This window comes from Ylistrum balloti, unplaced genomic scaffold (assembly GCF_031769215.1).
Source record: "Ylistrum balloti isolate Yb309-2 unplaced genomic scaffold, AGI_CSIRO_Ybal_v1 Utg371300, whole genome shotgun sequence".
NCBI classification, from domain to species: domain Eukaryota; kingdom Metazoa; phylum Mollusca; class Bivalvia; order Pectinida; family Pectinidae; genus Ylistrum; species Ylistrum balloti.
Genome location: NW_026782697.1, coordinates 1 through 54,648, shown reverse-complemented (window position 1 = coordinate 54,648; position 54,648 = coordinate 1). Strand labels below are relative to the sequence as shown.

At 35.0% G+C, this 54,648-nt stretch overlaps 2 protein-coding genes across 2 annotated transcripts; both read left to right on the top strand.

Moving 5' to 3' along the window:
* The first annotated feature begins 11,545 nt into the window (after window positions 1-11,545).
* LOC132561899 (histamine H3 receptor-like) lies at window positions 11,546-12,595 on the top strand. The gene has a single exon (XM_060226609.1). The coding sequence runs from the start codon at window positions 11,546-11,548 to the stop codon at window positions 12,593-12,595; it is 1,050 nt and encodes a 349-aa protein (XP_060082592.1).
* A 13,612-nt stretch (window positions 12,596-26,207) lies between these two features.
* LOC132561898 (ubiquitin carboxyl-terminal hydrolase 24-like) lies at window positions 26,208-54,399 on the top strand (the record flags this gene model as incomplete). The annotated part of the gene is given in 38 exon segments (XM_060226608.1): window positions 26,208-26,462; window positions 28,610-28,799; window positions 29,146-29,213; window positions 29,721-29,864; window positions 31,292-31,414; window positions 31,650-31,685; window positions 31,961-32,026; window positions 32,262-32,402; window positions 32,943-33,101; window positions 33,648-33,762; window positions 34,078-34,181; window positions 34,331-34,438; window positions 34,693-34,788; window positions 35,105-35,266; window positions 35,521-35,604; window positions 36,694-36,738; window positions 36,805-36,912; window positions 37,582-37,713; window positions 38,070-38,181; window positions 38,469-38,545; window positions 40,287-40,427; window positions 40,807-40,860; window positions 41,300-41,412; window positions 42,044-42,221; window positions 43,114-43,212; window positions 43,541-43,654; window positions 44,693-44,719; window positions 48,566-48,610; window positions 48,869-48,954; window positions 49,216-49,300; window positions 49,674-49,850; window positions 50,006-50,383; window positions 51,066-51,225; window positions 51,486-51,641; window positions 52,358-52,610; window positions 53,858-53,906; window positions 53,908-53,920; window positions 54,216-54,399. Coding segments are annotated over 38 exon segments (4,637 nt in total), but the record flags the coding sequence as incomplete, so codon positions are not given.
* Window positions 54,400-54,648: the final 249 nt, after the last annotated feature.

Genomic DNA, 54,648 nt, shown 5'->3' with positions numbered 1-54,648 from the left:
CCACCATCATCCATCACCAAGTGACCCCCTGCCAGAATGTGCGGGACAACCATCAAGCCATGAATGGTGTCTCACTGGACCATTCCACATGAGCCGTCAACAAGGCAAAGTATAGTAGCCCATCAGCAAGACAGGGTGTAACTACAATAATAGATATTCCCTATATAACACCTGCCATACTGTACTAGTTTAACTAATAATTGAATTAACACAACCTTATTAATTCTGATAATAATCGCATTAATACTCAATGCTATAACATATATTTACCACATTTGACTCCACTTAATGATCAATGATACAAGAAATAGATAATTGTCATTTCAATTATGAACATATTTACAGGTAAAGGTACGGTGCACGACGCCTTAATAGACCGTCGCACAATGGTTATTACGATACATAAGTAAACAACTGTATTTCACGTGCATGTATCAAATCACGAGTAATTGGTAATTAAACGATATTTATGCATGTATTCTATACATTTAACCGGTAAAAATCACACCATACACACCCTAATTAAACACATGGTATAGTAACACTATCGCGCACCTGTGCGTGTGTACACAAACCGTGCTCATAACAAACATACCGGCACAGGTAAATATATTGCTGTTTATCTACACAGCACTGAATAAACCATATTTACAACAATTACAGAATGCATAAAACATAAAAATCATAATTCATGGGTTTTGGGTACTCACCGCAAGCTGTGGTTTGCGTGAACGGTGAATATTATATCATGGTTCAAACAATGGCAATGTTGACACGGTAGCTGTCTCTGTCATGCATAAAAGCATGCGTACACGTCACATCCTCTCAGGTAAAAGTTTCGTAGAGATGAGCGCGCGAAATATGAACAACTGACAAAGTTCTGTATAGATATGTGACATATGCCCCCACGGAGAAAATAAAATTTGGAGAATTTTATTTCAAACCATCACATATCGCTGTCAATAGCGAAGAATCGAGCGTTGAACAAACAAAAGTCAAAATTACCTAAAGTCTACTTAGACAATCTGCACCAACATTGTCTTTCCCGCGAATCGCACGGATCGTAAAACGATACGGTTGAAGTAACAAGGCCCACCTCATCAACCTCGCATTGGTTCCTTTGAGCTTGTTCAAATAAACCAAGGGCTGATGGTCAGTCTCCAGGATAAACGGACGACCATACAAGTACCGTTCAAATTTCGTGATTCCCCAAATCACTGCCAAGCACTCTTTTTCTATGACCGCGTAAGCCCTTTCTGATGCCTTGAGCTTCCTACTAGCAAACGCAACAGGGAGAGGATTTCCGTCCTCCTCTTGCAACAGGATTGCTCCGAGACCTTGATCAGAAGCATCTGTTCGCAGGATAAACTGTGATTCAAGGTCCACAAGTTTTAAGATAGGCTTGCTGGCCAACCTTTTCTTCAGTGTCTCGAATGCTGCCTCTTGTGGAGAATCCCATATAACTTTGTTGGGTTGCCCCTTCCTTGTGAGATCAGTCAGTGGAACAGAGATAGCCGCGAAGTTCGCAATAAATCTCCTATAAAATCCAGCTAATCCAAGGAATGCCCGGACTTGCGTTTTCGTCTCAGGACGAGGTGCCTCTAAAATTGCCTTCACTTTATCTGGATTTGGTAGTAATCTTTCGTTTCCCACCGTATGTCCAAGACATTCCAAGCTCTTGTATCCGATGGCACACTTAGAGGGTCTGGCGGTGATCGAAGCATTCCTTAGTCTATTGAAGAGTTCACGAAGTACTATAAGGTGTTGTTCCCATGTACGCGTATAAATGAGAATGTCATCTATGAAGCTTTCAATGTTGGACATTCCATGCAAGAGCTTCCTCATTAGCCGACAGAACGTCGCAGGGGCATTGACTAGCCCAAACGGCATCACCGTGAACTGAAACAGACCCACTGGGGTCGTAAATGCAGTCATAGGCTTGGAACGATCAGTCATTGGCACTTGCCAGTAACCTTTACTTAAGTCGAGCCGGGAAAAGTATTGATGACCTGCTAGCCTCGAGAATATGTCGTCAGTGTTTGGCATCGGTTCTGCATCAAACACAGTAACTCTGTTGATCTGCCGGAAGTCGATACAGACCCGATTTGTGCCGTCTTTCTTTCGGACGATGACAACTGGGGAAGCAAAAGGTGACTCAGACGGCTCGATAACGCCCATTCTCAACATCTTATCAACCTCTTCTCTGATGGTAGCTTTCATCTGGAAAGGCAGTGTATGACCTTTGACTCTAAAGGGATCATTTGTTGTTAGATTGATGTCATGTTCAACCAACATAGTCCTTCCCGGTACGTCAGTGAGAACATCTGAGAATTCTCTGAGTAAAATTCGGATGTGGCTTCGCTGCTCAGTCTCCAACTCATCTGATACGTCGACATCCTCAATGGATTCAGATCCAGCAGAAGCAGGTAAACTTTCAATCTTGCTTGACTGAAAATCATCTTCCTCGTCTTCGTCGCTGACGATTGATGCACACACGACTGATAAAGCTCCCGGATAATGTTCCTCCAGAACGTTCGCATGAGTGGGACGTTCAACATACAAGCGCAACATGTTGGCATGAAGTGTCTTAACCTTTCCGTCGACTCTGACTGCATAGTCCATAGAACCTTTCCTTTCCTCTATAACAAAAGGTCCTCTCCACTGCATCAAGAGTTTATTACGTTTTGTTGGAAGTAGGACAAGGACTTTCTGACCTGGCTCCATTGTCCGCACCTTGGCTTTTCTGTTGAAGTACTTTGCTTGCCTTGTTTTCGCTGATGACAGTTGCTCGAGAGCCAGCTTACAAGTCTCTTCTAATCGTTCTCTAAGGTCAACAACGTACTGGTATGTTGTTTTGACGTCGTCATCTGCCACATCTTTGGTCCAGAGCTCTCGTAGGATCATCATTGGTCCCCTCACCGTTCTCCCATATAACAGTTCGAAAGGGGAGAATCCTAAACTCTCCTGTGGCACCTCACGATACGCAAACAATAGAGAGTTAAGATACTTGTCCCAATCTTTGGGTCTCTCTGAACACATCCGCTTCAGCATTTGCTTGAGAGTGCCGTTAAAGCGTTCCACCAACCCATTACACATTGGGTGGTAGGGTGTAGTTGTAAGTCGTCTGATGGATAACAACCTGCTAACTTCCTTCATTAGATCAGAAGTGAACTGACTTCCTTGGTCGGTGAGTACTTCGCGAGGTATACCAACTCTACTGTAGATATCTACAAGCGCTTCTGCAACGCGTTCAGTCTCTACCCCTGGCAAAGCAACAGCCTCTGGGTAGCGAGTAGCATAGTCAACCACGGTCAAAATAAACCGATTTCCTTTCGCCGTTGCTGGTTGCAATGGACCGACTAAATCAATCGCTACTCGTTGGAATGGAGTGTCTATCAGGGGCATTCTTCCTAGGGGTACTTTTGTAACACGACCCTTTGGATATGTCCTTTGACAGACGTCGCACGACCGGCAGAATCTAGTAGCATCCGCATTAACTCCCGGCCAATAAAATTCCATCAGAATTCTGTCTAAAGTTCGCTTGGCACCGAGATGTCCTGACATTAATGAATCATGTGCCAGTCTGAGAACGGCTTCCCGATATTTCCTTGGTACTATTAGTTGGTTGAACGTTCTTCCATTTCCTACTGCTGGACTTTGGAACTTCCTGTAGATGATACCACGACGCAAAAGAAATTGTGATGTCCCACCATCTTGTCTTTCCTTAACATCTCCCTTCGCAACCAACCCCCTTATATGAGATAAGGAGTCGTCCTCCTGCTGAGCGTTCTTGATATCTTCAGGTTGCACTTCCTCCAACGCTTTAGGTACCCTCAGCGGTCTGTAGGGTTTTCCCTCTTGCTGCTTCTGAGCTCTTGTCTGTACTACATTTATAGACTTGCTCTCGAAGTCCCATGTAGAATTCGGCCTATCTGGGGGTCGAGCGCCTTCGATGTTCCCTACAATGAGGTCGTAGACGGGCGTCTCCATACACCAAGCTATCACTGATCCCTCATAATATGGCGTATCTATATCAACTCTAGCAGTGGGTACCTGAAGGGTGCTTCCATCGGCCAACGTGCACGTCCGTGTTTCTCCAGTCATCTGCTCAAGCCTCGCAAGCTTCCGTCTCAGCACTACTCCACTGCATCCTGTATCGCGCAATACTGAGACACGTTGGTTACCTACCAATCCCTCTACTACTGGCATCGCAGATACTTCGCGTATCACATCACAAGAAACAGACATGTCTTTACTGTGGTGACTTGATTTTTCCGATATGCTAGACCGATGTCTTCTTGCCGCAACATTTTTCTCATTAACGAGCGCAACTCGATTTCCGGAACCTTTCTTTGGACACTTATTTGCCAGGTGATCAGGTGACTTACAAACGTAGCAATGTCTTACAGACGACTTATCACCAGATTTCTCCTTAGAGTTTGGCAAGGATGAAGAAGAACTAGCGTCGTCACGCCTTTTACCATGACCATGAGAGTCTTTATGACCATTGCTCTTAGGCCGGACCAGATTAGACGGATTTCCCCTAGCTTCAGCATACTGATCAGCTAATCTCGACATTTCTGGCAATGAAGACGGAGTACGCTCCTTCAAAAACAACACAAGATCGTGCCCGCAAGCCTGAAGAAATTGGTCGCGCACCATCAAGTCCTTGAGGTCATCAAAAGTCTTACTCGTTCTTGCCATCTCAAGCCAACGTACGAAATAGCTCTCAAGCCTGACAGCAAATTGTGAGAAAGTTTCGCCTTTCTCAGGCCTACCTGATCTAAATCGGTTTCGAAATCCTTCCTCGGTCATTTCGAACCTCTTGAGGAGTGCAGTTTTCAATACATCGTAGTCTAGAGCCTGGTCAATCGGTAACCGAGAAAACACATCAAGAGCCCGTCCTTTAAGGAGCACACTAAGATTCGACGCCCAACTAGTCGTTTTATCCCAATGTTGGGTCATAGCGAACCTCTCAAAACGTTGCAAATATGAATCCATGTTATCTTTCTCCTCATCAAACGAAGGAAGTTTCGGTCCACGCGTGGTCAATGACAACTGACTAGATGAATCTACCTTACCTAACTGCTTTTCCTGTAGACTCAATAACTCGCATTTCCTTAAATGTTCCTGTACCGCTCTCGCCTCGCGTTCCATTTCCAGTTGCCTGTTTTCCTTGAGAATCATAAGTTCGTGGGCTCGATCTGCTTCAGCCCGCGCTTCCTCGCGTTCTCGCTGTCTCTGATCACGTTCCCGCGCCTGCTCTTCACGAACAAACTCCGCGAGTGACGTACCCGTAAGACCCATATCAGTACCTATCTCTATTAACTCCTTTAATGTAGCCATGATCACAAAGTATTATAGTTCTGGCAATAATAAAGTAAATCAAAATGTAGCTCGAACTCTTCAGGAACCCAGCAATGCATCCCACCGCTGCCACCAAAATTTTGTAACGTGAAGAGCAATTGCTGATTCTCAGAAGAATAAGAGACACAAGCTGTTTTACACTAAACACAAATTTATATACAAAACACAAAGGACATACAAAGCCATGGTTAACAAAATGTCGACAAGCTCACTCTCTTACTCTCTTTACAATTAACACAGGATCCAACCTAGACAATATTAACAATGACAACGGAGGGCTGTGTTCCTCCACTATACAGGTACACTAATCAAATACTAGATACACTTATAGAGTAGGCAGCTATCTACGACGGAAGTGTCAGAATGTCACCAAGTAGGCTGATATCTACTTGTAGTGACAACAATGTCACATGGTCACATCAATGATCCAAGGAAAGTCCATACAGCTCCAAAACTACAAGGGGGTAACCATCCGCCATCCTCTGGAACCTCGGTCGGGCACAACAGGCAATACCTTTGTCCACCATCATCCATCACCAAGTGACCCCCTGCCAGAATGTGCGGGACAACCATCAAGCCATGAATGGTGTCTCACTGGACCATTCCACATGAGCCGTCAACAAGGCAAAGTATAGTAGCCCATCAGCAAGACAGGGTGTAACTACAATAATAGATATTCCCTATATAACACCTGCCATACTGTACTAGTTTAACTAATAATTGAATTAACACAACCTTATTAATTCTGATAATAATCGCATTAATACTCAATGCTATAACATATATTTACCACATTTGACTCCACTTAATGATCAATGATACAAGAAATAGATAATTGTCATTTCAATTATGAACATATTTACAGGTAAAGGTACGGTGCACGACGCCTTAATAGACCGTCGCACAATGGTTATTACGATACATAAGTAAACAACTGTATTTCACGTGCATGTATCAAATCACGAGTAATTGGTAATTAAACGATATTTATGCATGTATTCTATACATTTAACCGGTAAAAATCACACCATACACACCCTAATTAAACACATGGTATAGTAACACTATCGCGCACCTGTGCGTGTGTACACAAACCGTGCTCATAACAAACATACCGGCACAGGTAAATATATTGCTGTTTATCTACACAGCACTGAATAAACCATATTTACAACAATTACAGAATGCATAAAACATAAAAATCATAATTCATGGGTTTTGGGTACTCACCGCAAGCTGTGGTTTGCGTGAACGGTGAATATTATATCATGGTTCAAACAATGGCAATGTTGACACGGTAGCTGTCTCTGTCATGCATAAAAGCATGCGTACACGTCACATCCTCTCAGGTAAAAGTTTCGTAGAGATGAGCGCGCGAAATATGAACAACTGACAAAGTTCTGTATAGATATGTGACGGGTGATCAAGATCGGTTAATTTGCAAAATTACCATTTATAATATACTCAAAAAGGGGATACTTTGTAGGATTAATGTGCTCGTCGTCAATTTACATTTTGATGTTTATATCTTTTAAAATATTAGCACTTTAGGATCAACTTTAGTTGTCATTTATATTACCGAGTCAAAACACAGTGTACTCCAAATGAACAGTTCATGCAAAGAAGGTTAAATCATAAATGACTGAGATTTTAAATGAGTTTTTGTATATCATTTTTCTTTGTGTTTTAACCTTTTGTTCGGTGTTACAATGTCAGACGACCCCAGCAATGTGTTCCAATTGAACTTATTCAGGTTTTGCAATGTTACATATTGAACACCTTCAAAATAAGCAGTTATTAAGGATTTCAAAAGTAAGATTTGGTTGAATATTTTTCAATCTCAGGTGTCCGAACAACCATTTGTGGGAGAAACTATAGCCAAACGATAACAAAACGGAGTTGTTTTTCCGCTGGACTGACTTTTGTAGACTACCATGCTTTATATCAAATCGTACGCTGGTACATGTAATGATATCTGATTAGAACTATTTTTGTTCTCCCCATTTTTCGATTTTTGCTACAGCGAGCGAAAACAAACATTTACTTTCTTTTAGTGGTTATAAAAAGCGATAAAGCTTAAATGGCTATAATCAGCACACAGCAACAGGTACTCCAATATCATAACAAATATCAAAAGTTTGTCTATTTAACCGTCGCATGTCCGTAATGAAAGTCGTGAGTCTCGTTAACCATACAACCACGGAAGCTATCACTGGCCTGCAATTCAATAACACGTACAATTAACCGGGTATATTAGCAACATGCGGTCAGTGATGGACATTATGACACGTTCAATGCCCTGAACCTACCTGGTTATCAACATGTGAATTGATTGGGTATAGTAATTTAGCGTGTTGTGTTGAGGCTGAAGATTTGATGTACTATTTAGGACAATCAGGTTCTCTACCATGGTCTGATGGACCGTTCGCTCAGTTAACCAGTAAGTTATTAAGGTGCTAGATAGTGTAACGGAAAGAGTTTTAATTATGGCGGTAAGTTATAAGGTATAAATGATGTTTTCCCAAAGGTTGACGTTCAGTATCGACTGTGATTAAAACCCACCGATTGCTGTTGATGACAGGTGTAGACGAGTCTCAAGTTGTTCTCCTCGAGAAAATTTCTTTGTAAGGTTTATATAAGAGTATTTCTTTATTAGATTATTCACAAAATTGTGTAGAAGTCTTAATATTTGTTAGTTACAACGTTTCTGAGTGGTCAGCTTTCGGAGATTTTATCTATAACTTACCTTGGGGAATCTTTATCACTGCCTTCGCATTTACTTTTAATCCACATATGAATCAGCTGTTAAAAAATTGATATGATTTTTAGAATAAGAAGATTATTGGATGAAAATACTTGATTCAGATATTTAAAAACACATTCTTCAAAAATCCTGATTAAATATTCCTATATTTAATGCACTTCTGACGTCGAGCTGGCCTATACAAACAACAAAAATGATAATTTCTTTAACAGTTTCTGTCACATAACTGCTAGTTTGAAACATTTACGTCATTACTGTCTGCTGTGACACTCCTTAATTACAACAGTTTTTGTTATTGCATCCGGTAGTGCTGTACCCGACAAGTTTAAGGTGGTTTGCCTGAATTATCTACAAGTAATCAAACGAAATCCCTTCCAATCGCTGAACAGTAGTGTCTTAGGTCTAGAACTAGATACAAGGACTGTCACCAGACAATCTATCTAACAAGTGCACATCAAACAACATATATATATTTTCGTTATTTTCAACTGACATAAAAAAATATCCGTTCACAAGCAACGAACCCATTTGTAACTTGTAAGAGAGACATGATGAAGTCAGGACGGCCGTGTTCACGTTTAATTCAATGCCCAGAGTTTGGAAATGCATTAATGATATATAACTATTTTTCGGATACATTTATTGTTTATTTGTTTGGAGAGATGAAGCGCGTTACAAATAATTAAAGGAATTCTGGATTTCTGGATTAATAATGTATGTCTCACGAATGAGATGGGTGATTTTTAAGTGAAAACATAAAAATTGGTCAAAAAAACAGCAAATATAACTATTATTTAATACATTATCTTTTTTTAACATATTGAAAGTTAGATTTTAAATGGCAAGAATGAGTTGTTTTTACTTCAATAAATTATAATGATTTGAGATGAGGCTGTCAGAATTCCGTCTTGTGATATGTTGACAAAAAGTGCATGCCATTATTTCACCATCGATGACCGGATTGCTGAGGTCTATATCCCCTACCTATGCCATTTACATGTAGCAGCTGATTCGATGTTCCATGACCTGTTCCCATTATCACGATTTCCGTGCAAGAAGTCGTCAACTGACTGACAAACTCGTTACACGGGGTTTTTAATAGATGCAGGTTGATAAAAATCATAGAGAATTTTTACGGTCGCCATATTGATCTCATTGAGAAACATTCTGTTGCTTTGTGCGATATGATGCTGGACGTGTTTGATGCTCGTTAGTTTGCCTGTTGGTTCCGTTGTTGTATCCTTTTTTCTCATTTGAGAAGTTGACGTTACTTACTTGGATTGACCAAGGTTTTCATGGCGGGTGTCGTCGACTCTTAATTCTTGTGCTTTTTCAAGAGTCACCGTGTAAATCTTTCTTTGGTTCATATTTTGCCAAAGTCGTATCGAACTGTTTGTTGTTGGTTTTTTTTTCATATCAATTCCATGGGCCTTTATTATATCGATATTTTTGTTAGTTATGATCATAAAGATAACTGTAAATATCTATATTCTAACTGCGATGTGATTATAATCTAAAACAACAATACAAACGTGAAAACATTGTTATTTTAACTCGAAATCTATAAAACAAGATTAAAAATATTAACAAAAATATATTTAAACGGAAAATACAGAAAGAATAAGACTAATTGCTACGAAACGATAAATATCTGAAGCTTCAATCTTTCACCAGATTGTAGTATGGTATATTTCGTATTTTGAACCACATTGTTCACATATAATGCACAAATCCATAATATTTACTGCTGTTCCGTCTTAAGGATTTTAACAAAGTTTTTTTTTTTTTTTTTTTTTAAAGTGTGCTAAAATGCACTTTTCTTATATAAACTAGAGTAAACTTTATCCCCTTCCAGTTTTTGGTTTTACCATATCTGGGTGAATGGTATTTGAGACGAAATTTTTTAAATCTTATTCAATTGAACTCAATTTGTCCCCGCCCATCAGTCCTTTGAGGTCCGTCATGCAGGGTCAATATGTACATACAATCATATTGCCTTTCTATATTTATGATTTCAACCAAGCTTAAGTTACTTCTAATTAAAATTAAAGAAATTCTGCTGAAAAATCCCTTATATAAATAAAATTCACAATGTTGGTATCCTTTTAAGGCTTTCTATTTACGAATAGTATTTGGCTCTGGTTTTGAAATTTCAGTCAATTTACCCCCGTTTGGCTTCGCTCTGGTCCCTAGAGGTTGGAATATTTAATTTGAGATATTTTGTTTCACCTTTGGTCATAAAGGGTTTATGCAAAATGTCATTATAATTGGTTCAGAGGTCGAAAATTTCAATTGCTTGAGGAGGAACAATACACGACGATTGACAAAAGGCGATGGTAATAACAAATCATATGCTTAAAAGATTGAAAAGTTGAATGGTGAGATTTTGTAGAGCTTCCTAGCGTTATCATAATGAGAAAGTTACTTAATGTTTCATGTTGTGTTTCTTTTAGTTTTGGAATATGTTTTATTTTTGGTATGGGTTCAAGTTGCTACGTGCTATTGTTAAATTGGTTTTTTTTATATAAATGGAAATGTATATATCACTTGACTCATATTTGTATATAAAAAGTTGATATATAAACACATATGGATTTTGGGAATAATCTATATATATACTAAAGTGACGGTTTTCACTTGCCAGTGCTGTGAAATATTGATTAACACCGAGATATATGTATAAAACCAGTGCGTTTCTCTGTATGGTGTATCGGTATGATGAAGCCACTCCCATTTTGTAACAACAAGTGATTGACAGCTGGACTTCAACATTTTCGGCATATCAAAAAGCATCTGTTTTCAATTGCTCAATCTGTCATCCACCAAGCTACAGTTGTCAGAGGTAAACCATCATTTTGACGACAAGACCATGACAATCAAAAGGGACTTGCATTATATAGGCTTGTTGGATAATTACGGTTACATGATTTCTCTTGCGGTTCACAAGAGAGCAAACAGAAAAGGAATTTAATCCGGATTATGTTACTCCTCAGGCAAAGAAACAATTGTATTAATAGGTAGTTCGAACAACAACTAAGAAAGGAGTCACTGCAGATTGATATTGATAGAGTAAAGACAACGATTCTCATCCAGACTACCATACTGAGCTTGATGACAATATAACAGGAAAATAATCGATAAAATTTGATGAGGTCTGGGAAAATGAGATATGAATTTGTATAAAAAAAAGTAATACAAATATATTGAATTTACCACGACATATTCAGAGAGAGTTTTCCATGGTTACTATGACAAACTTGATCTCGAATGTAGGGCCTGTGCATATTGCTTGTCTGACGTTGTTTATATCAACATACCTGAATTGCCGCCACGCCGATTCTATAATTAAACCTGGAATTTAAACACTAAATTTCCATCAAATTTATACTCATTCAGTTCGTACAATACAAGGAGATGACCTCCAATCTCACCGACGACGCTGCAGACGATTCCTCTTCAGGTATGTCACTTCCGGTTTTGATAGTGATTGCTGTCTTAATTGCCATCATGATTATACTGACTATGGGAGGAAACCTTTGTGTTCTTATCACTTTTGCCAAAGATAAAACTGTACGGAAGTTTAGTGACTGCCTTATTTTGAACCTTGCTATTTCCGACTTGATCATCGGATCCATATGTATTCCGTTATATGCTCCTCTGCTGTTGACCGGAGATTGGCCGTTTGGACACGGTGTTTGCCTTCTGTGGCTCGTTTTCGACTACGTTACACCTGCAGCGTCAACCCTCAACATTTGTTGTATCAGTTTTGATCGTTACCTACAAGTGGGTCACCCTTTGTGGGCAAGGACCCACCGAACTAATAAACTATTAGTCGCGTTACTGATTACACCATGGGTTCTTCCCGCTCTTTTCTTTCTACCAGCCATTACGTTATGGGAAGTTGGCCAAGGTCCCATCATTCCAGATAAAGCGTGTTTCCTTCCATACAACGTAAGCGTTATGATGCTGCTTGGCGGTACTTTGATTGAATTCATTTTTCCATTTATCACAGTAGCCACATTCAACGTTCTTGTGTACACAACAATCCGACAGAGGAGCAAGAGATTCATGACGGCCGTCACGGCCCCGGCTACTGTAGGAACTCAACAAGAGAATGAAGAAGCGCCTGAACCAAAGAAAGGAGGATTTACCACAAACAACTCTAAAAGCCTTCAGCAAGATCGGAAAGCTGCTCGTTCACTTTTTATCCTTGTGTTGACGTTCGGAATTTGCTGGATGCCTTTTGAAGTCACAGCATTAGTGTCTACAATATGTGGTGGTTGTGTGGATCCAGTAGTTTTTGAGGTGACGTTTTGGTTATTATGGATCAACTCGACAATCAACCCCGTGCTGTATCCTTTACTTCATCCACGGTACAGACGAGCGTTTCTCAACCTTCTCACGAGGAAGAATAGGGTCGTGCCTTTACCTGCTGGCACTAGTGCCGTCAACACAACGGCTTAAGTGTAATATGATAATAATTACATGGATGAATGTTCATATAAGGTATTGTTGTTTACTTTTTGGTGTAAAACTTTACTATAAGTTATGTTCTAATCGTAGCTAAAATATTGGCACCGTGTTGTAGACATATTTGATGGATGTGATCAGAAAGTGGGGTGCAAGTGATCAGATGGTGAGTGCAAACATTTGCTTTGTTTTTCTATTAAAAACAATTGAAGTTGTAAGTAAACATACAATTTGATATCTTATACTATTTAAATGAATCCATATAATTACCTGTTTGTTTTTAGGAGTTATTACATTATGAGATAACACAATAAAAGAAGTACAAACAAATACAAAATCGATTAATATATAAGTTTATTATATATTGAAAGAAAGGTTACGCTGGTCGTAACTCTGTTTATGTCCGATAATACTTACATTGTATATTTATAAACTTCAACCTCATTCCACCCCACCAATCGTTTAACAGATCATGGAAGTCAACATTATTATCATAGATTATCTAAATGCAGCTATAAAATTCAGAGTATAAATTTAAAGTTATATGATTATTTTTTAGGTTTTAATCACAAACACAAAATAAATGAACATGCAAGTATATAATTTAGAAAAAAAAATAGAAAATAGAAAATTACATCGGTCATCTCTGAGTTTATTTCCGTAGTATATATAATCTTTAATGTCTACAATCCTACTAAAGTGCGCTATAAATATATCTCAGATAACGTCGTAAATTGAGTTTAATTGTACAATGGTTTAATGCGTAGATAAAGCTGAAAAGGGAAACATTTACACAGAGAGTTTTAATAGATATCGGGTGCAACGATTCATCTTCTATCTAAATACCTAAATCAGTTAGCGAATCAGCATTTTGTATCACCTTCCCATTCTAGGTTCCATACAACTAACATAGGCACTGTTGCAGAAAAGATCAAATATTCGAGAAATTATTATTTCTTGTTCGCTTATGGAAATGGAAAATTCTCTTTATAACATTGTGATGAATGTTACTCTGACTCTAAAGGTGACGAATATTCATGCGAATTTTTCATTATTTTAATAAGTTTATATATAAATGTATCATTATAGGGGTCATGTGACATGTTACAGTAGTCGGGGTGAAACATTTTATAAAAATAAAAATCTATAAGTTCTGTGTTAGGTAACGATTTTGGCACGTGATTTCAGAATTCAGTTTTATACGGAAAAATATACTGAGAGAGAGTATCACATCTGAGCTTCGATTTTTTGAGTCGTAACAAGTCCCCTCGTCCAGGATATTTCACATTTCGCCAGTTATCATTCATGCCTTCATTTTGCGATTACTTAACCTTGTCATTGATGCACGTCCGATGGAAATCATTCGTAACGGTTGTATAACACGTTTATGAGTTCTATGTACCGAACATATCTCTGATCAAAAAACAGTCGCTGCCTATTCTCTATTCAACATTGATGCTGCCATCTTGAAATCGCAAGCCAGGAAACAGGCGACGTTTAATGTGATTTCGAAACCAAAATGTAATTTTCCGAAAAAATTGTGTTTTGTATTATAAAGAAATTCATTTGAGCGTAAAAAATCAAATTGTTTTTTAATCACTTAAACAGTTTGATATAATAAAAAAAGTAGTGATAAATTTAGTTTTGAATTAAGTTTTCGAAGTTGAATTTTTCCGTGCCTCGGAATAAACATTTTCGCACTATTTCCAATAAATGATGTAATTTCATTGTTACTATAATTACATCTCAATCGCTATAAGACTTGAAGAGCCAATGAAGAACATTCCATAGTGTATTATAAATGTGCCATATACTAGTGCACTAAAATATAACATGAGTGAATTAACTGGATAACAAGCGAGTTATATGATAGCTAAACATACTATGAAATTATAGTACATATACACCATATTTTGCACACTCGTTCAATGCACAATATATAATTATCGAGAGCCATTGAAGAATGATCTTGTTTATTTATTTGATTCAGCGGGCTATCTGGTCCAGTGGTCTACGTCAATTATATTACATGTATGTTTTTAGAAGACTAAATCACGTGATATAGATGTGATACTTTATGTGTATATTTATGTACTGTATCTATAACGTTCCCTGCGTATTATGTACGCATGACTTTCCGGACGTATTTTGTAAATTTGTGATCGTTCAGTTTCGTACAGATACTTTCAAGTGCATGGTGCATTATATCATTTTGTATGATAATACAGTAACAATTATATGTAAGCATCCCATCATTATTTACAAAAAGGGTTTCTTCCTACATTTATTCACTTGTGTCTTTTCAACAATATGTAACTTTACATTAAATGAAATTGAATTTTCACTTGTTAATTGAAGGAGAGCTATTAAAAGACAAATTAAATGTTTATTTAAATTATGAAAATAATTCAGTTCGTAATTTCAAAAATCATTCGTCGTTAGTGTCATTTTATAAGGAATTCAAAATTAGAATCAATTTAGATTGATATTATGGATAACTGGGGTAAACAGTGTCTATGTGCTGGCCGCAATTCACATATTTGAATTATTTTCAGACCAATTGTTCTCTTTTCTTTTTTTTTTTTTTTTTTAGAAACTTGTTATACGTGTTGTTTGTTTGCAGTATTTGCTGTTTACTGTGTCAGATAGGACCTAATGTTGATTACCACCATTGTCGTATTACAACGTGCCTGTGTAAACTCTGCAGATTAATTGTCTCCCTGAGGGTAGCCTTCTCTAACTCATTAGTCCTTGATACGGGGCTAGGGTTGACAGCACTAGATGTGCGAGACAAACAAACCATATCGAAACATTTCATCGACAACGAGCAGTCCCAGTTACATTGATTTTGTAATCAGTGAAGCAATATACTTGTTTTTAAAGTAAGTAAGTAATTACAACCGGACGTGCCTACTACCGTCAGGAACTCCTGATTAACCTTGTTTTACTCTCTTGATCACAAACCGAAACTCATCTGGCCTTAATGTCAGAACATCAGCTGGCACGCAGACAGATCGAATATTTATTTCTTAATTTAATGTACTGTAATATAATAAATTTTCGCGGGGCTCAATTTTCATGGATTTTTTTTCAAAAGGAATATCATTTCGTGAAAATTTGCTTTCTTACATATACTTATTTCAAAAGTTTGTGGACTTATGAATTCGTGGATCAATGTTACCAAAGAAATCAAAGAAAAACCAATTCCCCAAGAAAAATTAATTTCATAGTATCTTTGTGACTTAAATGCTTTCATTATCGACGATAAATAACAAATTCATATCAATTAAAAATGCGCTGTAGTAAAGTATAATGTTTATCCTTTATAGTGCTTAATAATTACACCAAGGCATAAGGAATGGGTAAGCCGTGCTTAAATAAATGTTTCAAATGACAGATTAAAAACAGATTACGTAACAACGTTCGTCATTGTGTATTGAACGGTTTTAATTACTCATGGCTATCATATTTTTTACAAACTTTCAGAAGATACTGTTAAGTGGATGCGTGTCAAACATGGTATTGACATAAACTACAGTATACCTCAGATAAAAGCTTGTCACAGTTCTAATTATAGGTTTATGTTCTGTTAAGCAGTACGTTACTGACTTTTTAATTAGTACGGACAAGCGTTTGCTTTTGTTTTAAAGCTGTACAAAACAATTGTTTATCTTTTAAAATCAGTCTTAATTTAATTTCAATTATAGTTAGGCAAGAAGCATTTTTAATTCTTATTCAAATAGTTTTTCGCTGATATTAATTCCCATCAACACAACGATATACTTGTGACTTGAGACATCGACCATGTATATGTTTGAACAAACATGTAAGTAATGTATCTTTATTGTATTCACAAGCAGTGTATTTTTGTTTGTTTGTAACGTTGCACGTAAATAAAAGTGTACGAAACTCTCACTTGTGATGTTGTGTGTAAAGTTTTTTGTCTTCCTCAAACAAATTAAATCTACAAATCGCTTTATCTTCCAAACAATTATATTCTAATTTTGAAGTTTGAGCATAATATCTTTATATATATAACTTTATAAACACCTTGACAATGAACGCAAATGTGAGAGTCATCTGTTTTATTGACGATATCTGTCATGCAGTGAGAGTCGGGAAAAAATTATTGCCAGGTTGTACAAAAAAAAAAAAAAATGAAAACTTCGCACACGGATCATAATGGCTACCATGAACATACACATTCTGCGCGTTTTATACAGTCATGGAGTGATGTTTAAAACAAGTGTCTCTTTTATTGAAAAATTATTGATTTTCAGCTTTCAGAAAAGAACGTCGTTGAATAGTTTATGGACTATAAAGGTAACGGGGATGGTGTTTCAATTGCAAGGAATCCGTTCCATGCTTGCTTCATTTGTAAGTTTTGACAGCAAACATGTGATTTTTTTCGTCGTTGTACCAAACCATTGTCATATAGAAAGCCAAACAAATCAATAGTTAATTTGAAAACTCATTCAGCCCAAAAAGGTATAAAGATATGAGCGATTTCAAGAGAATGATGGAAAAATTTAACGGCCTTTATAATATCTCAATTCCTTATGCGATATAAGTTGAACGTGTTTAATGTAAATTAGCATACATTATACCTGTTTGTTCCATTGTTGCATACATTGCTCTCATTTCGGAACGTGACATTATTTACCTGGATTGACCAAGATTGACATGGAGACTGGTTGGTGAAGCAGAAGACGATTACTCTTTTTGAACACTCGGTCTTCTTCTTTTTCATGAGTCTTCGTGTAAATTTTTATTTTGCCTTATTTTTATAGAATTTCACTTTGGATTATGATTATGTTGACATATCGGTACTTTCTTTGTTGTTTATTGATAATGAAGGCAAGAATTTTTAGTTATCTGGTGGTTACTTACGCAGAAATTTGAAGAGGTCCGACTGTCAAAAGTGACAGAAATTCAGGATTTGCTTTCATCCGTAATTGAACTGACGCTTTATTGCATGGAGTTTACCACACTATTAATGTTAAAAGAAGTGTGAGGAATGAAACATATCTAAAAGCTTAATCTCCAGGACACGTAGCTTTTTCATCTTGATATAATATTTTTTTCTCTTATATAGAAATAATGATTTGTTTCTTGGTACGTCTATAATATTCAAACTGTTACTGTTTACGTTGAAATCCCTAACTTCGTGTATTTTAGAATCATTTTGTGTGAAGTATCAACTGGAAATTGCTGCTGTTTTCTTGAATGCCAGAATTCCATGATGGCTGCCAACTTTACGTTTCTTTTTCATTGTGTCTGGTAACCTAGTATTACTGAACAGATATTTTTATTCATATATTCATGCTTTGGTGTTTTCTTTTCCGAAACTAAATAAAAAAAACTGAACAAATAGGGGAACAGTATTCTTGGCCCTGTCGTCAGTCCTTCATTCAATATTAATATGGCTCCCAGTCCAAGGTTAATGATAATTTATCACTCTGGATGGTAACGATTTTATATAATGGATAAAATATTTGAAATTTGTGATCCACTTGTTTAACACTTGGACTGTGATTTATCAATATGTCCTTACCTTCATTTTAGTAGTGAAAATATTCTCAATATGCATCAATAAGAAATGGAAAGAAACAAATATCACTAGTGCTGCATCCTACTAATAGTCAGGTGTGTACACAGTCCCATGGTCGATTTCCAGTGCGATTCACAAATCAATATTAATATTCCTGTTTAGATATTTACTAACTAGTACATTTGTGTTTAAATTATTCTCCTCATTTTTACATTACAAGCGTATAGAACACAACCGATCAGTTTTAAATACGTACATCGTTTGAGTATCGATCGGTTTTCAGTTTAATAACTGATTCAAATAAATATACTTTGAACGAATTTATGTTGGCACAATCAAATTTCAGAGGTCAATAATTTAGCGCAATTCAGTGCCAATAACGCAAAAATAAGGTCACCTCTGATATTTAAGGTAAATATATAAATTAACGTTTATTATTATTAAACGATTTGTAAATTTAAATAAGTAACTTTAGTATTCTTTTCGAGTATGTATCTATTTTATTTCTATTCATTCAATCACAAAATTGAATTGATTCTTAAATTCGAGTTTTCTATTTTATTTTTATCTTATTCATTCAATCACAAAATTGAGCTAACTACTGCTTGTATGTATCGATATACTGAGTATTAATATACTCGCAGTGAATCAAACTAATACACATTCCCTAATTCCAAACATATGTCGGTATTACGCAGTAATGTGCATTTAGTACAAGCAGTGTTCAAGTTTCAAACAAATCATCATCATAAATTGTCTCTATAGCATTTGCTTTTTTATAGTCAACTAACCACTTTTATCCTGATGAGAATTCTCCAGTATCTGATAATGAGAGAATTATCAATTAAAGCACAAATGAGTGAATGCGCCACAATTGATCGTGTATTAAACTTCAAGATGGCGTCGTCTGGTCCGGAAGGAACTTCGGTACAAGTAATTCCGAATATAGAATCGACTCATATTCAAGAAATGGTTATTAATTGGAGGAAAAATGAAGTTTCTAACCAACCCTGTTGTCTCGGCTGCAGAACAAACATATGATCAGTATTCGAGTAGCACAATATTGGATCATTATCCGGTCATGGTGTAATTCTGAACGAGTAAGTACTACACCATGACATCTCAATGAGTTAGTAAACAACGTTGATTAGGCTAAATTTACCCACGCAGTAAAATATAGCACATGGGCATATAAATTAAACTACAATTTTAGCTCAATAATATGAAATCCGAATGTGATCACAGTAAATATTATCGAAAATCTTACCGCGGCTTGCTGAGCAGCGACAAGTACAACAATTTCCACAATATTCTATCAGAACTGTGAATCTCCCAATGTTGTCTGCAATATTTGAGATACTCTGTCACATAATATATGCAAATAAGACGAAATGACAATGGACGGTCGGCGGAACGAATCAATATTTTTGATTAATTTACAACCATGCCAAGAATTCTACATACAGCACACAGTATTGTAGGCAGCATGATTAACATTATGTTCGGCTATGAATGACGAAGTACACATACCCTTAAAAATGTAAGGATGATTCGGAAGGACAGGTATCCTGAGCTTCATTTACAATACCCGTCAAGTGAATCTAAGCCCATCCAAAAAGGCAAAGTGAGGCGTTCTCTAATGAGAAACAGTTTTAACCAGAACAATCCAGTTATTAGTGTAATATTAGTGTAATAACACTCGTTAGATATGAAGCAATAGATTCCTACTCTTCTGGAAGACCCGATACAACAGCGAAACAACCAGGCCTACCAACAAGCATCGAACACATCTAAATGCGTATCGCACGAGAAAAAAATATCCCCCAATGATACATGATGACCTTGGAACCTCAACATAATTTTCATTAATCTGCATCATTCAAGGCATTCTGCTGCAAGTGTATCGGTTAGCTGTCACGAAAATCGTATTTTTCACAAAACTGAAATCCAGTTTCTGATTGGCAACATCTGTGTTGAGTTGGGTGTTAAGGTCTTTTAATCGACTCTCGGCATACATATGGAAGGTAACTAACTGTGCCCCGCCGTTACCTGACTTGTTTTTGTTTTTATACGAGGCTGCATTTATCGAAAAGCCTATTAAAACAGGTTACAAAGACCTTGCAAAGTCGTTTAATTTCACTTTCAGATATATTGATGGCGTCTTGTCTTTAAATAACAAGAAATGTATTGATTACGTCCACCGTATATATCTACCTAATTTGGACTTTTTCACATCAGCCGCTCATCTCGATCTTTTCCTACAACGAAATCAACATGACAACATGAACAGATTTGCACCAAGCTGTATGATAAGCGTGATAATTTCGGTTTCCTGGTTGTGAATTTTTCAATTTCTGAATAGTTCTGAACATTCTTGCAACCCAACCAACGGTACTTATATGTCGCAATTGATTCGATATTCAAGGGACTGCTCCAATTATCGCGGTTTTTGTGTGAGATGTCTTCAACTGACGGACACAGGGTTTCAAAAGATGCAGGCTGGTGAAAATTATGGGAGAGTTTTACGGTTGTCATAGTGATCTTATTGAGAAATATTGTTTTTGTTTGATATGAAGCTGGACATGGTTGATGGTCGTTAGTTTGCCTGTTTATTCCGTTGTTGCATACATTGTTTCATTTGAGACCATAACATTACCTGCTAGGATTGACTATAGCTTACATGGTGCGTGTCAAAGATCAAGCAAAAGACGCTGACTCTTCCGGAACATTGTCTCCTTTACTTTTTTCGGGAGTCTCCGTGTGAATCTTTCTTTTGCTTACATTTTGTTTTATTGAATTGCATATCCATTCCATAGAAATTCATGATTTTATTGAATTTGCGTTTGGATTATGATTATGTTCACATGTTGGTATTTTCATGGGATTTTTTTTAAAGATGTTTCCTATGGACAATATCCAATGACAACACGTATACTTTTGCTAAAAAGTGAGCTTGAAGAACCTGGTTAAGTCTTTTACCTGTTTAGATAAAGTGAATTCAGTCCGGTATGAAAACAAAAAAAACAAGAAAAGGGTACAGTTCCATTGTGTATACCAAATATCTGTTTGAAGATATTAACACCACACTCCGTGAAGCTATCGTGAACGAGAACTTCAATCATGTTTCCATATCATCCTCAGCACATTTCATATTGGTACTACATGTGCTTTTCACTAAATACACTTCAGTGTAATACACTATCATACACTTTTATTGTCGTTCACATTTCTTTTAAAATACCTCAAAACTAGAAAATGCTGGCTTTGACTTGGTTTGTAATGTGATACGACAATGAACAAATGCAATATCAAATATTCTTATAAAGGAGATGTTTTCTTTAAGGAGAAGATGGTCACAATTGATCAAAATCTGCTTGGATATTCCAAATCCACACTCCGATTATCCCACTTCTCCAGTATATAGTATCAAAATTACACAGTAATCCTTATTTGATAGTACCAAGAATGATTACTGGATTTATAAAGCTCCATACTTTTACTTGCACTTATTTTAATAGTTCGTGGATAGAGAGTGTCCAAGAAATCATCGAAAATACAACCCTCACGAATATAAACTAATTTACAGCAATCGAGCTTAGTAGCAATGAATGTTATGTATATGGTTGTTTTAGAATGTAGGAATCCAACAGAAAAGAGATAGGTCTGTAACCTTGGCATTAAAACCTACACTCTTTCACAAAAATACGTAACAGATTAGTTTATAATTTTAATCAGATTGAATTGCGATACTGCAACACGAGTATCAAGTGGTTTGTATTTAGAACGAGAGGCAGTGAGAATGAAAACCTTATTATCACTCGAGAATGTGACATTTCTTGCTTGCGCTGGCCAAGACTTGCATAACAGGTTTTGTAAATGTAACACAAGACGCCTACACTTTCAGAACAACTGTACATTCTATGGCTTTACGTGTAACTTTTCTTTTGTTCGTTGAGTTATGTCTATATATCAGCATTAAAGTCATGTCGGAATGATATTTTTGTGCATTTTGTGCAAAAGTAGGGTTAATACGTAGTTCATCAGTTTAGCCTTCGGGAAGTAGCCAGTGTCAGCTTGATGACAGATTGGACTTCGGAGTCAGTCTGACGACGAATTATGTCCTATTATGTTATATTACGAGTATCTGCAATAGAACATTAAGTTGTACCATACTTGTCAAATACATAAAAATTATAACATTTACACACATTCGTACAAAAAACGTTTCATAAGAAGTCAAGTTTACAAGATTTTCATGATTTTTAAATTCCACATACAGAGCAGATTACACATGATCGGATCCACTGCAGATAAACTGAAATAATTAAGTGAAATAATTCTTCGTAAAAATTCAGAAGTAGTACACAGAATATTCATAATCAACGATATTTGATCATTAGAAAGGTTTTTTTTTCGTCACTATAAATTAGGCTAGTCTTAAGTATTATGAGCCTCCTTAATAACACGTGAAATGGGCCACATAGCGTGATATAAACAAGACATTCTTATCTAAAATGGTTTCATTTAGTCTTAGATGGGTGTTTGGATTATCTATATAATAACCTGATGTAGAAGCAAACGCCAGTTTCACGATTAACAGTAAAAAAAGTGGTTGTCTAGTATGGCTGTCCAGAAACATTATATGCAGTAAATATATCCTGTATTGTCTCATAAATGCTCTCTACAAAGTTACAATTTCCTGGAAATTCTACTACATGTAAACAATACCATCAGTTCATACACGAGCAAAATTACTATGGTTGCAGCAACGGAACTCATTATCACGCTAATAATACATTAGCTATAGTTTCAGGGGATTCGTTCAAGCTTTCACAAGTCCACTAATTATACGATTTTCATCATTCACGATCGGCAGAAACGGACGGAAAGATAATCCCGCCATTTTAACGATTATCCAAAAGATATATCGAACAGATAACGTACACATTGACGTCACTGTTATGGCCTTAGTAGATGGCACCCGAAACCGTTATTGTTCTGTTGACAGAAACGCCATACAGAGGCAATGTTTATAGATGCTGTTTGTCTTCTTCTAATGCATATAAAAAATATGAAGATGATGGTTGAGGTATGTAACAGCTTCCTAGATGTTAAAGATTCATCACCATAAAGCCTTCAGTCTCTTGTTTATTAATTTCGTTCCATGCCCTTAACAGGATATAACCTAGTGAACTGTTAGTAATGTTATTTTAGTGTGGTGATAGTACATCACATACGGCTCCTTTTATCATTACACTGTTTTGTTTCTTTTTTTAATTGTTTATTATTAATCTAGATTTTGACATTTCTTTCCGTTTATTTTTGTATCCCTCAATCGCCTCCTGGGTTGGCCCTTACCATCACTGGCAAGTTTAAGAAAGATGAAACAGCTATATGATGCAGTTTCATTAATCATTTCGTTCTATTGTATCAAATCTTAATGAAAATTAATTTTGCTTGTGTGTCGTTTCTATAGTTCTTTTTAAAAAGCTTAATTCAGTTATGTAACGGCTCATAACAACTTGATAATGTTTCATGATAGGTCATGGTTTTCCTGGTGCGTGATATTTAGCCTTTAATAAAGTTCACAGAAACAAAGGCGCTACTGTTGCTTACTTAGAATCAATGGGGAATTCAAGAAGGGCGACTACAGTGGTATGATTCAGTTAAATTTGATTATATTGTTTACTGGACAAAAAAGTCTAATTGATGTTATGTCTTTTGTACAAAACAGCAGTACAATAAAGTATGCTACATTTTTTCGGTTCTTTTGTATAATGAAGAAAGTCAGAATCAATCAAATACACGTAGTTAGAACTGAAAGAGATCAGGGTAATATTATATCATCTCTCATCAGTAATCCAATGCTTGCTAGGTAGCTTGTTGAGGCAAGATAGTAAAGCAAGTTTCAGAGCATATGCAAAACATCAACAACACTGGTCTTTCATGGAAGTTTTTAGCATAAATGTGTTCTACAGCGTTGAATTTTAACAAAGCATGGCCAGTAATGGTGTATATTGGAGTCCATAAGTTACCAAGAGAAGAAACGAAAATGATGATTGTAGTAACGTAATTGCCTTTCACTTAAGTGACCATCGTTGACCAAACGTGAAAAGATATGAAAAAGGTGACCTGCTTGGCTTCGTTATAACAATAAACTTTATTCATTTTACAACAATTGCGAAACAAGTTATTTCAACTTATACTAATCACTCTTGTTGGCCCGGATGTAAGCGCGCGAGGGGTCTTATTGTGGGAGGAAACCGGAGTACCCAGGGAAAACCCATGTGGTCGGGCAGGTGACCCTTACCTTTTCACGTCAGGAGTCGAACCTCGGACGACTAGGTGAAAGACGAGTGCGTTACCACTGCGCCACCCGGCCACCCGGTTTCGTTCTTGGGGTTTAATCAGGTATTCCGGTGCCCCTTACTGTAAAACCCCTGCATACTTCCATTCGAGTCAACAACAGATCAGTGTAAGTTGATATGAATAAAACTGGTTTTATTATTATATCTAGAGGCGAACATTAACCAATGAGATAAAAACAGACAGAAGAAAATATGAAACAAAAAATATTATCCAATGCTTTATAATGTATGAGATGCATTTTGAAGGCTTAGAATAAATTGTCACACAATGCTTACTCTTCGTGTTATATGTCGTTGGTGTCTGGTGAGTTTATCATCTTATGACGTCAGATGTCAATGAAGCATATATGATGCCGTTGTTGTATTTTTTCTAAATATGTATATATAAACAACCTTATATAATATGTAAATGTCTTGAATTTACTAAAAGTAGATTTATATATATTTATAATATAATTTCTGAAATACCAATAACATCCTTCTTATTTGACAAAGAGACATAGCTGATATATATTTATAATAGTGTGTGTGTGTGTGTGTGTGTGTGTGTGTGTGTGTGTGTGTGTGTGTGTGCCTAAGGGAAGCAACTCGTACTGCTTTACTAATTCATTCGGGAACTCTGTCGATCGCGTGCTAAATCATTACATGTATAACGTACTGATTTAGTACGAGCTGTAGGAAGAACAACGCACTTTATATATAAGTTATGGACGCTTTAAATCAGATTTATATTGTTGATGCTATAACATAGTTTTAGTTATATGAATAAATAAACATGGAATGTGTTAATTAAGTAATTTTCTATCTTTTTTTTCTTTTTTCTTTCTCTTAAAGTTGAATTTGCTATGCATATTGACTTTCTATTCGATTTTAGTTTTTATATTTATACGATGTTTATACAACTGTATCAACAACCGACAGAATGTTTATCATCAAAGAGTATAATTAAATATATGTATTTTTTTTAGTTTAAAGATGCATGACAGAGCACATCTTAAATTAACCCAGAAACGGGTCATTTCATTTCTCGCTGGTTAAAGTAAAATTGTAGAAATTTCCAACATATTCGACTGTGACATGTATACATTCCGTGAAATGATAAAGGTTTACACTCAGCTACAAGACTTACAAAATAGTTTCTTTCGATTTTTTTTCTCCGACCACTACACTGATATCATATATCCCTGTTACAATTCAGGTATATTAGTATATCAGATGTGCTGTTAATTCGTCTAACTTGTCTTTGACATTACATATAATTACATGTGTAATTATTCGTGCATTATCTCAACATTTTTGAACTAATGCCAAAAGTGTTTAAACATTATATGCATATTTGTATTACTAATAGGTGGCAGTATTTTTTTATTTTGGAAATTAATTAATTGACGGAAACTTAATGACGTGCTGTATATTATTAAACATGAGGTATGTGAGTAATTACTTACTTCAGAGTCTACTTTCAGTTTATATCTCAATATGTATTGAAGCCATTGGACAGAGTTATCACCTCCTGTTCGAGTTCTCTTGTATATCTAGACGGAGAAACTTAAAAATCATGGCGGACAACATGTGAAAGTAGTGGGTGTGTGAACATGTTAACGGTTGTATAGACATTTTAAATGTATATTTGCATTATATATTGGTATATTTAATCACCTAAATGGATTAAGATTCAAATGCAGCTATGGAGATTGACGAAGAGCACGTCACTACACTGCTTAGCATGGGGTTCCCTAGCGATATTGAGGTCAGGAAAGCCCTTCGCTTCGCCAAAAATGACCTCAACGATGCTGTTGCATATCTTACCAACGACCATTCCACATCATCATACGATACGTTAGATGATATTGAAATGAAAGATCTACATCCCAGAAGCTCACAGGCACCTGTTTACGGCCCCTCGCCACCTCCAAGCTACGACGAATGTGTGATTCCGGAGGTGTGTTATCCGGAAAAGCAACACTATGTTTTAACTGACCACTTAATTGATGGTCCAGTCTGTACCTATATACATTCTAAGTATTCGTATATATGTGATGCACATGTTCAAACAGTTGACTGTATATTCCATTGAAAATATCTAAATGTTAACGTTATCTGAAATACTTATAATTTTTAGAACGTTTAACAAAATATTTATATTGGAATACTACTGACCTATATATTACGATGCCATACATAAACAACACAAATCAAATCATATGCTAGCATTTGGTATAAAATGAATGCATCGTGGATCAGAAAACCTTTAATAAGATAATTATATCATTTCAATACCGGGATTTTTCCCATGCATTTGTAGGGCCAAGTTGTGGGTCCTATACCCAGTTAAGGAAATTTTCCTGTTGTGTGTATTTCCGTAAATTAAACCTGAATTTCTTAATCGGCAGTTTGTATGGAAGGGGAGAGGGGCACTATCAGAATTTTTTACTGTCATTTGAACCTTTGCTGAATAAATGGACAAACATTTACCCATAAAGTGATAAATAATAATTGAAAATTGTGGTTGCTTTTTCAGTTTTTTTTTTTACATTTTGCCAAATGCATATAACAGACAAAGCTTTAGTAATGTAATGCTAATTTCCAAAGTTGCTGTAAATTTTCAGCAAATTCTGCCACTGTTAGCACATGTACAAAGCCCAATTTCCAAAATATCTGACAAAAATCAGATACTCCTGTAAAAATCAATCTAACATTATGCCTACAAAATTATTTCTGTATTCATATATATCTAAAAACTATATAGACACATTTGCCTCTTGATAAGGTTTCAAAATTTTGTCTCTTAATATCATTGACAAGTCCTAGAAGCTAAGGACAAAACCAATTTTATTATACAGTTTAAATCATTATTTGGCACCACTGTATACAGTTCAAACTTTGTATTGAAAGATATGATTCACTTTTGTATTTTGGACAATCTATATGTTCATATTGATGTAATTCATATTGTATTTACATTGGTTTACCTGTTGTATATAAACATACCAGTCAGTGATGTAAAGGGCAGTAGGGCATTTGAACATAATTAATTGTGCAAACTGTTATTGTTATTTTTTTTTTTTTTTTTGTCAAAGCTCTCTTGACTTTGCTTTTTAGAGCCCCTGTCTTTGATATTTTGGTAAGAATTCCAAGAGGTATTCCATTCAGAATTAATATACAAATTATAGCACTTGTTGCCCTTGGTTATCTTTGATTGAATGTTTGATTTTATAAGGACATGAATTCATTCTTAGATATTTCAATAAATTTTTACCTAAATTTGTTCCCCAGGCCTTGGTATGAAATAAATGATGATTGCATATTAAAATGATACATACTATAATGTAGTTTAATATTTCAATTAGCCTAGTTTTCTGTTGATAAATACAACTACTTGAATTAATTTTCTTGCAAAAAATTATTTGTCAAGCATTAATTTTTTTGAACTTCATTAACAAAATGTGTACTTGGGTTTCCACTAGATATTAAATGCAAATAAACATTCTCTCTTTATATGGTATTTATTGTTTTACCTGTAGATGGGTTAATATAATTGAAGGTAGCAGATTCTTAAACTCCAGTTTCTCCTTTGAGTATATATATATATTTTAAAACTTATACATTATCTTTTTGCTACTGAATCTTTAAGACTATTAAAGAACAGACCAAGAAATGCTAACAGGAGCATTAGTATAATAAGTTAGTTAAGTTTAGGTTTTAGGTCACTGTGTTCTTCTTGAAAACTGATATTTGATACGCCTTATAAACTAAACTGATATCTGATACACCTTATGAACTAAACTGATATTTGATAAGCCTTATAAACTGAACTAATATTTGATATGCCTTATTAACTAAACTGATGTTTGATACACCTTATGAACTATGTGCCATAAAAAGTCAAATGTATTCTTGATTTTTCTTTGGTTTTGGAAAATAATCATGGAAAAGCTAGTCTGTTTTCAGCTGTAAAACAATGTGAAAATCACTGTTTGATGATGAAAACTCTGCCAGACTTAGATATATGGATTCGTTATGTTTGATTTAACAAGCAGACTAGTCTCCTGGCTATTCTAGTAGTTCATGTGATACCTTGTCTTGTAGAGAACAGATGTCCAATCTGAGAATGGTGGTGGAGAAGGTATGGTGGAGGAACTCAACCCTCTGGAGTTTCCAGTCACTAACCTGTATGAACTGGAAGGGCGAGTGTTTGCTGAACAGTGGTCAATACCCTATAAGAAAGAAGAATCTTTAGGCAGATGTCTTTTGGCAGCTACCAGACTTGCTGAAGCTAGTGAGTTTCTTTTTCCAATACTGTAGTTCCACATGGTAGTTCCACTGATCTAGAAATCAAAAGAAGCTCCTAACTTTTGTTAAATTCAATATTTCTATTAATGTAATATTGATCATAGATATACATTGTATCAGTCTTATTGAACTCTGTATGAGGTAGAAAATTTCTTTAGAAGCTCAGAATTGCTGCTTAAACCATGAATATGTTCTGTCAATAAGAAATGTAAATTTACACTTATAAGCACAACATGAGTATAAATGGCAAAATTTATGAACTAATGTATACTTTTGTTTTCATGATTTTTTTTATCAAGTGATCTAATTCCTTTGATAACTATTTTCAATAGACATGGCTGACAATGATGAACACTGTAGACGTTTTTTAGAAAGATGTATGCCAGAGTCATTCCAAAAGGTAAAATAATTTAAAGAGTGGTTAGAACATTGTAAAAATATCAGTATTGTAAGAACTGCATATCTTAAGAATGTTCCACTAAAGTAATCAGGAAATTTTATACATGATGCGAGCTAAAGGAAATGCATTGTGTGTTACATGTGTTTGATTACATATCAAATTACATATGTAAATTAATTCTCTCACTGGTTCTTTAGTAGATATTTAACTGGAATAGCCCTTATGATTTCTTTGTGGTAAATAGCTGATCTATTAATAGACCACAAAAACATGTTAAGAATAGATTTTATTCCTTCTTTTAAAATCTTGAAATCTTACTTTTATGTGAAAGGTTATGAATTTCAATTTGATAAACATGCGTTGTGTTTTGTTATACAGTTGGATAGACTAAAGAACTCTTTCACAATAGTGAAAGAATTTACAAAGTCAATTAACTAATGGGTTATGTTCATATTAAAAAAAAAATGTTTATTTTTTTTTCTTTGTTTATTTTTTTTGAAATAATAGCTGATGACATATTCTGCTGTTCATCGATGGAATGCGGAAATTCAAGAAGGAATTTTTAACATGCTGCAGCTATTTATTGACCTAGTGGCCACACGGCTACAGTACTTACCAGTGCCTATAAACCTTCTAGATGTCCTAACAACAGTAAGTAGTCACTTCAGGTTCATTGTAAAATGTGTGTGATAATTATTTATCCTGTGTTAACTTCAGGGGTTCAACACAAAATGTCTGATTTATCGTCAACATATGGGCTTATTACAAAGTAATGGAATCATGGGTAGTTTCACTGAATAGCAATGTAGATATAGATGGGCTTATCACAAGGTAGTTGCAGTTTTAAGACGGAACATTGTCTTTGAATAATTATTGGCTTTTCCACACCTGTGCTATTGGTAACCTTAATTTTCACCTTCAGCTTTCAAAATGTTTACACATGAGCAAGCTTTGAAATTGAAGATATACTATTATTACAAACAGCCCTGCACCTGTCCTGACATTACATGTTGCTCTGTAGATACAATATTGAATCTACACAACAAGAGATATTTGACAAACATATAGGTAGAAATGCTACCAATCATTGACAGTACCTTTGTTCAATGTAAGTCACTACTACAGACTCAAACAAAATTTTGACTCAATGAAATTTGAGTGATCTGAACTAAAATTACAAAAATATAAAAGGAAAAAATTGGGACTTGGAAATTATTTCGACTCAAACAGAATTTCGACTCAGGCAATTTCGAGACAACAAGCTTCAATTGTATTTCTATTTTCTAATGTCCCTTGAACCTTTATTTATTTTCACTACAGTTTATTCTTGTATGGTTCATTTTAGTAGGAATTATCCTCACATTCTATTGGCTTGGCTTGTAGTGAGGGAAATAAGCGACCGTGTCTGGGCTGGCATTCAAACAACAACTGTCATTTTCACGTGCATATCTGACTAAGTTCATTTCATGTATAATGGTTTCTTTATATTGACTTTGACCCTCTGACTATGATATTTCTCATCAAACCCTCTGTCCATGAGAATAAGAGAGATAATTCTCATCAAATATATCACTCCAGTTGATATCAATCTGTGTTTACAATATATTGAACCTCATATCAGCAAAAAAAATGGTGTGTGAAATATTGGGTTCGAAAGACAATTAAATGATAAATATATATGTATATGTATATCTGTTGTAATTCAGATATAGATCTGTTTGTATGCTTTAGTATTAAGAAAAATACAAGGAAAAAGCATGATAGAATATTGCCTTATTTTACTATTTTGCGCAAAGTTCATATTCTGTCAGTCGGAACACAGGAGACATGGTATGGTTGTTTCTTCTTGTTGTTCCTGTAAGGAGTTATTTCAGACAAGGGATATCAAACCTACTTGTATCAGTATGATGTCTCATTAATGTATTACAGTGGAGCTCTATGTTATTGTCCTTTCTACACAAGGCTACTTACAATGTACTTGTAATCGAAGAAATGGCATGAAGATTTGTTGACAAGAAGTAAAATTCAAACATGATTTATCCTATACTGTAGTTAATTGTCAATCAAATTTCTTTCAGGCTTTTAACAAGGACACAGAGTATCACTACAAGAACCGATCTCGAAAGGATAGGACATACTGGGATGACAAACTGGAAGGGGGACAACTCTTCACCACCAATACTGGCTACAAATCTGCTCAGGTTTAATTCCCAAACTTCTTGAGTTTATTCTTCTTATTTTCGGGTTAAAAGTCATATGTTGGTATAAATATCTTCGTAAATAGCCAGCTTTAAATCATAGTCTGTTTGTTGCTAATGAGGGAATTCTTTCTTTTAGAATGTACATTTTACAGAGTGAGTTGAAAAGTTTTGTTGCAGGCAATGTGTGTCTAAGTTGAGATGTATAGTGGCTGTAGTTTTTCATTTTCATTTTCAGGATACGTATGGTTGGCTGTCCCATCTCATCAACAGGGTAATTATATTTGACATGTGATTTATAAGTGTGAAGTAACATAAAAATGTTTAGGATAATGATATAAATAATCTGTAAAGTGTTAGGTTAGATACATTGTTACCTGAAATTTCCTGTTGAAAGTATCTTTAATGTGTTCCCTCCATTGTTAGAAAAAAATCAAATGTTTTGTTGCATTATGCTAAGGCAGTAAGACAAATCTTTTGTGATATATAATCAAAGAGTTGTTTGAAAATGAGTTTAAATCCATCATTTTGATTGTTTCCATTTTGCAGTTTGCAATGAAAAAAGGTTTAGAACATGTGAAGAATCTGCTGGAAAATGAAGAAATGGATGCTCCAGTATGTATGCTATAATTTTAATTAAGATTGAAAACATAATATCAGTTATCAGTCTTTTCAGTGACTTTTCTTTTTAATTCCTATAAAGCTCATATTTTCTGCTATACAAATATTCATGTTTGAAGAACTTTGGTTGTGGTTTAAAATTTGTTTAAATGGATTTTATTTGTCTCAATGATGAAGGTATCGCCTGAAGAGTAATCCTGTTTGAACTGGTTTTTTTTTTTTTTTGCAGTCGATGGCAGCCCTACTGCGACCGTTTGGAACATGTGCAGAGTTCCTAAATCCTGGATCAGTCTCAGAGATTCTAGCTCCTGGGATGGAAAGATCCATCAAATATGTCCAGAATCTCGAAGAGAAAGACTTCAAAGAAAAGGTTAGTAGTAAAAACATTGATGGAAATGAAGGAATATTACAATGTGATTCAGCTATAATTTTATTAAACTTTGTAAACAGACTTTGATAGCAAGATTTACTTAATGTGCAGATCTTGTGACTGGTGTATACCCATTATGTTTTCTTACACTGTAATTTATGAAAATTAATTCATTAATTATTAAATTCAGGTTCGGTTATTTCTTTTGAGCCATGAAAAAATTTGATTTCGAAGATATCAGACCTCCTGACATTTATTTATTTTCAGTAGTATATTTTGCCAAAATTTCTATAGAGATGCTTGATGCTTTTTATCTGTACTGTAAACCATTATGAAAAAAGATTCAATTGGTTTTTGTCTTCCATTGGTTATTCCCACTGAAATGTGGAGGGAGCGGTGTTAGAATGCCAATCAGTAATATTTGATATATTTAAAAAGTTCACAAGAATGCAAAAATATATTTGTGATATTGACCAAGTGCCATTATCAAATTGGCTAATTAACAGGCTTATTGACAGTTGTTGTTTTTTCTGTCAACAGAAGGTGGGCTATGTCTCGGACCTGCTAGCTTCTATGAAGTTGTTATGTATCCAGATGTGGCCACAGCACACCGACTCCTTGGATGACCTACGTCTGGAGATAGCTCTACGGATGCTCAAGTCTCCACACTTTAATGCTAAAATGAACTCTCTGAAAGAGGTACATAAGACATGCCAATATATTTGAGTCCGTAGTGATCAAAGCTACTAGAATAGGAATATATTGGATGTAATTTCCATTGAGACATTGTAAATGTGTTTCTGGCAGTTGTATAGGATATTCATAATGTTCAAAAATTATTTTAAAGTTTTACACCATAATCTTATAAAATGTCGAGCTCCGACTACATTGTTCTTTCATGTTGACATTCAGTTATCATGGTTTGTCCAACTTTAACAAGAACATACACATGAAATTTATATGTATTCTCAGTTGACAACAGAACAACAAACAAAATGTTGAGACTAGCTATAAAGATCAATATGGCAAGTCAGGTCAGTGTGATGATAACTTAAAAGTTTGAAAAGTATAACCAATGAATTCAGATTTTACAAAGGAATGTTAAATTTTCATAGAGGATCTTGCTACATTATTTTCATTGCGTGTGTGTATGTGAAAAACATATGTTTTGAAGTTTTGATTTGTTTTGATTTTGATACATTTACTTTCACTTTTTTTTATTCCAATTCTTATATTTATTTTCAGGTCTCAAAACTGATAGAGGAAGCTGCCTCCAGTAAAGTGCCTAAGACAGCTATTCCTCCTCGAAAGATCTCAGATTGGCTTGTGGAACACAAAGTTTTGTCAATAGCTTTAGAAGGTACGTGGATAGAACACAAAGTGTTATCAGTAGCTGTAGAGAATATGTGGATAGAACACAAAGTGTTATCAATAGTTTTATAAGGTATGTGGATAGAACACAAAGTGTTATCAATAGCTTTATAAGGTATGTGGATAGAACACAAAGTGTTATCAATAGTTTTATAAGGTATGTGGATAGAACACAAAGTGTTATCAATAGTTTTATAAGGTATGTGGATATAACACAACTTCAACTTCAGAACATTACTTGACAAAACCAACTGTCAGTTCTGATAATGGGAGTTAATTATTGTTATACACATATTGTTAATAGGTAACATCGACCAAACCCAGTACTGTGATAAAATAAAGGGAGTCGTCGACTACATTGGGGCAGAGTTATCCACTGATGAGCTGACCATGATCTGGAAAATGCAGGTGTGTGAAGTATTTATCTTTATAGTTAATTTGTATTTGGATAAATTATTACTAAATAAGTAAAAACCATTACTCCTCAAACAAATCTGAATGTGGAAAGCTTGATTTCTAGAATGATGTGTAAAGGCTAGAATTGTTTTTTATTTCAGTTACGACAAACAAATAATGTTACAGACAACATCCATTCCATCATCGCAGCAGCAGCGGTCAAGTTTGATCACACACTGCTTGACCACTTGTTTCTTCTTATACACATGGTAAGTCTTTCTGAAACACTTTTCTATTGAGGGTTTGATAATGTACAGTCATATCCATATATCATATACTGTCATATCTTAATCTGCTTTAATATACCCACACGTGAAGTTTATACGTGTCTTTTTTCCTGGGGAAGATATTTCAGTTTTACAATTTGTAAACATCTTATTTTTCATGCTGTATATATGTAGATAATATTATTGACTGATTATTGATTTGATGAAATGTGATCTTGCAATTTTTCTGATTGTAGAAATGGCAAGAAGATAACGATAAGATGCGGGAAAAGCTGCTAAGCTTAATTGGAAAGATTGGACGAGATGCAAGAGAGGTTAATAGTACAACAAGGGTAAGGAAACACTGTTTTTGGGAAACCTTATTTGTTTAATCAATTTAAAACAAATCAAACTAATGAAAAATTTTTGTATAAAAAAAATGCCATTTTCTGAAAGTTTGTATGTGGGAATTTTTTGTGTTCACTAAGTCTGGATTATACAGCCAGTATATTAAAGTAATATCTTACTATTCTTAAAACTTTAGTCTTTCAAGAAATATTTACACTTCTGCCAAGTTATATCTGATCACACAGACAATATTTCCACACCTGCCATATATCTGATAACACGATCTTGTGATACAATCCTAATTGACCTTTGAATGTATAGGTTCTGGAGTTACTATGGGACTTATCCCATCTGCCAGCCCTGTCAACACACCTGATAGAGCAGGCCCTAGAGGAACACCTGGCCATCCTCAGTGACTCCTTCAGTGTGAAGGAGCAGGAAAAGAGAAAATATGTTGTCAAATGTGTGGAGGACATTAAAAAGGTTAGTTTCAATTCCATCAAATGGGAATGAGGACTTGTGTGCAAACTTATAATCCCGAGTTTTAGCTTTGATTTGTTGTTTTCATAACAGCAACACAAAATGTACTTGAAAGAAAGTTTGACTATGTGACATTGAATTTCTGTGATCCAAATGCATTTTCATTTGATTGAAAGTGACATCCCATGTCCACCTATCGAGGAAGAATATTTGTTTAGATTCTTCTGAAATTTGTTTTTCTTTTTTTATTTCTTTAGGGTGCTTGTGTATTACCAGCCTTGAAACAGTTGTTACACATTTGTAAAAACATCTTAAAGCAGTGCATTCAGAAGTCAGATAAGGTAAGTTGTCATAACAACTGTCCTGGATATGGTGGTTTGTGTCTGCACATATCTGCGAGAACTTAATGTTTTATTAGGGTACTTGGTATTTGCATGACACTCCACGTGATTTTTACGACAGCTAATCATCAGTACCAAGTGACATACTCTGCAAAATCTCATCATAACGACAAATTGCAAAATTCTGATTTGTTGTTGTTTTATGATCGATTTTAGTGTAATACTGCATTCTTCCTACAATAAGTCTAAGGACCAGCACATATCTTCGTTCTCAAAGTTATGCCCACACATACTGTGAATGTGGTCAGTTTTATGGGGGTTTATTTCGCAATTTCAATAAGCAAACTTAATGAGGATGGATAATTTTTGTGATCATTGTGCTTTTGGGTACTTAATGTATATTTTGCGAAGTATGTAATACATCACAAATTCATATGCGTGGGTGAAATTTTTATGGCTGAATGACTTCTGCATATTTAGTTTAAAATTCCGTCACTCATAAGTTTCCACATTTACTGTAGCCTCTTTCTCAAAGTTGTGGGATAGGTTCATTACAGGACAATAAAACAGCATTTGTCGATAGTTCTACACATCAGTAATAGCCATGGGTGGGGTTATAAGCAGATCTAGCTTTTTTACCCAACAAAAATGGTATTAGACACTGAAAGATTAAGTAGATATAACAGAAAAAGCAGAGGACCAGCAATTTACATTGGGGCAGCAAATCTCTATATTTGTTTTCTCCCGTGTGTGTTGCCCCTGCCATGTCATGGCCAGGAGTATATAGTGTTACTCTTGGCTATTGCACTTCCCCATCTAGACTTTGACATTTCTTTAGATCACAATGATTTTCTTTGGTCACCTCAGAGGTTCAAAATTTAGGCCCTTAGCATCCATGATGAGTCCTGGGAGGACAAAAACAGTTGTATGAAGCAGTTTACCTCATTGTTTGACTCTACTTGTAAACTCAATACTTGCCTTAAAAAGGTCTGTTCACTTGTGTCTTTTGTGCAACCTTTGGGTATGTTTGTATTGTTATTAGTGTTTTGCTTTTTAATACCATTAAACATGTTCGCCTCTTGTTGATAGGGTATTCTCCACGAACTCAACAAGAACCATGATGTCATCAAGCTGGTTACCAACAGTCTAGTCAAATGTCACAAGCTGGCTGTGGCAACAATGAACCATGATGTCATCAAGCTGGTTACCAACAGTCTAGTCAAATGTCACAAGCTGGCTGTGGCATCCACAGGGGATGGTCAACTTAGTCAACACACCATTGTTGATGGGCGTTACATGCATTCTGAGGTTAGCCTTTTTTTGTTTTGTTTTTTATTTTCATCAACCAATCATCAATTTTACATTGTTTCTTCCAAAGATTTGATGATATACTGTCACCAAATTCAATAGTTGCTCCTAACTGATGATATTGATGTTTGTCAAGTGTTTTTATACTCTCCAAAATGAATTTGGGGGTATACTAGAATGACCTAGTCTGTCTGTCTGTTTTTCTGTCTGTCCGTCATCTGCATTTGTCGTCCAGAGAAGTCCACCTAAACCAGTAAAATGATGTGCATTGCAACTCTTTTATTTTTTTCATTGTATGTAATGGCTACATATACTTATATCTGCTGCCTAGTAAAAATTACAGAAATTATGGATGACAAAAATCATAGAAAATTATTTAGGAATGTTGCATTGAGAAGGTTCCAGATTTGTTTTAATATCAGCACATATTTTGAACAAGCAAGAGGTTTAGAAAAATGACATTTGACCAGTGGCATGCTAGGATAAAGTAATTACATTAGTTTAAAGCACTCAAAAACAATGTTGGCACCTATTGTATTCAACATGTATGACATCTGAATTTGTGATCAAATCTAACGTGGGTCTGAGAAGATTGAAATACATGCCTTTTAAGTAAAGATTACTTATAATTTCATGTTCTGTAATAATGGAATCATTTATTTTGTACAGTACGTAACAAATCACTTGAGTTTCCTCCAGTACATGTTGCAAGAAGGTGCCCTCTATCTCCCATGGAGCCGGGCACGAGATATCTGGGGCACATTGATCGGCAGTTCAGAGGCATGTGACTGGGACAGAGAGGTGAGTTATTAAAATGAAGTGTTTTTGTTTTATGTTAAATTGATTAAAACAAAAAAAGAAAAAAACCTTTGTAGAAGATAGTGTTATGGAGAATTTAAGAATCTTTTTTAAAGGTACCAAAATATACTTGCTTTGGAACAAATTATTGAAGTGCAGTTTCGTTGGTAGGAAAAGGCTGAATTTTGTTAACATGAATAGAGGTGAAGATGAATTGTTTGTCTGGTTAATCTTCTCCCTAGGATATAAGGAGTTTTTTCGGCCAATCACAATACTTTGAAACATCTCAAAGAAATGTTGATTTTTACCAAATTATAACCAATTTTAAGCAAATGATAATAAGAAGTTGTTTTTTGCAGACCTGTTATGACTGGTTCAGTCATGGGCTTACAGATCTGGAGATGGAAACACAAAGCCAGTTGTTTCAGAAGGAACTTCTGAAGCTAGACCCTGCTAAGCTCAGTGAAAAAGGTAAGTTTGCACTTGACCCATCTAAGTGTAGTAGGTAAAAAATAATGATGGTAGAAGGATCAGTGATAGGCATTGCTTTAATTTCTTAATTTCTTTGTTTTATGTTTGTTTGGATGCCACCATGGAAACAAAAATCCAATTGAATTGGGCTTAAGTAGAACAATGTAAATTTTCTTATTTTCAAATTTTCTGTAGTCATGACAACCAGATATTTAAAGAGTTTAAAGAGTACATGACTTGCTATTTATAGACATAAAAAGTTACCTTAAACATTCATTTGATTTTAGGTTTTACCTGTTTTAAAAGCTTCTTTGAAAACGTCAACAAATTTGAACATCGCCTTAAATCTGATGGGAACAAATTGGTAAGTGGTAGATGATAATTGGTATGTATGGTTTGGTAAGTGGTAAATGATAATTGGTATGTATGGTTTGGTAAGTGGTAAATGATAATTGGTATGTATGGTTTGGTAAGTGGTAAATGATAATTGGTATGTATGGTTTGGTAAGTGGTAAATGATAATTGGTAGGTATGGTTTGGTAAGTGGTAAATGATAATTGGTAGGTATGGTTTGGTAAGTGGTAAATGATAATTGGTAGATATGGTTTGGTAAGTGGTAAATGATAATTGGTATGTATGGTTTGGTAAGTGGTAAATGATAATTGGTAGATATGGTTTGGTAAGTGGTAAATGATAATTGGTAGATATGGTTTGGTAAGTGGTAAATGATAATTGGTAGGTATGGTTTGGTAAGTGGTAAATGATAATTGGTAGGTATGGTTTGGTAAGTGGTAAATGATAATTGGTATGTATGGTTTGGTAAGTGGTAAATGATAATTGGTAGGTATGGTTTGGTAAGTGGTAAATGATAATTGGTAGGTATGGTTTGGTAAGTGGTAAATGATAATTGGTAGGTATGGTTTGGTAAGTGGTAAATGATAATTGGTAGATATGGTTTGGTAAGTGGTAAATGATAATTGGTAGGTATGGTTTGGTAAGTGGTAAATGATAATTGGTAGATATGGTTTGGTAAGTGGTAAATGATAATTGGTAGGTATGGTATGGTTTGGTAAGTGGTAAATGATAATTGGTAGGTATGGTTTGGTAAGTGGTAAATGATAATTGGTATAATTGGTAGGTATGGTTTGGTAAGTGGTAAATGATAATTGGTAGATATGGTTTGGTAAGTGGTAAATGATAATTGGTAGGTATGGTTTGGTAAGTGGTAAATGATAATTGGTATGTATGGTTTGGTAAGTGGTAAATGATAATTGGTATGTATGGTTTGGTAAGTGGTAAATGATAATTGGTATGTATGGTTTGGTAAGTGGTAAATGATAATTGGTATGTATGGTTTGGTAAGTGGTATGGTTTGGTAAGTGGTAAATGATAATTGGTATGTATGGTTTGGTAAGTGGTAAATGATAATTGGTAGATATGGTTTGGTTAGTGGTAGATGAAAAATGGTAGGTATGGTGTGATAAGATGAAAGGTAGGTATAGATTGATAGATGGTAGAAAATGAGTAAATGGTAGATGATAACTGGTAGATAAGATTTAGTAAGTGGTAGATGATAACTGGTAGGTAAGATTTAGTAAGTGGTAGATGATAACTGGTAGGTAAGATTTAGTAAGTGGTAGATGATAACTGGTAGGTAAGATTTAGTAAGTGGTAGATGATAACTGGTAGGTAAGATTTAGTAAGTGGTAGATGATAACTGGTAGGTAAGATTTAGTAAGTGGTAGATGATAACTGGTAGGTAAGATTTAGTAAGTGGTAGATGATAACTGGTAGGTAAGATTTAGTAAGTGGTAGATGATAACTGGTAGGTAAGATTTAGTAAGTGGTAGATGATAACTGGTAGGTAAGATTTAGTAAGTGGTAGATGATAACTGGTAGGTAAGATTTAGTAAGTGGTAGATGATAACTGGTAGGTAAGATTTAGTAAGTGGTAGATGTATAGAAAACAGTGTCACCACTCCACTGAACTTGGATTAAGAGTGCATTGTTTGGACTTTATTAAAATTACAATATTAACTTTGACAGGTTGTAGAGAATATTTAATTGTTTGGAGCTGAATATATTTATGTTATTATCTTTGACAGGTTGTAGAGAAGAGTGAATTGTTTGGACTGGACTATATTTGGGAGATCTGCTTAAATACACCTGATGAGTCGATAGCAAGTCAGGCCATTTCTCTGCTTTTGTCAGTTCTCTACACTAACTTGGCACCAAGACTTAAAAAGGTAGGTCAAGGACAAGTACATGGGCAGCTTGTTGTAGTAGGTCAGAAAGTCTAGCTTACTGTACGCAGGAAATCTTTAACTGTAGTTGAACTTCTGCCCTTTTGTCAAGAAGCAAAAATGAAAGATGTGCAGAAGTTTCAGGTCGAAGTTTATATCTTTGTTTGTAGGCATTTAAGGCAAATTTCTCTCTTTATGAAAATGAAAAGTTTTCAGTGAGGATGCACATATTTTCTTATATGAATTAGTTTACAGTAAATTCATAGTGCTATATCTACTCCCAGTTTGAGGAGCATTACATTCTAACTATATTACTTACTGAAATGATTGCAATAGAAGTGTTATGTTTTGGTGCTTGGACTGCCCTTTTGAATTTTTCTAGGACCCTGTGATACTACACAAGAAATTCAAAGCTGACAGCAAGAGTAGACTGGAGGTATGTTTCTAGGGTTGAATTATGAGAGGATAGGTAAAAAAAATCAATGTTTTGTTTATCTGTTTACAATCTGAGGGAAGAAATTTCATTATTGCTTTAAATTATCTTTGATTTTTCATGTAAATTTATGCTCAACATCAGTTGTAAATTGATTTATTGAGGAAACCATTTATTTATACTGTATCTGTTAAAATGAAATACAGATGATATCTACACGACTACAAGATGATACCAGGAAATAAAGTATATTTAAAATGAGAGGAATCATTTGGATTTATTCCAGATATGTAAGGTAAAGAAATATCTTTGTATCACTTGATATGTGGGAGTTTTTGAAATGTTTCACCTAGAAAGGTGCTGATACAGTTTACCCAGATCTCATACATTGTTAGGCGTTTGGTGTTGGATTTTCTGACATTTATGTCATGTTTCTTTATAGGCGGCCATGATTGGTATAGGGGGCACTGTGATAGCTCAGTCCATCTCCTGGGCAACCAAAACTCTCACAGCTGCTATTGTACCAGAAGTAGCTAATGTGCCTTTACCCTCTCGGTAAGAGTTTTTTGAATTTCTGCTATGGGGAGAAGGAGAGTGTCATATAGATTGATCCATGGTTCGGATCAATATCATAATCTTGAGAACCTTTCCTTCAAATCTTGTAGACATTTTTTAGGGTTTTTTTTTCAGTTTTTACACCTTATTTCCCAACTAATTTTTGCAGATTTTCCATTTGATCAAATGCCACATTAATAAATTTGTTTTAGAAGGTGTAATCTGTAGAAATGTTTAACTTATCAGAGTGGAGCAGTAAAAGCATAAAACTCAGGTGGATGATGTTTAATATCTTCTTACCTGGTAGCTGGTGCGATATAAATCCTACACCATCGACTAGTGGTCAAATTTATTGTGATTATCGTCTGACGATGAAAAGGAACAACGTTCTTATTATTATCATTAAAATTGTTCATTACGAACTGATGAAAAACATAATGCTACATGAACCAGAATAAAATTCCTTTTTAAACAAAACTATAACTGAATGTATTTTCCTGTTACATACTGTAGATAGGATAACTAAACAAATTTGCTGTTGTAAAATCTGTCGTACATGTCTTTCAGTAAAATGAATATTGATGGTCTTGCTAAATAAATAGTAGCCAATACTTTGTTTGCTTTATTTTAGGAACATCAAGCTGATGAACATTGAGCGGTTGATGTGGATCGCTGAGGAGTATGTGTTAAATGTAGAGGAGACACATCACACGACTCGCACCATCCTCCCCCACGGTGCATCCTTCCATGGACATCAGATGAACCTCACTGTAATGTCAGAATCACCCAAACAAGAATTCTTACTTGTGGTGAGTTATCAGACCTGGCTTGAAATATATACACACCACCTGTAATCAATGCTATCACACACATGAACACTAAATTCTTTTTAAATCTTCATTCATTCTTAATAGTTTTATGATACTACATTTTGTCTCTTCAGACCTTATGTCTATCAAAGGAAATTTAGGTTTGTTAAACCCTACTGTTTATGTTAATTACTCTTGGTGATTCCTGTCCAGCTCTTCTCTTAGTTAAATGATTTACTGGAAGAGCTATGATTGAATTTCAAAGGTATACAATAGCAAACAGGAAAAATAGTTCAATCGTATTGCAGCATTTGAAATTTTGTTAAGATTTACAACTGATAGGCAACACGGGAACCTGAATTATTTTATTCAGTATCAAAGTTGTTATGAAAAAACAGAGGAATTGACAACCTCAAACCTGATTGAAGAACATAGCAACCATCTGAGATGGCAAACATTACAAACCTTTGTGAAATATCAGCTTTACTTCCATTACTGATAATGAATATGTATAATTGTCTCGGTATACAAGCTGAATTATTTCTATCCTATTGAAAACTTTGCCACAAATTTGAACGATCACCTGCCTTTTGAAACCTTTGTGAGACATAGATCAGGATTATCATATGCCTGTTTAAATCTTTGTTAGACACAGATTTGGACTGTCATATGCCTCTTGAAATCTTTGTTAGGCACAAATTTGGACCATTATATTCGTCCTGAAACCTTTGTCAGACACAGATTTGGACCATTACATTCATTCCGAAACCTTTGTCAGACACAAATTTGGACCATTACATTCATCCCGAAACCTTTGTCAGACACAAATTTGGACCATTGTATGAACCAAATCTTGAAAGTGTATGATTTGTATTTTGTTTACTTTCTACAGTGTCATAGTAATGAAACTCTTGGATCAATCCGGTCAAAAATATCCAGCAAATTACGCCAGACCCCAGAAAACATACAAGTGGTTGCTCAGGACAAAATGGTAAGGAATCAATATTTGGTTTTCCTTTTGCTTTCCTGCTTCGCACTGTTCAAGAAAATGAAAAGATTGTATTAGTAAATTTAATTTTTAATATTCATAAAATGCTTGTATAGGAAATGAGTCTGAATTGGAATTAGTCACAAATCATCACACCAAAAAAAGTTCCTCTAGTTATAATTTGGTGTTTCATCAATAGCTCATCCAGAGCAAGTCTTGCTTCAAGTGATTACATGTGAAATTCAGCTTTTAATCATACAAGTATTTAGATTGATTTAGGAATTATCATAAAACAGGTTTTGATAATAATGTTAGACACACTTTCTTTAAGCTTGGGATTAACGACGACCAGAAATTACTGAACCAGCTAGAAATTGAAGACAATCAGGTGATTCAAGTAAGGCTAGCAACATCCTCAGCTCTCCAATCATCACAAGTCAAGGAGGTAAGTGAACCTAAACAGAATCATCATTACTTAATGAAGGGTAGCCTCATGTTTATGTACAATGTTTTGTTTTGTTTCACAAAAAATGTTGAATTTTCATTGGTTTTGCATGTTATGGTGTTCATAATATTATGTCGAGGATTCCTTAATGATTTAACAGGGAGCCAACTCATGAACTTTGACCTCCAAAAAAAGATGTTAGATTATCGGTCAATGGTTTAACAATAAGGGGAGCATTTGCTTGTACATGTATTGCAGTAGACATCACTCCATACTACCAGACATGACCTTATCATATATTACAATACAGCACAGTACTTTGGTTTCCATGGTTTCTAACACTCAGTTTAAAACCATGGTTACTAACACTCAGTTTAAATTGCAAGTTAAATTGTAATGTAGTTTCCAAAAATCTAGATACAACATTAATTGAAAAAATAATTTCACAATAGCCTTACTCTGTTTTTATCAAAAAGATATTTTCTGATGAGGAAGGTATCAGAAAATATCCGGGTTTTTTTGTTGTCATGGACTGATATCTATATGTAATATTATGTTTTACTGATTCTGAGACAAATTGTAACCTTAGTTTTATTTTCATTTTATCTTCATATCAAGTCTCCCCTTAATGATGACCCCAGGGTTTGGGGAAATTTAGTTTTTTATAAGATGTCAAAGACATGTTCACTAGGTGATTAAATGATGATGTTAGATTTCTCGGGGGAACCTATCTAGATCCTTCATTGGTGATGGTCATTTATGATAATGATGACTGAAGATTGGACGAAATCATGTTAGTTTCTTTGCTGTTCCTGTTAATACTCACAAAGTGTTGATGTGGTGTGACTGAGGGTTATGCATGTATTCACTATGTGCTTCTTGTATGACATATGTCCAGAATTTGCATGGATTTGGCTATTTTTTCACATATCTACCTGGAATGTCACAGAATAAGATTTTTTCTCCGTCAGAATGCCTAAACTGTAGTTGTGTATCTCAGATTTATTTTGTTTATTTACGTTTCTTTCCGTTACCCAGATTCAGGAAAGCCTAAGAATAGATGAGGTAATTGCCTATCGTATCTGTGTGTACTTTATATATAGCCTTGTTTCTGCTTCATCTTTATTTCAACATCTCTCATTAGCACGATTCTTTCTGATTTATTTTCTACCTTCCCTTTAGTGTAACCTACTGGTCACTGCTCTGAAATACAAACTAATAAAAACTACTGATTATATAAAAAGCAATTGTGGGGAGACTCGCAAGACTCTGCTTTGTCACTGATGTGAAATGTCAGAGCAGAATCCTGTGGGTTTCTGATGAGGATAAAAAAAGAGGAGTATTTACTCCTGAAGCCAGACTTCAAAATGAAGTATATTCTACTTTAGTTAAAGCAGGATGCTGGTTTCAGCTTACCTGTGGAATAACATCCACAATACTCCAGGGGTTACGGCCACTTTGGCTCACTGCACCCCTGGAAGATGGCACAGCAAAATTGAAGGCACGAGCAAGGTAATTTGATTGGTTCCAGGAAAAAACTCTGACCAATCACAGGCTGATACACTCCTTTTGAAGATTTCAAAGGAGTGACACCCAGCTTCAAAGCCATAACAATATACTGTTATTCAGCCTTGAGATTCGTTTGATGTACATCAAAGGATCAAACTAGTCTTTTTGTCTTGTGCACCAAGACTCACACATGGAACTTTCAATTGTGCCAAGATGATGAAGTAGAAGCTTCTATATCATAACCATTAAGAAATTGATGGATGACCTGTCAAAAATTACACATCATTTTCATCAGAAGTATGGTGGCTGGCCTGTTTAGACTTGTAAGGTCATCAGACAGCACAGCCTAAATGATGAATGTCAAAGTGACAATACAAATGTTGACAACAAAAAGACTATTCTTTATAGGTATTCTGTTATTTATGATATACTTTTTCTAAAAATTAAGATAGAAAACATTTTAAAAATGTTTTGGCTTATAAAATTAAGGCTTATTTTTTATGTCTGTAAAATTCTTGTTTTTCATTATTTATTTATTAATCTATTTCTTTTTTATATTGAAACATTTAAGGGTAGCAAAAAGTTAATAACATAGAAGGTGTATTGAGTAATGATCGTGTTTATAAGGTGTAAGAAAGTTACATAATCACAATCTTTTTTTAGTATTATTTAGCTCACACAGAAGCTCCAAAAAACTGGTAAGCTTATATCATGACGCAGTGTCCATCGTCTGTCTGTTTTTCTAGTATTACTACTAGTCATGAACATCTAAGTGGATTTTGACCAAATAAGGTCAGAAGATCCTTGAGGGAAGGGGAACAAAGTTTGGTTAAATGATGGTTCTCCGTGTAGGGCTCAATAGGGGAAATGTTCCAAGTTCTTTAAAATCCTACTCCTTCTGTGGGAATGATTGGATTTCACCCAAATTTGGTCTGAAGCATTCTTTGGGGGAAGGGGAATTAATTATAAATGGTGGGTCCTGGCCCCCTTGGGCAGGGTCAAGTACAGAAAGTAGAACAAATTCTTTAAAATCCTTCTCCATGTGTAGGATTGAATGGATTTGCTAAAATTTGATCTGAAGCATTCTTGTCTCTATCAGGAATACTATAAGTGCTACAGGATTTTTATTTTAACCTGAATGATACATCCAGGTAATTCTACAGATGCTGCTTTAACCATTTTTATTGCTGTACAGACGGTTGATAACAAATGTTCAGTTCAATGAATAAAAAGCTGAAGTAGCCAGGTGAGTAATTATGGCCCATTGGGACTCTGGTTATTTTATTTTTCAATCAATTTTTTATACTGCCGATGGGACTTAGTAGTAATGTTCATGACAGAGTAATGATTTGTAGAGAATAGCATGCTGGCATGGAGCCCTACAAAGTTTGTTCAATGACAGACAGATGGACAGATAGACGATGGACACTGTGGTATGACATAGCTCACCATTTCATTTGTAAGATATTTTACGATTGGGATTGGTTTCTAAGGCTGTGAAAGTTCTTTCTGTGTCAAATAATCATGTATATCTTCAGAACGGTGATCTATATAGTGAATATTTTGGTTATGTGTTTTGTTATTACTTAGCTTACGAAAATTATTATGTTTGAATATGCAAGTTTATTGTGTCGCATGTTTGTTTGGAACATTAAAATTTTTCACCTGTGAAGATACATTTTGCCTTACCTCAATAAGAACCATTGTATTTTAGTCCGGCTATCGGAATAAAAAATTGTCATACACCTATATGTTACCTATATTAGCTCTGCCAACATTAGATATCAGCATTAGCATGGAAACAGTTTTATTCCCCTAGAAACGGATGGATTTGTTCAAGAATTTTAGCAATTTACTTTCAGGAAATTTTAGATTGGTCTCATAACACAATGGAAAATTGCATGCAAGCTATTTCTGCTGAAATCTTTATTGAAAAACTTTAATAAATTTAGGGATGAATTCTCTATGTAGTTTATTTATGAAGTTTTAACTTACAGCAGTAATAGAGGTCTGAAATCTTCTTTGTGAAACCCTGTGTGAATTTTATTTCATCAGCACTGTATTGCATGATGCTTTCTTTGAATAAATATTCATGGTTTACTATGAACCATCAGTACATGTTGAGGCTAGCAAATCAATTCAATTTTAGGTAAATAGCTGGTTAAGAAGTTGTACAATAAAAATATGTGAACACAATTCAGTTGAAAATGTTTACAACCTATTACAATGAAATGTTAACTTACACAATGTAAATACCCTGTGTATGACTCCTTACAATGAATAATAACATTCCTAATTATGTAATGGTGTCTGGGCTAATAAGCTTCACCTGTACAGGAATTGTATTATGTAATGGTGTCTGGGCTAATAAGCTTCACCTGTACAGGAATTGTATTGCCTTAACTAACCACTACTTGTACATCAAGTTCCACTGCACACATTATTTACTTGGTCAGGTTTAAAGTATTTATTCTGTAAACTTATTCTGTATTCTTATACTGTCATTAAAATTACAGGATTCAGATAAAAAACGTCCAGATTTAAATCTCAGTGTCTAGATCAGTAATGTTCCAACCTACACAGAAATTATAAAGTTTTGACTAATGAGATATATACTGAAAGTGTTGGGAACTACTGTTTCCTGACGAAAAAGAATCCACTCTACACTAGCAGCCATGTTATCTGCACTGATACAGAATCGGATCTGCAAAGGATTTCCACTTCTATGTAAACATAGTATTAACTTATACGATACAGGATGATATCTGAAAAAAAGATGAGGAAGTATCACAGATATATGATCTATATATCTATGTTAATATTTATGTTGATGAAAAAGTTGTTAGATTTTGTTATTGTTCATCTCTTCATTTACTAAATATACCATCAGAGAGTAAATTAAGTACCTATTATCACATCAAACTATTTCCACGTAGGAAAAATATTGTCTGACTACTGTAAATTACATAAGAATTTGTAGTTTATTACAATCAATAACGATTACACAATTACCACCAGGAAAAAATACCTTGTAATTGAAATGTAATTACAATTACATGGTAAATTTTCACTGTAATCAATTAATTACAAGTAACTGAAAAAGTCTTCAGTTACTAACAACTGCAAATTACATCAGAATTTGTATATTTGTTTATTACAATCAATAACGATTACACAATTGCAATTACCCCATGCCTGTTATAATTATTTTGTTGTTTTCTGTACATCCAGTGCCCAGATGAAAATGTCATCACCTTCACCATGCATAGGTACAAATATCCATAGTTTTATCATAAGATAAATTGGTACATCATGAGGATTCTTGAAAAAAATTAACTGCTTTATACTGTAAATGGTATATTGTAGATTGTGTATTTTAATCTTTTTGTCATTCTTTTTCAGCCCCCAGCAACACCAACTTCAAAGCAGTCTTTTGATCTAGAACAGGTAAGACATTTACTGAACATTACAATATAGTTGTGGCTTGGGATAGGGATTGAATTTAATATCATTTTTCTAAATAAAGCTGGAAATGAACTCCTGTAAGGGCCTGAGATATAAAGTAGACAACGAGTCACTGTTATGATCTGTTTTATATTAAAAATTCTAAAGAAATTGATGTATTCCAGTGTTGTGTAAAAATTTTAATGACTTCTGTATTTACAAAATATTTGTGTTATGTAGCAAATCTGATTTTTCCTGCAGGAGAAGATGTTACCAGGAGTTGTAATGGCTATGGGCGGACAGGTGTTTGAAATGCTCTACCAGCTTGCAGACTTAGACGAACCACGGTATTGTGAAAGACTTTCTTCTTGTGAACTTTTTACTTATTGAACAGTCAGCTGTGTAAAGTCCTGAAGTCTTTTAATCGACCATTTTAGAACACTAGGTTTCTTTCCTATGTAGGCTTGTCATGTATGTAAAGTAGGTGTTTAACATACAGGTGAAGGATATTATCATAAATCAAAATTTAAAACATGATTCTGAATAAGTATGAAAGACTATCTAAGTAAATATTTCTTACCTTATTGATGATTTTGTCTGACCATTAGAATCACGTCCCGTGTGCGTAAGCTGCTGATGCTGATCCCAACCGATCCAGCAATATCGGAGTCCCTTGACTCCATCAGTAACAAGGTTAGTATCATTACTACATGTCAGAGTCCTTCAGCCTGTATCTCAATACAACAATTTTTATAGGTATTCTGTACAAATATTTTGAGTGTTTCAAGAAAGATTAAAATTGCAAGGAATAAAAATAATGCCTGCTCTAGGGTACCTTGAAATTACAATAAGAAGGTTTGGCTTGTTTCATAATTTTGATAAAATCGAAAATAAGAATTAGAATATATTGGTAATTTGGTAATAATCAAAGGGAGAAATGTTGGTTTTAATAGAATTTGTTATGTAATGGGCGATAAAGAAGTCAAAAATGTCAGACAGTGGCCTAAAAGTGTGTATTATAATAATACAATGTAATGCTTATTGTCCTAACAATCCTATTCTACAGGTCTCCAAACAGATGGGGTCTGGTGATGACATCAGTCCACGCGCCAGTCCTCGTAAGACAACAGCCACAATCACCCCTGTGTCAAGTCCTCGTCTACCACCAAAGGAAGTGCTCAAGGTTTTGTTTGACTCTGGAGCCCAGGACATGTCAGCCTTCAGGGTGCTATACAACCTGGAAGTAAGAAACTCATTTTAGATGTGTATAAAATAAGAATTGCTCTCTCAACTTCAACTTTCTCGTTGATGTGTTCTATCCATTTACATAAAGTATTACCATATTCTGTACAGTCTATATACGTATCTTCATGACATTGCTTTTACATTCTGATTTAGGTACTGAGTTCCAAACTGATGCCCACAACAAGTGATATAGGGACACGGCTCAGTGCTCAGCAATTCTGTGAAGACTTCCTCAACTGTGATGGTTTACAAATGGTTGTGAATGTCCTCCAGCCTGAGAGTCTTGCTCCAGAGTTAAATTATACCACACGCCAGGGCTGTTACTCTATCTGCCTACAGCTGGCCCGATTTCTCCTGTGTGGTCAAACAGTAACTGGTGAGGCCATTAGTACAGAAGGGGTGGTAGCCCTTCCCTCGGAGGCTGGTGATACACCTAAGGTCACTCTGTCGGCCACACCTCCTACATCCCTGACCAGTCCACTGACTATTAATGTGGAAAGAGCAGTCACTGCTGCTGGGCATGCAGTACAGGTAAGATCCTAGTGTTATAGTGTACACCATGGATATCAGTTTATTTCTATACTTAGACTTCCATTTCTAAAAATAAAACCAGTCGGATTGATGAATGATTAGCAGAATCTGTTAATCAAATTTCAGGTCACCAAGTGACTATTTTGAATTTGAATTTTTTTGTCTTACCTGTTGAAGCTATGGACTATGGTGTTGCGGCATCAACATTTCATAATGTTTTGCATTTAGACCTGTTACTTAAAAAGTATTAGTCAAAAAATGGTACATACCAGGTAGCTAAATTATGTAATGGACACCTCAATACATTTATCATTCATTAAATTTCAGAAAAAAATGACCGTCCAGCAATTCTGAAAACAAACATTGTTGAAAAGCCAGACTTTTAAGTTTTAGCGTTAACTCAGTTTGCTAGTTTGTTTAAAATGTTGTATACAAGCAAAGCAAACAGGCAAGACATATATGTAAATCTTGTTTTGTGAGTGTATTTCATCTTTTCATTTCAGTTCAAGTTTTCCATTTTTTGTGAAATTTTCATCTCAAATTTTTTCAATTTTCTATTCCAATTGGTGTACGTCATCCTGGGGCTTTCTAGGTAAAAATGTGATTAATGATTTACAGCAGAAGACATCAGGTTTGTTCAGCATTATAGAAAAAACAAAGGATTTATATTTTGTTTTTACAGACAATGGGTGTGCACGTCTTTACAGAAACAGTTTCTTGTTTTATGAGGGTGACATGGGCTGCGGCTGCTGGTCGGCTACATCTCCTGAGTTCTCCTCAGCCAATCATAGAAAGCTCCAACATGTATGGGTGTGGCTGTCGTAGTCGACAGAGTAGCACTGGTGAGAATTCTACTATATAGAGATTTGTTATAGAATTATTTATCAAAATATCCAAAATAATGATCTATTAGGTAATACTGTACTGTAAAAAGTAATAAGGACCAAGTAAAACAAATATCCCACCCTGCAGAGTTCTTGAGTCAAGAAGGAATAGCCCTTAAGGTACCAAGACCCTGAACAGATTTTCAAAATAAATAGTGATGTAATAATAAAGTTTATAGTGACGTGCTACAAATGTTTCATCCATTTTGATTTAACAGGCAGCACAGCCAGTACTAACAGTGACAGTGACTGCCAGACACTACATGCTGGTGTGTGTATAAGGCAAACATTCATCTCTTCTAAAGACTGCAATATAGCTAAAGAAGCATTAGAAATTCTCGTGGCTTGTCTTCAACTACGTAGCGAGTTACTAGGTAAGCACCATGTTCATTCATCAGTGAGTGAGATGACTGAAGCAATAATTGATCAAAGTATTTTGATGATATTTTAGTTTCTAAATTACTCTATGCAAAACTTCATTAATTTGTAAAGCTATTGGCTGTATATTAAATATCACTTGATTCTAACTTTTATTTAAATCACAGTGTTATACATAATAGTATGTACTGCACTGAAAATAATTTTTTATCCTGAAATGAGTTCCTGTAATAAGTGTGGGTATGTGTGGTTACAAGGTAAACTACGATGTGTTGGTGATTCTGGTGTACAGCAATAGATAGGGGTAGTCATTTCACCAGATATTAGCAATTTGTATGATAAAAATGGTCATGGTTCTGATTTACTATAGTATTACTGCATAAGTAAAATTCATTAATTTCTATGGGGGGATTTATTTTCATGTAATTTGTGAGTACTCGATAACCATGAATATTTATGTGCACAAGATTATAAACAAAGAAATGTTGACATGGAGTAAAGTGCTAGTGGATTTTGTGAGCAAGATTTATCCTCAAAATCAAGAGCCAACAAAAAAATATATTTCTGGAAACAATGAAATTCGAGCCCCATGAAAATGCAGGAATTTACAGTATACTTGATAATAAAGTTGGTACGCAGCATGTTCAACACAAACAATTGCTTCCTGTTTTACTATGTTTTTTGTGAACATGTTTTTTTGTTTTATTTTCAGCCTCATTCTACTCGCTGCCATGTGTGAGTGACTTCATTATAGACATCTTAGTAGGCTGTTCTCAATCTGACATTAGGAATGCAGCTCTCGACCAGTTTTATCTTCTCAGTCAGACTCAATTATCTCTAACTGAGAGCAGCACAGTCAACTCTGTTGGACACCAAACACCACACCAGTTCATTTTGAAAGTGCTTCTGAAGGCTTATCTCCCCTTCTGGGTATCTTCTGCTAGTACTAGGGGTGCTAGTCAAAGGTAAGACATGTGACTGTATCTCTATTTAGGTGGCATTCACGTAACCCAGTTGCAACAGTTCAGGTGGTCTGGAATTATTCCATAATACGTGAACGCACTTGTACTGGATGTTGGACCTGATATATGTAAAGCTCAGAATGTACAGTCTCGGTATTTCCTGTCAAGCATAAATCAATTAACTAAAATTAAGATTAGTTTTGGACAGGTACGGCTGGACCTCTCAATCTGCATGTACCAAATATTTCGCAGTCCAGCCTCGGTCCCCAACTGTACCTTGCATTTTGCTTGCGGGCTCAACCGGTCCAACCCTTTCAAGTGCTTAAGCGAAAGTGCCTTTAATTGTTCAGCAGTATGACATTCAGCTATTATCTACTTAGTACATATGTTTTTTGAAGATATTTATTGTAAAATGGAAATGTGCAATAGACATATTTCTGACAGCATTAATGGAAGTAACTGTTATTCTGTTTATTGATTTTATTTTCATGCCATGGCACATTGTCCTTTTTTCTGTCTGGCATCAACTTTTCCATTTAAACAACTTCTTCTCAATTACCAGCAGACCAAAAGTCATGGTATTTGTCTGATGGGTGTTGGAATGAAATGACCTTGACCTATATTGAAGTTCACAGTGGAAAAACTATTTGAAAACTGTAAAAGATTTCTTCTTGTAAACTGAAAGTCCAGGAAGCATGATAGTTGTTTCTAGGTCAAAGCCCAAAAGATTTTGTGAAGAAAGGAAATGGCATTTACTTAAAATCTAGATCTTAACTATCAATGTTAAGATTTAAGTATTAGAAGCTCTTTGTTGTGGGTATTGGTTAAAATTGCCAATGGTTTTTAGTCAATATATTTGTGATATAACTCTGATTCTATTTTAATGAACATTGAATACCAGGTGAGTACTGCAGGCCCATTGGGCCTCTTGTAGCTCACAAGGTCTGAAGGCATTGCCCAATAGGGGAAATTGAGCAAATTCTTTAAAATCCTGTGCCTCCTGTAGGAATGATTGGATTTTGCCTCTTGTGGAAAGTGAATATTTCTGAAAATTTCTTTAGAGTTTCCATCCTCCAAAAAAGTCATGAAATAAAACTCATAGAAAATGGCAAGCTTCACAACTAAACATGTACACTGAAACCTGTTCAGGAATGTCCTTTTGATAGTATCCATTGGTATATATCTATTGGTATATTTATAATGATAAATGATTAATATAGAAATGTTTATGTGTTCTGATGTCATTCCAGGTTATTAATGCAGTGTTCACAATATTTTGATCTGCGATGTAAATTGTTGGGAAAACTTGAGTGGTATGTATCTACAGATCTAGAATAATGAATACACACCTATCAGCATGAATCTAAAAAAAGATATTGTTTATTAATGCCATTTAAAATAATTAACACTATGGTCATATCTGCTGTCAAAATGGATATCTTGTGAATGGAAATATAGATCTCTCTCTTGAAACTTTTTTTTTCATGACACCAACAGTTTAAAACATTTTAAACTTTCTGGGTGGATATTTTGGTGTTGATTTTCCATGCCGTACAAATTTCAAATGTGTCAGTATGTTTGTGTAATAGTGAGGGATTTTGGTTGCAGTTGAAGATCAAAAGAAGTTATCATTAGATGTGCCTACTATGTTGGAGGATGAGATCAATTGGTTAGGAAACTTTGTACCATCTACAAACCTAGATCTGTCCGATACAGACAACAGTTTACTGGCAGGTCATTTAAAACTCATCAAGACCCTGTTTACATGTGATGGTGTCGACAAAGTAGTTTGGTATGATATTACAATGCTATACAATTAATATAGATATATGAAAATGTTTTTTTTAAATGTTAGTACAAAATAAATTCACGGTTGATAATATTCTTTTTCTAAAGCAAAATTGTAACTTACAAGAATATTATGACTTGCAGTCAAAAACAACTTCTTTCTTTTTAAAAGTTTGGTTCAAGTTTAATAAAAGAATATTTGAATTTATGAGGAAAAAATCCAGTGAAATGAAGCAGGGGAGATAATACTTTT

Excerpts from the sequence above, each read along its gene's own strand:
- LOC132561899 (XM_060226609.1), top strand. The coding sequence starts at position 11,546 with ATGACCTCCAATCTCACCGACGACGCTGCAGACGATTCCTCTTCAGGT.